Below are 68,222 nucleotides of genomic sequence, written 5' to 3'. Positions count from 1 at the left end.
TTTTCTTACTGTAGTGAGAGGTCTCCAATGTTTCTAAGCAATTGCTTTGCACTCTGTGATGGACTTGAGGTTGGAAATTATTCACCATAATTTGCCCTGCACTGTTTAAGCACAAACAGCATAGGAACAGCCACTAAAGATGTGGCTTCACTTTGTCTTTTCTGTTTCTTGTTGTGAATTCTTCATTTCAGGTACTAGGTGTTACTGTTCTGACCTAAGACCGTGCTTGAACTACCAAGCAGAGACATTAGGAGTTCAAAATTTTGTACATGAACCCTGTGACTTAGGTAGCTTCCTTATGAAGTCATTTGAGATCAGGAACCTCAGACAGGAAGTTTTTTCCTGGACAACTGCATCCAGCGCTGCCACAAGCTGACCAGGTTCCTCTTTTAAACCAGCTGAGTTTTATGCTTCAATTTAGTTTTATTTACTGCCTCCTCTTGTCTCTGCTCTGATGGTTGGAAACCACCGTGTTTCCTACGCTCTTTACTCCCTTCCAGTCTATCCTTATTTTATTTTTGTCCTTGGGTTTAAATAGCACCTCTCCTCTCTGGTATTTTCCGCTGCCTCTATTTATAGAGAGTATCCTCTTTCAGCTGGTGTTTTGCAACGCTGAGGAGGCTGTTTTGGTGTCCTCCCACAGGGCAGGATCTGTGTTCCCTGGGACACCCTCTCAATCCTCCCTGAGGAGCAGCATCCCCCAGCCTGCACCACCAGCCTCTATCAGTGCCACTCACTCCATGCATGTACACTGTGGGCTGACAAATTATAGGGCAGAGGGAAAACTCCTAAAAAGCTGCCTGGTCACTGGTGGGAGTGTTTGAAATGAAATAGCCATATTTTGTTGGTTTTTTTTTTTTTTAAGGTGAAAACAGATTCCTCTCCCTTTCCTGAAAATAAAACCCCACAGAAAACCAAACCCAACAAATAAACATAAAAACCCAAGACAGACAAACCAACAAAACACACACAAAAAAAAAAGCCACCACAAAAACAAACAAACAAAAAAGTCAAAAAGAAAACACCTTAGAAGATTTGACGGCTTCAGAGATATTTTGAATTGTTACAGCTCAGTGAAACCATATTCACATGTTTTCATCTACTGCAAACAAGAGCCGATTCAAAACTTTTGGCTAGTGACCAGCTTTTCTCTCAGAGGAAAAAAAATCAGGTTAGCTGCAGTGACTGTATTTCCTGGAAACACTCATCATTTGCTGAACTTTCAGCAGGAAGGATCTCAGACTGCAGGTGGAAATTGAGGTCAGACTAAAAAATAGCCCCAAGGCCAGGCCTTTTGTGAGAGAGCTGCAAGACTCTTGTACAGAAAACTTGCTGTGAATGGGTTGTGCAGGACAGGGGCTGGGCCATGGCACAGATGTGTCCCTGTAGCCAGAGAGTGGCTGCAGAAACAACTGTGGTTCCATCTGTGGCTGTTTGCTACCACAAACTGGGACATCTCTTTGGGGATGGGTTCATTCATTGCCTGATGTTCAGCAAAGCTGTGCTAAACCAGACTACAAATCTGGATCTCTCCTGGAGCTGCAGTACAATCCTGAAACTGTTGTGGGAGATGTCCTGGGGCTTGCGCAAATGTCTCTTGCTGCTTCCTTTCCTTACCTGTATCCTTATGTGAAATGAAAGAAGGTTTTGTGGAAGCGTTTTGGCTTCATGTTTTTTAATACTGACAGCAGAATAACCAGTGCTTTTAGGAAATGTGACTTTTTAGTCATCCAAACAAACTGCCGTTGATCTCTATTCAATATAATTCTAAAACAAAGCTGTTCATGGAAAAGATTGGGTTAATACTCAAGCAAATCAGTTCTGAAACACACACCTAGCATTCATGTCTAGGTCTGGGCAGCATATGGTATACTGACAGGAAACCTAAAAATGGAAGAACAAACTCCCTTGACCCTTTCAAAGCACAGTTCAGATTCTATCTTATTTTTTTTTTTATTTCTGTATCCAGGAAGACTCTCTCCCTCCTTTTCCTGTGTCAGCAGTGATCTGCCACTGCTGTCCAGCAGACACCCCTGACATCTTCTGTGCCTTTCCCTCCAGGCTTACCGCAGGGAGTTCATCACCAAATGGAGGCAGCTGAGGCTGGATGTGATCCTTTGTCCCATGCTGGGGCCAGCCTTCAACCATGGCTACGCTGGGAAGCTCTTTGGTAACGTCCCTGAGGACACACAGGGCACACAAGTGTCCCTGCACGCACCCAGGGTGTGTTTGTGGGCAGAGCTGCAGCAGGACACTTGAGTCCATGGACATTCCCCAAACTATGCACGGTGCTGGCTCTGCCCTCAGGGAGAAAGCAAAGGAGAGGCTTGGGTGGGTCTGCTCACACCCCACCTCATCTGAGCTGAAGATGTGTGGGTAATTCTGGGGCAGCAATAAGTGGTCCCTCTGTCCCAGCTGTTCATGGGTGAATTTTCCCTGTTTTTCTGCTGCAGAAAGCCCCAGAGCTGCTCCTGCAGCAGAGGGTGGCAGTGAGGACAGCTGTGGTAGATTTTGGTACAGGACCAGGCTCTTTTGGATGCAGCTGTCTCACATTTCCCAAAACTCTGCAAACAGCAGGAAGGCTCATTGCATGTGACTTACAGAAAAAGGCCTTTTTTTATAGCTTCCAGCAAGTCAGGGTCCTCCGCCCCTCTAGCAATGACCTTTTGGGATCCAAAATCCCCACAGTGATGTTACATAACTGGACATCAGGAATATCTTGGAAAGGTAGCTGGGATTTTTTCCCCAGGGGTAGATGCAGACTTTGAATTGTTCCCTCACAGAGTGACAGGTGAATGCACAGGTCACTCTGCTCTCTGTCACTCAGACCTCTCCATCAGAAGTCACTTTGAGGCAGCATGTTTTCAGGGCCTTCTCTGGACCAGCAGGTTACCATCTGGAGGTCATTGCTGACCCAGCACATTAAATTTTGCCATTTTGCATGCTCTGTGTCCCAGCTGCAACCTCCTACACCCATCTGTACAACGTGCTGGACTTCCCTGCCAGGGTGGTGCCGGTCAGCGCGGTCACAAGAGCCGACGAGGAGGAGCTGAAGCAATACCGAGGGCACTACGGGGACCCCTGGGACAGGAGGCTGAGAGAGGTCAGCAGCAAAAGGGCTCAGGTCTTAGAACCAGCAGAGTGACACCTCTGGGATGTGGTCTCAAGGATGGTCTGCATCTCCTAGTGGGAGTGGGAGCTTGTTTAGCAGTGTCTCGGGAGTTTTGCTGTTAATTGCAGCCCTAAGATTGTGAAAAGTCTCTGTTTTGGCCCATGCATCCAAAGAATGAGCTGGAGTTCTTCAGTTTTCGGTCTCAAAGTTGTTTATTATATCTTATCTATACAATTTTTCTCCTGCCCAGCTGAGGTCTGCTGAGCAGGACAGCCAGCAACACTCTGACCGCCCCTGGGGCAGTGTTGTCTTTTTATACTACAAACTACGTATATCATATTTACAATTACTTTCCAATACCTATCACCTATGTTAGACAGTGAACTTCTATTCTAAACCAATCCCAAAGTGCCAGCATCACAGCAGAAGATGGAGGTAGAGAAGGAGAAGAAGAACGGCTGGACACACCCAAGTCCCTCCATCTTGTCCTCATAACCCCCATTCCAAAAAACCCCAAAATCCACCCTTTCACCCAGTGATAATTTTATTATTACACTACTTAAACGTCTGTGACTATCAGGTCCTCATACAAAGCTGGCAATTTGCTCCATGGGTCATAATCAAACCCAGAGGTGTTGTGGGCTGTGTGCCAGGGTCTCTGAGCCCCCTGGCAGGGGCCCCAGCAACTCTGGACACACAAAGGGATGCACTGGGTCCCGACAGCAGCGCGGTTGGCACCCGCTGTTGCAGCACGCTGCTGTTTGCCAGCCTGGCAGCTGTGCCCTCACTGGCCTTCCTGTGCCCTCCCTCCCTGCCCTGTCCCGTGCCTGCCCTGGTGCCCTGACTCAGCATTCCCTGCCTTTTGCAGGCTGTGGAAGGAGCCGTGGGCATGCCCGTGGCCGTGCAGTGCGTGGCCCTGCCCTGGCAGGAGGAGCTGTGCCTGCGCTTCATGAGGGAGGTGGAGGCTCTTGCCCGTGGCACCAAGAGAAGTGGGTGATTTCTGGGAGCCAGCCTTGTCACTGACATATTCTATGAAGAATCCTTTCATTAGGATCTTTTATCCATGTTTTGCTGCTCTGGAATGTGATTCGGAGAATTGTTTACCCAGCATGGGAAATTGTTTTTACTTGGTGACCAGTGACAGCCACCTGTGTCTAGCCTGTGAGCAGCCACAAGATTTTATTATAATTCTTTTCTATTCCTTGCTAGCCTTCTGATGAAATCCTTTCTTCTATTCTTTTAGTAAGTTTTAAGATATAATTTTCTTTTAATATAATATATATCATAAAATAATAAATCATCCTTCTGAAACATGGAGTCAAGATTCTCATCTCTTTCCTCGTCCTTGGACCCCTGCAAACACCACCACACAGCCTCCAGTGGGATGGCTTTTCATTCCCTGTCCCTCACTCCATATCACCTTCTACCTGATATGAAGCAAAGTGATAGTGAGTTGAAAACTCTAAACTAATGTTTTAATAAAGTGGCCCTAAATTCTGTTTAAATATAGCCAGCAGAAATCTCGTCTGTCTAAATTGTCCTTTGCTATTAAACTGAGTCAAAAAAACAAAAGGACGGAGTTAATGCTGGACCAAAGGGATCCAATAACAACAGTTTAATATTATTTATTGTATGGTGTGAGACCAAAGAACTGTTTATTGCAATATTTTACTTCCAACAGTTGGCAGGAGCAGAAGTTTGTGGGAGAGTAAAACCTGGTAAGTGCAGGATTCCCCCTCTGGCTGTGCCATTGTTTGGCCAAGAGACTTTTTGGCAAAGGTTTGCAGTCAGCCCATGGGTTTAAATAGCTGCCAAGAGAGCTCTCGTCCACAGACTTGTCCCCTTCCTGAACTCATTTGCTGTCTAGATCTCCACACTATCCAGCAGTTTAGCTGTGCAGGGAGTCCTGCAAAGCTTAATGTTCTCTGTATAACCATAAGCTGAGAGAAATGTTAGCTGGTCTGTCATCACTCCTGTTCTTCATTATTTTTTCCAGTTAAGCAATGGGAAAATATGGGAGTTTAAATCCCACAAACACTTCAGGGAAAACTGAGAAAGCATTTCTGTGGCTACATTTAGGCCATTCCACTGCTTGGTGCTTCCAGCCACACTCTGACAATCGTGTGCTGTTTCTTGACCCATCCTTCACTCTCAAGGTGGAAGAAGAGGCTGGAGGACAAAGGGGGAATGATGAAGGAGATGCTTTGAATAAGCAAGTGTGTGTTGAAATAGGGCACTATCATTAGCAATGATCATTAGGGTGATTCCTTCCCCAAGCGTGCCGGGACAGAGCAGGGGTGACACTGCCCTTGGCACTCATCTGCCTCCCTGGGGCAGTGCAGGGAAGCCGTAGTCAGCTCTGAGTCACACGGAGAGTGTGACAGTCACGGCGCCTGAGTCACCCCTCTGGCCCGTGGGGAGCCAGAGAAGCTCCACGGCACACCCTGCCCCGAGGAGAGGCTCTGCCCCTGCAGGATTGCTGCTGGGGACAGCCTGTGGAGTGACCCTCACCCTCTCAGGCCTGGAGCAAAGGGTCTCTAGCTGTCCTCTCAAAGGGAAGGTCATTAGTAAGAAAATTATTTCATTTTCCTCATTAAATAAGAAATCTGCCCAGGTAGTATCCCTGGCTAGACCTGAGCATGCACAGACCTTGTTTTGCAAGGAAAGGTCTGTGTCCTTCACTCCTGTATCCCTTTGTAAGGCTGAACCAAGTGAAAAGTCCTGTTTCTAAAATGAATTTCTGTGGCTATTGAGAAGAAAGTGCACAGGCTCACCAGAAGGCTGCTTTGCACAGCAGCAGCTTTTATACCAAAATTCTCTCTTTTATAGACTGTTTGATACATACAGACCAGATTGGTCACTCAATCAATACATTTCACCTGGCTGGCTAATTAACAAAAACACCTTTCTTATAAACAATCTTTGAGAATAACAGGAAAACAGAGAGTAGGAAAACACCACCTGCAGGTTGTTCATAGTAACAAGCTATCATCGTTTCTCTACAATTCCCTAAAGTCTCACAAGTCAGCCATGAGAAAACTTACCTGATTTTCTCAGTCTTTTCTGAGCATACTTGTGCTCTGCATTCCAGCTGCTCCTTGTGGATGGATCTAGAAGGGGTTTTCTGTTCCTCCTGCTCTCCTCTAGCCTGCTTCCAGCCAGTCACTAGATCTCAGATCCAGCAGCCAAAGGGAATTTCTCCCTGTGATCCAGCAGATGCTGCAGCAGAGAGCATGGATGCTCAGATAATGCTCTCCTAGCATTGAAGCGGATGAGGTAGAAAAGAAATCCAGAAGAATGTTGAAAAAGTGTGAGGGAAATAAGATACATGTTTGGACCTGATTTAGGGGTCTGTTCAGCTATTTACAGATCAGGTAAATGCCTCAGCTGGGCAGACAGCAAAGCACCTTCCTGGGTAAAATGTAGGGCCCTTCTCCAGCCAGGTTGTTCATACCATCAGTTGCCATTGCTGCATCAATGTACAGGAAAGTGGGGAGGGTGGTGCTGAGAGCACTCTGGTGAGGCCAGGTGCTGAAACACTACCAGAGAAAGGTCTTGGGCAGGGCATAACTTCAAGTTCTCAGCAGAGTTCTTCCTCCAGGCCTCCTCCAAGCTGGAAAAAGAATGTCAGCCCCTTCCCCACCCACCAGCACAGTGCTGCTGCGTGCAGCTCCTGCACCAAGGGCTGCTGGCTGGGGCTGAGCAGCCCGTGCAGCCCTGCACTGGGTGTTTGCAGAGTGCTGGACCAGCTGCCCAGCACTGACCAAAGTCCAGGCTTTGGTCTGTCCCAGAGAATTATGTGCAAATGCTGACTGGGACAAAAGGGCTCTGTTTTTATTAGCTTCTTTCATCTTCAGCACAATATCCCGACTGTGGTTTTTGATCCTTTTTCCTCCTCCCTCTTGATTTTAATAATTTAAATCTGCCCTCCTTAATCCATATTTCTTTCTGTGGCCAGATAAATAACCAAGCAAGGCTGAGAGATTGAGGCATCATAAAATCCAGGGGTTTCATTTGGTTGTACTTTATTTCGCAGGACTTTTTCTTTAGTTGGTAGTTCACATTGTTGCATAATCACAACACCAGGAGCAAATAAAACAGAACAAGAGTGGTTAAAAGGAGTCAGGTGTCCCCTTACAGTATCCAAAATACACAGAGCTCTCTATGTATGTAATAGGCAGTGGCAGAGAAAATTAGGGACACAAACATTCCCAGGATCTCAGGTATTCACTTCAAGGAATTTTCAAGAAAGGTGGTAGTTGAAGTAGCTTAAAGCAAATGTTCAAAAAGCAGGAGAAACAAAAGACCTGAACATAACAAGGCTCACCCTTGAAACACAAAAAAAAAAAAAAAATTGCAAGAATTAGGGTTGGTAAATCTTTCACTCTGAAGCAGCTGTTTGCTGCACAAATCCTCACCCCTCCAAGCAGGGTCTCACCCTGCTCACTCTTTGTTTTGTTTTCTTTCCTGTCTCTGTTCTGCAGCTTCCTACATTCCCTGCTTGCCCATGGGAGACCAGTGACAGCCAGGTTCCTGCTGTAAGATTTGTGCCCAGTCATGGAGCAGCTGGGAGCATCCCAGCCCCTCACCATCAGGCACTGGAGCCACAGCTGCCACCCCGTGGGGACAGAGCTGTGCCAGACACCAGACACCAGACACGATGGACAAAATAGGAATGCTCCTGGACTTGTGGTGAAGAGCAAACAGCTCTCTGCAGCACCCTTTCTGATCATGCCTCTGCCTTGCTGGACAAGTTCTAAGTAGGATTCATACAACATGGCTGTGGAAAATCTGCAGGAAAATAATGCTGTACCCATAAAGTGAGAAAAATGTAGGGATGGTCACGAGAGAAAGCAGCCTCTGCTGCCAGAGGTCTGAGGGTAGCTGTGGGACTTCTCTCTTCCTATCCTATGACAGTTTATTCAGGAAAAGCCAACAGGGTCCTGGCTGGGCAATGTGAAAAAGGGTTTTTAGGGACAGAGCCTCATCTCTGAACTGATGTCCTTGGTGTTTGGAAAGTTGCAGCTTAGGTAGGGGAAGGTTTCTCAGCAGCTCTTATGTTCTGTGAGTGCTGGTGGAGTTGGACTGGAACTGAGGAAAGTGTTATGCTTCCAATGGATATTCCAGGCTGAAATGAGTCAGAAACTGGAGAGCTCCCAGAAAACATTTATTCAACCCTCTGAGCCAACTTGAACAAGTTCCCCAGAGGGGTCCAGCCCATTTCACTATGATTTCAGTATTTTGTAAAATGCCTTTAAAATTCTTTTAGAGCAGCATAGTTAACGTGCCTCATCTTGTAAATAGTTTTTAAAAGAGCATCAGAGTGTTTGGTTACAAATACATGCACCCAAGAAACAGCTGTCAGGATTTATTCTTTGTCATTTCAATCAGAATGGGGTCAGAGCTGACAAAAATGTTTCTTACCAATTTAGGGGAAAACCAGTTCAGTTATAGGAATTTCAGAAGAGACCCAGCCTGCCTGAGAGCTGAACCTGTTGAGACTGAATCAGTGCAGTTTTGCTCTTGCAAGCAAAGATGGTGCAGGTCTTGCTGGGGACAGAGGACACACTCTGACTTGGTTAAAGTGCCTTTTTCTGGGATGGTCAAAGTGAAGGGCATACTGTGGATACCCCAATGAAATCCCAGACCAGCTGTTACAGGCTGACTCTCCTCATGAAAGGGGTCATGGCTTCCATCTGAACTCTACCAATGGGTTTGACCTTGGTCTTGGACCAGTTCAGGTGACAAAATCAATGTGGAGAAGTGAATATTGACCTGTGAGTCAGGCTGGTCTGTCTCCTCTGCTGTGGAGATTTGGCTTGGGACATCCCTCTACTTCCCTCCTTTAGGTTCCCTGGGATTTGTGGCTTTGTGTGGCAGGAGGAGCCATACCCTGGATTCATGAAGGATGTGGAGAAGCTGCCACATTGATAGGAGAAGGGTTTTCCCCAGCAGCATCCAGCCATCTGGAAATGCAGCTGTGCCTGCTGAAAAATGTACCCTTTGAAATGCCAGGTCAGTCCAGGCACAGCTGTGCCTGTCTGGGTTAAACATTTACCAAGTGTCTAAAGGGCAGGGTCGGGGCACAGATCCCAGAGCCCAGGAGGATGTGGGAGGATGTGGGAGGCAGATGCCCTGACACTTCTCAGCACAGGCAGAAAACCCTCCCACATCTGCTCAGCCCATCACAGAGCTTGTGGTGCTGTCACACAGGCAAAGAACCCACCTCTCAGGAAGGGCTTGCATGGATTCCTGGAGGCTGGATGAGGATTGGGAGAGGGCTGGGCACTGCTGCAGGCTGGCTCTGCTCACATCCCTCACTCTGCACCTTCTGGAAGCTCCTGCTGCAGCCAGGATCATGGAACAGGAGCAGGATGAGCTGTGGGCATCCTCCCAAGCTGCAGCTCTGTCACACCAGCAGTGCTAGAGCTGAGGGGGCTCCCCATAGAAGGGAGCCACTGGAATTGACACAGGAAAAGGCCAGCTCAGTTTGTTACCACATTGCTGCCAGCTCTAGAATGTTTCCTTGAGGACACCAAAGCCAGACTTGTTCACAGTCCATAAAATTGTCTAGTTAAGAACTGAGATAAGAACATTCCCAGCCGACACAAATTGTGAGAGAAAGCAGCAGTCAGCTCTTACAACTGCTGAGAAGGGACATGACAGTGGAAAACTGAGCACTAGAGGACCACTTAGCCCTGAAGGGAGAGGCTCTTCAGCCTCCATTCCACATCCAGTCCCACACTCTGCTGGAATCTTGCAAAGCTGTGTAATGCACAATCCATAGCTGCCCAAACACTTTTCCCAAGGAGGGGGTCCATAGGGAGGATCCACCATCCAAAAGCAACAGAGGAGAGTGCAGACAGGCCATGGCTGATGTTGGCTGGGCTGTGGCCTTCAGCTCAGTGTGTTGTTCTTGGTGCTTGTAGTGGGAGCCATCTGTGCTGGAAAGACCTCACACAGCAGCTGTAGGAGCGTCGGGGAGTTGCAAGGTCAGGACAGACAGAGACGAGAGATCTCTGCAGCCAGGTCGTGGAACTTGGGGTGTATTGCAAAGGGCCTGGGTGCAGGGCCCTGCTGGGATTTGGGGTTTATTGCAAAGGGCCTGGGTGCAGGGCCCTGCTGGGATTTAGGGTTTATTGCAAAGGGCCTGGGTGCAGGGCCCTGCTGGGAGCTGCCAGCCACAGCTCACAGCAGGCCCGAGAGAAGAGAGGGGTAGAGAGGATGAGAGGCTAAGAGCCTAAAAGCATAAGAGAGCAAAAGCACAAGAGAGTAAAAGGGTTAAGAGCATAAAAGGGCAAGACAGGCAAGAGAGCGAAGTTCCTGTTACAATACAATAAATCTTCTTCTGTGCTGAATATTCTAATTCTCACTAACCAATCTAGTACAATATACAAATCCTATAGCATTTACATACAGGCTATAAGAATCACTACATTAGCATACTGTGTTACATTTTACAGAAGGGATCTACTCCTTAGACCCCTTCTGCCAAGCTAGTAGGGTCTGCTCAGACCCTTAGACTTGCCTGCAAGCAGAAGGCCTTGTTTCATCAAAAAGAGATTACCTTCAGTCCAGCCAGACCATTGTTTTCCCATTGTTCAGTCACTAAAAAATCTCAAAGCTTGCTTTCATTTCAATCTCGCTTATAGCTTCTATATTCTCAAAATCTTTTGCCAGGCAATCATATTTATAAGGCTTTCCTGTTTCATCTTCTCCAACAACCAGCCTTTCCAGTGTCAGTTTGCTCCTGCCCTGCAAGCCTGTGGGATTTTCCACTCAATACAACGTGCTTTGTCACAGGGTGGAACAGCCTCTCCTCCTGCTGCATGAGGACACCTCAGCAGTGCCAAAACATCCTCTGGTCACCATGGCAGCAGCAGGAGGGACTCGGTGAGCCCAGGGTACCCCACAGCCATGCATTCCCTCAGCACACCACTCCCCAGCCCTGTGCAGGGAAACCTTGTTATTTCAAGCTGTTTTTTCCTCTTGTCCCATTGTCCTCTCAGGCTACACAGGAAATAGGAGAGCAGCAATTTCCTTGCTGCATTTGTTCAGTTGATCCTAGAGAATTTCCCACAGCCCAGAAAACCCCTATAAACCCAACACCCCAAAGAACACAAGGTTCATTGGCCAAACTTTACCTTCTCCAAGTCATGGTTAATCATTCTCACTGCAGACTCCACCTACAGCAGCTTTGCAGGGCTCAGCTTTAGCCTGAGCTATCTGAACTGTTTGCTGACTCATAACAGGGGGAGGGATGGGCCTGGGCAGCCAGGGAAGGTCTCCTGCACCTGCCTTGCTTTTTCTTCTCACCGTGTCCTTCCTCAGAGCCCAGAGGTGCACGTGATGCTCCAGCAGCAGCAGCTGAGGCAGCTCCTGCCAGAGGGGAAGGGGGACACCGGCACTGCCCTCGCCCTGCTCGGGGGCTCCGTGGCAGCCCTGGGGCTCTGGAAATGGCTGGGCAGAAAGAGGATCCAGAGGAAAATGGAAGAGGCTCGGAGGACCCGGGAGGAGGGCATGAAGAAGATGGCAAAGGCTGTGCAGCAGTTCAGGGAGCAGGTAAACCATCCTCCTTGGGGTCTGAGTCCCACTGGGGTGTTTGCTGATGCTGTCCTTCAGATCCTCCTCCAGCTCATGGCCCCATAGCTTTATCAGGAGCAGATGTGCCAGCAGCCCCCAGCAAGAGGAAAGGCTGCCTTGGGAGAAAGGGAGACCACTACCCTCCTCGAGCTGGATGAGGTGTGGTGGGAGTCTGCAGCTTGGGGAAGTGAATTACTCACTGAGAAGTTGTTTTTGAGCAACACAGGTGATGATGCACTGGATCTTCATTGATCCAAACCCCGATTCTTTAATGATCTGGGAATGTCTCTTGCCAATAATGGGTAGAAGCAAGAGAGCTTTTTTTCTCTGCTTAACTCTAAGTTTGCACATCTGCTCACACTCCTCTACCTTTGGCTCTAAAACTTGGCTTCTGGACAGCTCTAGGGTGTCTCCAAAAGCAGCATGCTCAGTCAGTGGCACCTCCCATCAGGCTGCCCAGAAGGTGCCTGCTCTAACCTCACACTGATGAAACACAGGGTTTTCAGTGTCCCCTGGGAGAAACCAGGACATGACATGGGGCTGATTGTGCCAGGCATCCACACATCCAGGCATCAGCACGGCCCTGAATTCTACTGCAACATCACTTCTAACTCCCTTTCCTTTCTGCTCCATTCACTTCTGAATACACACTGGGTGAACCAGCTCACATTTATACAGGTAACACACCTGGAAATGAAGCACACCAGCTACAAGTGATACATATATCTATAACCTTTTTTCTTAAATATAGATCTATATAAATATAAATATATGATATAAAACCTGTAAAAACCTGTGGCACTGAGAACTGCCAGTCTTCTTTACCTGAGTAGACCGCCTGTGAGTCCCTGTTGACTTCCTTGCAGTTTGATGGGCTTGAGCTGTTCAATGTTTGCTCTCAGCCCAGGCTGTCCTGCACTGCCTGTGTCTGTTTTGAGGGATGAAAGGACAGCCTGAGATTTGTGTGCAAGGACTTTGGCACCTTGTGCCCCAGGCAGTGTTTGCTCAGCTGAGGTTATGTCTTGGTCAGTGGCTAAGTCCCACTGTGCCAGGAGGAAGGCACTGCCTTGTCCTCTGCTGCAGTGCATGGACAAGGCCCTTCAGCACCTGGGTTCCTGTGTTTGCATCCTGTTTGTGATATCCAGACTCAGGATAAAACACTTGGCAGCTCAAGGTCAGAGCCTTCACATGCAGGATCTGCCTTTCAGCAAGCTTTGGTGATAATGCTGACAAAACTTAGCAGCCTTTATTTCCTGAGCCAAAGGGTAACTGTGGGGAGGCCTTTGAGCCTTTTAGGGGAACTTCTAGACTAATGTCCTGGAAGAATTTGCCACAGGTTTAGAGCATGCCTCAGTGCTTAGGGTGAGCAAAAGGGGCTTCTGCAGCACTGTGTTAATCTGCCCTTTCCCTGCAGGCCATTGCCCCTTGCCCTGTCCTGGTACTGCCCCTGTGCCCATTGTCCTGACCCCACACTTTAACCAGGACATTGCACTGGTTTCTCATCTTCTGTCCCTGGACTCCTTCAGCATGGCTCTACAATAAACCCTGCTGGAACTCTTACAGAGACCCTTTCAGTCCTTCTTTGCTGACCTGTGATGTGAGTGTGGGTTGAGTGACTGTGCCTGTCTGAGCAGCTTTCTCAGAAGATGCTTTTGGGAGGCAGCAGCAAACACCATCCATTTTCCACACTGCTACATAACTGGAGTTGCTGCCCTGGATCCCCCTCACCTTCCCTCTGCAGGTCCCCAGTGCCCAGAGAGATGCCATTCTGTCCCTGCCCCTGCTGGAACTCTCTGGAAGACTCCAGGAAGGGTCTCTGTCCCCCAGGACCGTCCTCTACACCTACTTGGAGAAGGTGAGTGTCCATCCACAGTGAGATAGACAAAGCAAATCTTTGACATTCTCCATGCCACACTGTGTGTGCTGGTGGCTGAAAAGGCTCGTTGGAGCTGGATTATGACCAGCCTTTAATACAGGAGATATTGAGAGAAAAACGTGCTCTGTCTCCTGGGTCAGATCCTCTGAGCTGGCTTGAGCTGGGATGCTCTGGGGAGGGGGTCACTCAGGCTGTATTTTGTAAATCAAGGTAGCTGCTGGATGCAGCTGTGCAATGATGCTGTTCTTATCCATCACCTGTTCCCAACAAAGGCCCTGGAAGTGACCCAGCAGACAAACTGCTTGCGACACTTTATCCCAGAGTGTGAGGAGCAGCTCCGGGAAATTGAGCGGCGCACGGAGAAGGGGCTGCTCTACGGCATCCCCGTCAGCATCAAGGACCACATCGGCCACAAGGTGCTTCCCTTTGTGCTTCTGGATGTCCCAGCGTGGGTGGGGAAGTGGTGGGAGATGGACAATGGGGAAGGGGCCCAATCCTTCTCTGTCTGCACCACAGGAAACTTGGCTGTGTCTGAGGCAGCTGCAGTGAGCACTCACTCACTCACTCCCCCCACAGTGGGATGTGGGAGAGAGAATAGAAAGGGTTAAAGTGAGAAAACTTGTGGGTTGCGATAAAGACAGTTTATTAGATAAACTGCACACAAGCAAAGCAAAACAAGGAATTAATTCACCACATCCCTTGGGCAGGCAGGTGTTCAGCCACCCCCAGGAGAGCAGGGCTCCATCATGTGTGATGATAACTGGGAAACCCCAAGTTTCCCAGTTACCATCACCACAAACATCACCCAAACATCTTCCCTTCCTTCCTCTTCCCCCAGCTTTCTATGCTGAGCATGACTCCATATGGCATGGAATGTCCCTCTGGTCACTTGGGGTCAGCTGTCCTGGCTGTCCCCTCCCTGTCCCTCATCCCCAGCCTGCTCACTGGTGAGGCAGTGCGAGCTCTGTGCAAGCCCTGCTCAGTAATGACAACAACATCCCTGTGTTATCAACACTGTTTACAACACAAAATCCAAAACACAGCCCTGTAGTTGCTACTGTGAAGAAAATAAACTCTAGCCCAGCCAAAAGCAGCACAAACCTTCATCAGCAGAGAAAAACCAGGGATGAACAGTTAGAGGCACAAATGATTTCTCCTCTGATATGTGATACAGTACAGGCTGCACTAAAGTTGAGCCCCAAATACCAAAGGCTAACTGAAAAAGGCTCATACATTTTGGTTACCTGAGGTTATTCCTTCCCTGAACATCCACTGGTGGATTCACTTGGACAGCAGGATGCTGGGTTTGATCCTGAGCTGGTGCACCTCTGGAGTATGGAGCTGCATTTGGGTCAGGGGAGAAAAGGAGCAAGGAAAAGAGCAAGGAGAACTTCAGAAGAAGCTCTAACCCAGTGAGTGCTTGGCAGCCCTCTGCCAAGGATGGAAGGAGAGGGAGTCCTTCAAGCAAAGGCATTCAAGGGAGTGTGTGACGGTGTTCACAGGGGTCCAAGGATGAGGGCAGAGACGAGGATCTGACTCCTCCCATGTTTCAGAAGGCTTAATTTATTATTTTATGATATATATTACATTAAAACTATACTAAAAGAATAGAAGAAAGGATTTCATCAGAAGGCTAACTAAGAATAGAAAAAGAAGGAATGAATAACAAGGGCTTGTGTCCCAGACAGAGAGTCTGAGCCAGCTGACTGTGACTGGCCATTAATTAGAAACAACCACATGAGGCCAATCACACATGCACTGTTGCATTCCACAGCAGCAGATAATCATTGTTTACATTTTGTTACTGAGGCCTCTCAGCTTCTCAGGAGGAAAAATCCTAAGGAAAGGATTTTTCGTAAAAGATGTCTTTGACAGGAGTGGGTTGGTACAAAACACAACCCCTGAAGGAACGCCAGAGCATCCTTCCAAAAGAGCAAGGGAAGTGCAGTGACTGTGTCCCTTGTCCTTTCTCCTCTCTGCAGGGGCACCTGGCAACCTGTGGGCTCATGCAGTGCCTGGACACTGTGATGGAGGAGGACAGTGTCCTGGTCAAGGTCCTGAAGAAACAAGGGGCCATCCCATTTGCAATGACCAACGTGCCACAATCCCTCTTCAGGTGACATGCATCATCAAAAATCTGGTTGTGCTTCTGAAGGAAAATCCCAGCCTGTAGGGCCCTGGACAGGCTCCTGAGACCTGTCCTGGAGAGTCCCTTTTCCATTATCTGGCAACAATCTCAAGTGAAAGAGCTGTCAGATAAAAGATAAAGAGGGGGGAAAGCCTACCATGAGTTAAGAGAAATGGAGTGCACTTGTGCATGGGAGGGAGAGCAGAGGCTCGTGGGAATGAGCTGTGTCCTGAGGGATTTACAGGGAGCAAATGGCTGCAGATCTTTAGGGGAAGATGAGACAGGATCAGAAACTGCTGCAGCAAATCTCTTAACTGAGGGTGGTCCCTTTCTCTCTGCAGCAGCCCAGCTTCAGGATGAAAGGATGGGGTTGGCTGTGCCCCACAGGCTCTCTGCAGAGGAAAACAAACAAACCCAAGGCACTGGCTGCTCCTCACAGCCTCTTTCCTTTCTTTCTTTGCTCTCCCCAGCTACGAATGCAGCAACCCCATCTTTGGGCAGACCTTGAACCCCCTGAACCCCCAGAGGAGCCCCGGGGGCTCCTCGGGAGGGGAGGGAGCTCTGATTGCAGGGGGAGGCTCCATCCTGGGCATGGGCTCGGACCTGGGCGGCAGCATCCGCCTGCCCTCCAGCTTCTGCGGGCTCTGCGGGCTCAAACCCACCGCCGAGAGACTCAGGTAACCTTTGAGTAGTCACCAACTGCAAATAAAATCTAAAATAAGAGTTTGCATCAAATAAAATAATTTATTTATTTTCTAAAAAAAAAAAAAAAAAAGACATGAGACAGAGTAGAAATTCTCCGGAGTAAAAATCCGTTTTGGTTTAGGTGAAATGTGCGCCTTTGAGTCGTCTGTGGTTTGAAAACACGGCTATTTAGTCTGACTGCAAAAAGCCTAAGCTCAGAGAAACTGCTTCAGTGAAAGACAAAGATAAAGGAAGAAGAGACAGAGGGTGATAGAGACAGAACACTGCTGAGAGCAGGTCAACCTGACCCACAGAATTTCTACTCTGTCTCACTGTGGTTGCCCCCCAACCTGCTTATGGTCAGGCTGGGCTGAAGGGGAAAGCACTGGGTGAGTACTTGGAGGGAGGAGGGAGTGTGGCTCTTAAAGGGTGGCTTGCTTTGCTCCAAACCTCTCCCAGGAGATGGCCTGATTAAATTCAGTGGGAAATTAGCAGTTTTCATTGTAAATCTAGCCTGGAGTTAAAAGTAAAAGGGAGTTAAAGGTGTTAAATAATGCCAAAATGGAACAGTTTTGGTTCAACCAAAACTAAGACCTATTGGGGTTTAGGTTTGCTTATTTTGGCCAAAATTTCCTGGTTTGAACTACTCGGTGGTGTTGATGGATCCCCAGGGTGAGGTGAGAGATGAGAATTTGACTCTAAGTTCTCAGAAGGCTGATATTATATTATATTATATTATATTATATTATATTATATTATATTATATTATATTATATTATATTATATTATATTATATTATATTATATTATATTATATTATATTATATTATCATACTAAAACTATACTAAAGAAAGAGAAAATACATATCAGAAAGCTAAAAAGGAATGAATAATAAAAACTTGTGACAGACTCAGAGTCCAACACAGCTGGCTGTGATTGGCTATTAATTAAAAAGAATTTATATGTTTGGTAAACAATTCTCCAAATCACATTCTAAAACAGCTAAAGAGAGAGAAGCTGAAGCTTCTCAGCTTCCCAGGAGAAGAAATCTTAATGAACATATTTTTCATAAAATATCACAGTAACACTATTCATATCAAATTTTTGAAATAATTTCCTTCTGTTTCTGGTCCTGAGCTGGAGACCTCACATACTTTTCAAACATACTGTCAATATTTCCCCATTACTGAAATGACAATGCACTTCTTTTCTCACAGCCTGTCTGGAGTGACTGGCCCTGTCAATGGCATCCTGGCAGGTACATGACTTTTAAATTCCTTTTCCCTATATCCTGTGAAGAGCCTGATGTTCTCCTGCAGGCCAGGAGGAAACCTGAGACAGCAAAGTCCTGTCTGGAGTCCATCTGAAACTTCCCTCATTGCCTGCCCACCCTGACGTGGCTGTGCAGAGGGGTGGGCTGGGGTTGGCACATCCTTCTGCTCACTGTGGGTGTTTGCTCTTGTCCCATGCAGTCCCTTGTGCCCTGGGGCCCATGGCACGGGACGTGGACAGCCTGGCCCTGTGCATGAAGGCTCTGCTCTGCCAGGAGATGTTCCAGCTGGACCCCACTGTGCCCCCCATCCCCTTCAACGAGGAGGTGAGGCCTCACCCAGCAAGCCCTGGTTCCTTCAAGGGTCCAGTTATCTTTACAGGACTGGTTTTTGGTAAAATAGCTCTCTTTGAGGGCACAATTCATAATTCTCATTTGAAAAAAACAGGCAAATCAGTAGTTATCCTGTCTGTCTTCTCAGCTGGAATGCTGTTTATTGAATTCTGAGGATCCAGGAAAGAGCAGGGAAGAAGGCAACACTGGGAGCAAATAGCTGGAGATCTTTAGGAAATAATGTGACAGGATGAGAAACTGCTGCAGCAAATCTCTTAACTGAGAGTGTTCCCTTTCTCTCTGCAGCAGACCAGCTTCAGGAGGTTTTTATACCTCCACACTTTTTATCAGTGGTTGAATCCCCTTGTCTGGAGTGGCTGTTCTCCTCCTAAGGAGGGCCTAGAGAAAAAGGCAGGGGTAGACATTTGGAAAGGGTAACTATAAACAGCAAACCAGAATATTACTCACTCCTTAGCATTTGGAGCTCTTCTGCAGTCAGTGTCAGTGTGGGAGCAGGCCTTCCCCCAGCAGGGTGGGTGTCAAAAATGAGAGATTTAGGTCACCTAAAGAATCACTGTCAAAGGCACTGCAAAAATCAGGTTTTAATACAAATTTGCACAAGGGTGACAAAGTTCAATGACAGGGGTCACTCTGTTGCTTACTCTGAAGATGGAGCACACAAAGGAAAATCAGCTTAGTGTCACTTTGGAATGATTTGCCTGGAGATTGGGAGTGCAAAGGACAAGGGTACAAAGGGCAGGGAAGACCCTCCCATTGAGTCACAGGGTTCAGAGAGGACCCCCCTTGCTTTCTAAACTCCTGACAGAGCCTAGGCACAGCTGAGTCCAATCCTAGCCCCAGACTGGCAACAGTTCAGATCTGAGAATTTAATAGGGAAATACAAGGAGTAGGGGAGACCCTCCCACTGCATCCAGTCTTAGTCCCAGATGTGGTCAATGGTGGATGTCTAAAGGATTTTCACAACAATCCCATTAGTAATAGTGTGAGGGTCTCAGTTGTTGTTGTGGGTTTCTCTGGGTCTGCATTGAAGGCACTTGAGACAGTAGTTCATGTTCAGACTCAGGTGTTTATCATTTCTTATCAGTAAAACAGTCTCACTACTGTGAATTCAGCAGCTTTTCATTAGAAGGCACAAAATGGATAACAATCTCTTGTTACAAGGTCTTTTAAGACTAAACTACCCAATTAAGAACTGACACCTGGATTATTTTCCCTTTTAACCCAATAACTGATCCCAAAGAGCCTGCAATGGGGACTTTTCTGCCCAATTACAAAATGCCACCCAAACCCATGGAGAAGGAGGAAGAAGAAGCACGAAGAAACCCAGGATGACACCCTGTGCCCCCCATCTTGCTTCCATCCACAACATACTAAAAATCCCAAACCCTAAATTTCTCACCAAGTGATACACCTACACTGCTCTCTATAATCTATTTCACATTTTTGTGGATTCCAGTCTATCTTGACATCTAGAAAACTTTCTCCATGGATGAGGGTCAGTCAGCGCTCTCCTGGGGATCTGGGCACCTCAGAGCAGACAGAGAAATATTCCTGGTGCCCTGGGTTTCCACAGAATAGGAATGATAGCTGGTGTCTCCTTGCTCCAGGTGTACTCCAGCTCCGCTCCCCTGCGTGTCGGGTACTATGACACTGACGGCTACTTCCCTCTGCCCCCCTGCATGAGGAGGGCAGTGAAGGAAACCAGGAGTGCTCTGCAGGCAGCTGGGCACCAGGTGAGCACCACCACCCCCTGCCCTGATCCCCAGGGCGTCCCCAGCCTCGCTCCTCGCTGAGGAAATCACCCTTCAGAAACCAGCACAGCTCCCAAGCACTCCTGTGGGGAACATGACCTGGCTGAGGTGTGGGATTATGTTACTCCAGCCACAGAGACCCCTCTGCCTAAGGGAGAAGTGCATCCCATGGGCAACCAGCAGGAATAATCTCATGGGGAGATTATTGGATGGAAAATGGTTGAACCAGGGCTTCTCTTGGCACATGGAGCCCAGGGAGGTGCTGCTCTGCCTCTGAGGATTATCCACATTTGGGTCTTGGACGCTATTCACATCCCCAGACTGCCACATAATCCTGTGTTTTGGTGCAGCTGGTGCCCTTCTCTCCCCCTCGGATCCCCTATGTCATGAATGAGCTGTTTATGAAGACCTTTTTTGCTGATGGAGGCCGTGCCTTCTTGGATGTGTTGTAAGTAGGAGCCCTGTGGCAGCAGTGCTGCCAACACCTCCATCCCCATGCCATGAGCATGGCACAGGCACAAGGAGCCCAGCTCTCCCACCCCAAACAGGCAACACTCAGGTCTCTGAGGAAGGGCAAACAGCTTCTCTGAAATCACCCCATCCTCCTGTCATCTCTCAGCACAGGAAATATTGTGGATCCAGGCTTGAAAGCACAGGTGAATTCCTGCAAGATGCCAAGGCTGGTGAAGAAGCTGCTGGCTCTGCTTCTTAAACCTCTGGTGAGTGCCTGTCCCTCAGGACAGGAACAGGGGCTTCCTGGGGTAACACTGGTTACTGCAGCCCAGTGTCATGTCCCTAAGGAACCTCGTGCCTTTCCAGTTCCCCCGCCTGGCTGACCACCTGAGCTCCATGGCTGGAATGAGGTAAGATGGAATTGTCCCCAGTGATGTCCATGGAAATGGGTGATACCTTCTCCTCCAGGTGTCCTTGGCTGGGGGGACTGGATTCACAACACAGGCTGTGATCTCTCCCTGCAGGGGCTGTCCCTCATTCTTGGCCATGGCTTTACTGCCCCTAGCAAAATCCTGACAGGAATGGGGCACTTGAATGGATAAGGTCATTACAGGAAGCCTGTGGAAGAGATGAGTATTAAATCCAGGCCCATCAGGAAAGCCTTCTCTCCAGCACTTCCAGACATTTGCTGCTTAATTGGTTGGCCAGATGCCAAAGGAAACTTTAGGAAGATTGTGAAAGCTGTATTGTTTCAAGCAATTGCTAAAATCACCAGGGCTTATCAACCCAGAAGACTATTTAAGCAATTCCTCCCCTTCTTACAGCTTAAAGATGTTGCTATGATTTCCACTTGCAGGTCAGTGCAGGAGATGTGGGATCACCAGCATCAAATACAGGTTTGTTTTGAGGACTTTCCTCTTTGGCATCATGCTGCAAGTTGAGGCTTTGTGGCAAGCACTGGGTCAGACAGAGCCATCGGTTTGGAAAGGGATTGTGCAGGGGAGAGGCTGCTGGGGAGGAGACAGGATGGAGGGAAAGGCACAAAGAATGATAGGAATGGGGTGGATGGGCTTTTGAGTCAGCCCAGACAGAGCTTCAGTGGTTGCTTGCAGTGAAGGCTGTCCTGGGAGTGGGCATGGCCGGAGTGGGACATTCCAAATTCCTGGCCACACGCAGTGGAGGCAAACACAGGCTGCTCTGCCCCATCCCTTGAGCACCTCTGCCTGCTGCTGCCTCCTCAGCTGTGCCTGGAGAGGCTGAGAGGCTGCAGGCATGGCCATGGCTCCATGACACGTCCCTCTCCTCCCCAGGTGTACCGCTCCCAGTTCATCAGCCAGTGGCAGCAACTCCAGCTGGATGTGGTGCTATGCCCTGTCCTGGGGCCTGCCTTCACCATGGGATACCCCAGGAAACTCCTCGGTGAGTGAGTCTGGGCCCTTCCCAGGAGGGCAGAGAAACACAGTGGCTGAGACTGGAGGGAAGCACCCACTGCCATGGAGCTTCACTGCTCACCCAAGCATTTCATGGGAATTAGGAAGGAAAAGTAACTACACAGATCTCTCTGAGCAAGTGGAGACAGACACAGCTCTCAGGGGCTTCAGGGAATATGGAATGTGTAAGTTTGAGGGCAGGAGGCTGTGACAGCCTGCATCCTCTCCTGCTTCTCCCAGGTGCCATCTCCTCCACGATGCTGTACAACGTCTTGAACTTCCCCGCCGGGGTTGTCCCTGTCAGTACTGTGACAGAGGCGGATGAGGAAGAGCTAAAGCTTTACAAAGGATGCTGTGATGACCCCTGGGACCGGACACTGAAACAGGTAGGGGAGGTGGTGGAGCAGACAGTGCTGATGTGTGTTCAGGTTACAGTTTCCATGGTATCAGGGGCTCCTAAATACCTCCATTACTATGGGCACAAAAAAATTTGTATCTTTATACACCCCTTGCTAATCCCCAAACCCACCTTGAACACACCCCCTTGCTGTTCTCCCGGGCTCCCAACAGGTAATCACTAAGTTTGGGGGGACGAAAGGGTCCCCCACAGGCTGAAGCACCAAGGAGTCATGCAGCAAAGCTTCTGGGAGCAGGTCCTTGCAACAGCCACAGCCCACAGCACTGCACTGCACTTTTCTCCTGCTCCACATTGCCTCCAACCAGGCCCAGGCTGTCAGTGGCGCATGGGTCAGGAATGAGGATGCTGAAGGAAAAGGGATCTGCCTACAAGACAGCCCAAGGCAGAGCTGGCTGGGGTGTGTGGGGGGCAAAGTGTCTCAAACACATTACCCAAGATTTGGCAACCATTTCTATCAGAGAAAGGCAAGACCCTTCCCTCTGCCCAGCACACTAACAGGGCTCAAACCCCACCTTCTCCAGGCTGTGGGATGAACCACAGGCCCAAACCAAGCTCCCAAAACCTGCTGGAGGTGTGAGGGGTCCCTGGATAGCCCCTGACTGTTCATGCCCCTCTGCAGGCTGTGGAAGGAGCCGTGGGCATGCCCGTGGCCGTGCAGTGCGTGGCCCTGCCGTGGCAGGAGGAGCTGTGCCTGCGCTTCATGAAGGAGGTGGAGACCCTCAGCCGTGCTGGCAGGAGAGTGGCATAGTCACCATGGCCACCAGGGAGAAGGGACAGTGCTGCACGACTGCCACCAGCAGTGCACAGACTGCACTGGGGACAGGAGGAGGAAGGAAACGCCACCTCCTGCCCCCTCTCCTTGCCAATAAACACAGATCCTGTAAGGAACCCTGCAGGACTGGCTGAGGATAGGCTCAAACAGTGGTGAATCTAGGAACTGCACTTCCAGCAAGGATGGATGGCCATGGATGTGGGTTCATCCCTATTTCCACCAGTGCTGCCTCCTGCAGAAGCAGGGTGGTGCTGAGAGGAAAGGATTACAGAAGTTCAACAGTATTTTCTTGCTGGCAGTGGAGTAACTTCATATGGATGGAACTATGGGCTCCCCCCTGAGGAATTCGTGTCCATCACTTCCCACCGCTGTAATTTGCTCACAAAAATAAAATTGTAACTATTAAACAACTCCCATGATAAATTCCAGTAATCCTTCACTGATGGTGATGATTCTACAAACAAAGTTACTACTCAAAATCATACAAGCACCTGCTTACTAGACATTAAATGGCATCTAGCATGGGAATATTCACACTTATCCACAGCCTTGCTGGCTGAGAGGGATAGCAACAGTCACTGGCCTCTGCACAGCACCACATCTCCAGCATCCCAAGCACATTTCCAACCCCACAGGAGGGGCACTCTTAGGAGCCTCTGGTTTCAGGACCTCAGGCTGCTCTCTCTGAAGGCAGGAGATAAGCACAGACAGATGCAACTCATTTATGCAGATGGTGAGATCTGGGACAGAAAGGCTGAGATCCCCAGATGGTGTTTGTTAACCCAAACCTGCTTATGCAGGATCAAAGCAGTCAGACAGGAGGAAGAGAGCAGCGCCATTTATCCCATCCCACACAGATGGATAAATTGCTCCCTCTGATAAAACCTCTCTCTCTTTCTTAGATTAAACACCCCAGTCTCAAACAGATAAGCATTCAGGAAACACCACAGCAGGTCTTTCTCATTTATTCCCCATGTCTGCAGTAAAAAAGCAGGTTTCCTTTGGGACATTTTAGAAAGAAAAATAAATATAAAGCAGTTCTGCTATCCCTTAAATACTGGGCTATTTCCTGGAAGCAGACAGACAGATTCTGCGGCCCCTTCTACTCCCGACGTAATTTGCAGAAGTACATGGGCCCAAAGTTGGCTGTGAGGTGAGGCAGGACAAGCTCCCCGAGCCGGCACTCCGAGAAGAAGGAAAAGGTGTCCTGGAAGAGCGTCCTGAAGTGGCTCAGGTCCTCTGGGTGGATGCTGATGTTGAACTGGGCTCGTGCCACGTCCAGAGCCCTCTCCACCACGCACTCATTCTGCAGCGGGGACAGCGAGCACGTGGAGTACAGCACAGCTCCTCCCGGCCTGGCCGCCAGGATCCCAGCCCTGCAGCACGGGGAGCACACACACGGTCACCAGCAGGGCACCCAGGGACATCCCCACCCACCGAAATGGGGACTCACAGGAAGGGACAGACAGCCCCCACTGAACTCCACACAGGCTCGGCAGTCTGAGTCACTGCAACATGAGGAGTGTTTTGGGCAAAGAGTCAAACAGCACTCATATTGATAAAGAACTTAACATGGGAGATACTACTGCAGAGCAGATGGAAGGTGTAATTCTGCAGTCACATCCAAAGGAATGGGATATATGTACAGGGGAAGAGATTCCTGCAGTTCAAGTGCTGCCATGGGGCTCTCTAATCTGCGTCCTTATTGCCACAGCAGTGACAAGTTGTGGCATTTCCCAGCACCACATGTCCTCCCATGTCCTGGGACAGCTGGAATCCTCTAGGGCTGACTGCCAGGACCCAGGAGATCACCACCCAAAACACCTGTACCCATCCTGCTCCTTAGACCTTCTCCCTATATCCTACAGCTACTGCTGGGGACAGAAGGACAAGGGGGTCAGGCCTTGGTGATCTGACCAAGAACATCTGCACTTTCTTACACTTACTGTGATTTCGCATGTTCCAACTACTGCCAGAAAACCACACATGGTTTCCACACTTCCTAGCTGGGGACAGAGTAAGGAGAGGTTTCAGGGAACACAACACAACCGAGCTCACTCACATCAGCAGCTGCAGCTGCAGCATGGGCAGCATCTGGCGCTCTTTGGTTCGCCTCCTGTGGAAGATGTTGTTGTCCTCCTCCATGGCAGAGTGTCTGTCTGTTGTGCAGGGCACATCCACCAGCACCTGCAGCAGCAGAGGTCCCACCTCAGCCCCCTGCACAGGTCAAGCTCAGCCCCATGCCCACCTCCTCCACCCCTGCCAGTGCCCAAACACAGGTGTGCACCACACTGAACTGTACCCATCTGGCTGTTTTGGCATTTTGGGAATGTGCAAAAATGGTGGAAAACATCCTGCACTAACTCATGTTTTCATTTAATGTCCCTGCTCTGTGTGTGTCCCTGGCAATGCTCCTGCAGCACGCACAGGCATTGCTGCTGCAGCCTCCCAGAGTACCCGACCCACCCCTGGAACACCAAACCCATCCCCTGTGGCTGGACATGGCTGAGAAGCCAGAATTATCTAATCTTCACATTTAACCCCTTCCAGGTGATGGACAAGAACAGGATTTCTAAAGGGTAAAAGTACAACTCTAGATGCACATATGCACCAAATCCTGCAGGAAGGGACAGCAGGAGGAAATATTACTCCTTATGTGGCTTGGTCTTCTCTCTCTTCATTTATGATTACAGAAAACTGCACAATTACATGGAAGGATAACCTGCTGTCTTACTCAAAAAGAGGAGGGAAGTGACCTTGATGGGTTTATCCTCACTAGTTCCCAATACATACCTTATGGAAAGTGCCTCCTTTCACCTGGTCCCAGTCCCTTCCGTCGTAGGACGTGACACTCACAGTGTCCCTGACTTCTTTGGGGACATAGCTCTGCAGAATCTGGTACAACCTCTTTGTCCGGGAAACGGAGACGTCGTTGGCTGCCAGATGCCCTGACAGGACAGAACAGACACACTGGAATGTCACTTCTGCAGAAACACACCTGATTCCAGCTCTTACACACAGAATTATTAATGGCCAGGCATCAATGGGTGCAGTACACTGCTCCAGCCCTGTTTAACACAGGAACAAGGGAACACCCATCCCCACTCACCACAAAACCCAGTCTGCAGCAGAGCCAGAGTCTTCCCACCCGGAGCAGCACAGAGGTCAAGGACAAAGTCATCTGGCTGCACGTCGAGTGCCAGCACAGGCAGGAGAGATGCTGCATCCATGAGGTAATAGTCGAGGAGTCCCAGACCATCCGGCCTGGAAATCATCAGTTTGCACAACAAAAGCAAATGTTGGAGGGGAAAAGAAGGTAAAAGAGCAGTTGGAAGTGAGGATGGTGACACATGGAAGCAGCCCCTGAGGCTGGCAGAGACCAGGGTGGTCAGTCAGGGATGTCTCACCGTGCAGGGCGAAAGCGCGTGATGTCACCCCTGGGGAAGGTGTAACACTTGATTTTGGAGCTGATGGATGTGCAGAGTGGTGGGGACATCTCTGCCTGTGTCACCATTTCTGCCTGCATCCCAGTCCTGCCCTCACCAGAGCCTTCCTGGCACCCTGTGGCCGCTTCCCCCACAGCCGCACCCCGCTGCCATTGCTGCACCTTCTGGAGGGCCTCAGAAATGAAATCAGTGGCGTTGAGCAGCTCCAGCTCTTCAGGAACATGGTCAGCAGCAGCGAAGTTGTTGAGGAGGGCCCCATATTTCTGCTCACAGAGCAGGCCAGCACGGACTGAGGGCCACAGGGCCCCCAGGTGCAGGCTGTAGCTGGTGTCAAAGTGGTGCAGCGCCAGCCGCGTGGACGGGATGCGTGGGGCCGTGGCAGCCTGGTGGGGAAAAACAACAGAAGTGTTAAAAGGCAAAATACCTCGACACCCAGCACCCCCACCCAGCCTTCACGCTCTTCTGGGAGAACCCAGCACTGGGTTCTGGGCTGCCAGAAGTCCATGAGGCCTTTCTGGAGTGTGTGACAGGACCGGAGGGAATGGCATGAAGCTGTGACAGGGGAGGCACTGCTGTATGACAGGAAAAGGCTCCCCAGGGAAGGGGTCCACACCAAGCCTGTCTGAGCTCAAGAAGCATTTGGACAATGCTCTCAGGCACAGGGCGGGACGGCTGTGCAGGGCCAGGAGCTGCATCCTGGTGCATCCCTTCCAAATCAGCACATTCAGTGATTCCAGGACTCTGTGAATGGCTGAATGTGGCGGGGGGTCCGGGGTGGGCACGGCTGCACACAGAGCGGCGGCAGGAGGGTGAAATGGGCGATGAGAAGGGGATTTGCACCGGGTTAGCGGGGACAAGAGCGGGGTGCAAGCAGCGCCGTGCAAGGCCGTGCTCCGGTCCCACCCCGGTCCGGCTCACCCATTTCTCCTTGTGCCGGTGCCGGCGCGGCGCCGCTCCCGGTGTCGGTGTCGCTCCTGTCCCCGGTGCCCGGCGCAGCAGCCCGACCGCCGCCCGCCCGCGCCCGCCCAGCGCCGCCATCGCCGCTCGCCTTCCGGGGCGGGACCGGGAGCGCTCGGAAAGGGCTGCGGGCGGCCGGGCCCGGGGAACGGGGCTGTGCTCAGTGCTCTCTAAGGTCCCTTCCAACCTAAACGTCCGGTAATTTCTGAGCTGGCTGCTGAAAACGGTCCGGCAACAATCGCTCTTTGCAGCGGCACAGCTGGACCCTGCCCTGTGCCACAGGGAAAAAACAATAACCTAAACCTACTGGAACCTACATGGTACCCTTAACCCAATAAAGCCTGAAATCCGTCAGCAAAAGGACCATGAACCACTATATGGATAAACAACAGCCAAATTTATAAGGTGGTGGCTTTCATTCCACTTTGAAGAATAGCCGTGAGATACCCTAGTTTTCCTCCTACCATTGTCTCTTGAGAAAGGAGTAGGCAGAGCACAGACAGGGCAGTCCCAGGGTGAGCAGAATAGGCTGGTAACTCACACAGAAAGGCTTTAGCTCCCCCCAGGTGACCCTGTGACCCTGACCGGGGCGTGAGTAGCTGAACCACCCCCATGCACCTCCACAGGCATGTGGTTGGTTTCGTGGGCAAGAAGGCAGAGCTGGCGGCTGCCAGGAGGCTCTGTCAGCCCCTGGCAGAAGCAGGAGACAGTGAGGGACAGCTGACAGCTTTCCCCTGAGGGTGTGACAAACTTCTATCTCCTCGAAAAGGGTCACTCCCTTCAGTCTAACTTGGTCAGAAAATACTGTGTGAACAACACTGTTCTTGAGGGGCTTAGGAATAATCTTTGTGGCTCCAACAGACAAATTCTCCCCCACAGGACTGGGCTGCAGCAGCTGTCCATTTTGGCAGCACCAAAAATAACATTCCCACAAGAGAGGAAAACTCTCCTGCCCTTAACTTGGCTCTGGCACACACTGATTTCATCTTAACCCAGTGCAAGTCAGAAGCATGAGAACTAGGAAATAAACAGAAGGCACTTCCACAGGAACTCTCAATGTTTAATATGGACAATTACAGAACATCAACACGTTGTTTGTTTTGTTTTTGCACAGCTGCACATCTTCCATGAGCACAGAGGCAGTGACAGGCTGCCAGGAAGCCGTTTCATTCATGCTCAGCACAGAGGATGGACTGCAGGAAGCAGAACTGTGATCCAGGAACCGCTGGCACCGGCTGTGGAAGCAGATGGACAACCATGCCCCCCTTCACTTCAGCTTACTGAAAAGCTTGTGAGCAACCTGGAAAGAAAGAGAGCCTTCAGTAACTCATGAGAGGGAAATCTGCAAGGTGCTGCCTATTGGTTTTCTGGGCCAACAATGCACACAGCTTCACAGCCCTTGCTTTTGCTCTGCAAAACGTCATTCAAGAATGCTATTGAGATGCCTTGCAAAGCTTCAGCTCAGGTTCAAAAGCCTTAACTTTAAAATGGCAAGTACAAGACAGAAATAGCTAAGCGCTATTTGCAGGGTACAAACACTGTTTGAATTATTTCATTGTTTAATAAGCACAGAATCCCAGCTAAACCTGCTGTAACAAGGACGAACTAAACAATAAACAAGACAGAGGGACAGAAGGCAGCTCTGCTCAGGCCCGCAGCACTTACACAGTGGTCCCTGGCGTGCAGGAAGTCGAAGAGCTCCTCAGTGCACTGCTCCTCCGTGTGGGAGCGGGAGGCCACCCGCTCGTTACACAGCTCCAGCTGCTCCCGCGCCTTCACGCATTTCTCGATCTGCTCGCACTGCTCCCGCAGCGTGGTCAGGGGGTCCTGCGGACACGGGGCTGCGGTGAGCACCGGGGCAGCCCCGCACACAGCTTTCCCCGAGCCCCTTCAAGAGAGAGCCCGGCATCCACCCCGCAGCCCGGCCTCGCCACGGAGCTCCGGCCCGCGGGCCCAGCGCGGCCCCGCCCGAGCCCCCCGAGCCTGTTCGGCGGCGCTAGCGGCTCCCGGCAGCCGGCTCTGGCAGCTGCAAGTCCCCGCCGCGGCTCCTCGTCTTACCACGAGCTCTTGCTCTTCCTCTTCCTCCTGCGGAAAGACAAGAAGCACACCGTTAGTGCCTGCCCTGCCTGCCTGCCGGCCGGGGGAGCAGAGCGGCCCCGCGCTCACCTCGGCACAGGGATCACCGCGCTGCCCCATCGCGCTCCCGCCGCACAGAAGGACTCGCCAGGGTCACCCGCCGGAAGCGCCGCTGCCCGCGCCGGTAGCGGAAGCGCTCCCTCCGCAGGGCGGTGCTTCGGCCCGGGGCGCGGCCCTTCCAAACATGGCAGCCGGCAGTGCCTGTGCGTGTGGCCGTGCCAAGGCGGGCATTGCTGCGCTCCTGCCTTTCCTCTCCCTTCTTTCTGTGTGTCTCGGCCTCGGAGATGGCTCAGCGGGGCTGTTACCGTCCGTCTGTCCGCCCCGGTGCTCGGCCCGACCTCCCCAACATGGCCGTCCGCGCTAGCCGCTTCCCAAGATGGCGGCGCGGTGCGGGCGGTCCTTGCCCGAGTCGGTGATGGCTGCCGAGCGGCCGCGCAGCCTGTTCGCGCTGAGCGCGGCCGCCGTGAGCCGCAGCATGGCCGCCCTCGAGCGGGACGTGTGGGGTAAGGCGCGGGCGGCGCGGGGCGGCGGGGCGCAGGGCCCGGGCCTGCCCGCACCCTGCCGCTCTCTCCCTCTGGCTCTCCGCAGCGCTGCCCGGGCACCTCCTGCGGGGGCTCCTGCCGCTCCTCACCATCTTCCACCTCGAGCGGGCCGAGGACGCCGCGCGGAGAGCAGGTGACACCGGCGGGGACGGCGGCGAACTCGTGGGGACACCCCCGGGCGGGAGGGACGGGCCCCTCAAAGTGATGGGGCGAGAGAATGGAGGGATGGCCCGGGAGGAGCCCGCAGCGCGGGGACCCTCGGCTGGAGAGAGGAGCCCCGAGCCAGAGCGGTCCCAGGGACACCGCCTCTGTCCCACACCCGCACGGGCTCGGGCTGTGCCCCGGCATCCCATCGAGCTCCGAGCACGACACTGGGAGAGGGGTGAAAACTCCCGGTTGATGATTCTTCCCCCCAGGCCTCTCGACACAGCCCATCTGGCGCAAGCTATGGGACGATGTGATGAAAACCAGACCGCCCAACTCGGAGGTGAGGAAACTCTCTGGTGGGAGAAGGGGCTCGACACGGGAGCTCTGTTTCTGCTGTTTTCCATGAGGTTTTCTTTTTGGCTGCCTCCAAGCAATTCCTGGCACTTGTTTATAAGTGTTCGTAGAGCTCCGGACCAAGGCATGACCCTGGTAATACAAACATTTTGGGAAATGGGATTTATAAAGAAGCATAGTGCACAGCCACACCCTTCATCCTCCAACAATAAGTTTGCCAAAAGAGCAAATCTTTGTCTTCAGAGATTCTCACAGAAACAGAGGATAAAAACAGTATCTTCTATCATGTTTACACATACAGTACCAAAAAAAAATGCTGGTGTCTTAGAAAGCATGAGAAAAATAGAAAAGACTGAGTTTGGAGAATGGTGTTTTGTAGAAAAACTGAAGCAGCTTCATTGCTTCATCATCGTAGAAGAATCATTAACAAACAACTTAATGACAGCCAGTCAGTAGATGCTGGAAGAAAATTGCTGGTGACATGGTTTTTAATAGGCAAAAAAATGGCCCAGCTCCAAACCACTGAGTGTTTAAATTAGGCCAGAAGGAGGATGAAGAGAGCAATGGGATTCACTCAGGTTTTCAAGGAGTACACTGAGGAAGCATGCTGAGAACTAGAGGTGGTCTCAGTGGAGCTAGCAGGAGGGGTGTTTTGGAACCAGGTTAGCAGACAGCAATTTAACTTAAAAAGAGCACAAAAAATGGATGCTGACTTTTTAATCCTACACTCTGTTGTTCAATTGCAGAGCATAACATGCTGGAGGAAGAAGTTCCTTGAAACATTCTTCTCCAACGTGCTCCATGGTGTCCTGGACGTTTCCTCTGACTGGCGCCTCCACGACCGTCACTTCTCGCCACTGCTGCACAGCTCCCCGCACGTTTCCCAGCTCACCCTGTGCAACATGCTGCAGGGGGCTGTGGAACTCACTGCCCAGCACAACCACGAGGTGCTGGAAAACCTGGCTGCCTCCCTGCGGGTCCTGAAGTTCCAGCACCTCCTCTCCTGTGACCAGTCCATCAGGCGCTCATTGGTTTTGCTCCTCCACCGGCTGATCCACCACGGCTCTGTCAGCCAGGTGTCCATGTGCTCCTGGCCTGTTCCTGACACGGTTCTTCTCGTCCTCATCCTCACCATGAGCGCTGGGTTTTGGCGCTCAGGAAATGCCCTCGCCTGTCAGGGCAGCCCGTGTGGCCTTTGCAGAGAGGAGGACCAGGCCCAAAGCCAGCAGTCAGCACAGGAGGGAGCAGAGAGGGGCTGTGATGCTGAGCGGGAGGGGAACGGTGCTGAGAACCAGAAGAGATCCCCGAAAGAGGCTGATGCTTGCATGACCTCTGTCCTCTCTGGCCCCAGAAGTGCTCCCCTGCAAAACCCAGCGTGTGAAGAGACAAGCAGCGAGGTGTCCTGTGGCCACACCAACATTCAGGGTGGCTCTTCCCCTCGTTCCAGCTCACAGCAGCTGTCCTGTCACCCCGTTCCTCAAAAGACACGCAGATGGCAGAAACCTGCAGTGGGGAGGAAACGTCGCTGCCTCAGGCGGAGCAGGGGACACTATGCTGACCCAGAAGATCTCTACGATTTTGTTTTTACTGTTGCTAGAGAGGATAATTCAGGGTTACTGGACAAAACCAGGACCACAGAGGGAGAGAACACTGAGAACTGGACTAGTTCCTCCCCAGGATCTCCATGCACTGGCCACGTTGGCTGTAAGAAAAGAGGAGGACCTGCTGCAACCCTTTCTCTGAAAGCTGCTCACCGCTTCCGAAGTGTCTCCACACTGGAATTGTTCTCCATTCCTTTGACTGGGGAGACATGTCGGACTCTGAGTAACCTGCTGAGCTCCTGGGTGTCTTTAGAAAACCTGGTTCTATCCTACAATGGTCAGTGCTGTGAATAGTACACTTCCTTCTAGCCCCGCTCTAATGGTCTGGCTTACTGCTTGGGTTTACCCTGCATTAGTTTTCACGGAAGGGGCATTGTAGGAGTATCAGTGCCCCATCTTGAGAAAGGCGTTGGGTGAGATTTAATGAGTGTGAGGACTTAAGGGAGAGAATGGGATCTCTCTGTTCCAGAGCAGCCCCGGCTTTGTGCTTAAACGCCTTTCAGAGAGAGCAAAGGGGAGAGCCAGATCTGCATCTCCCGTGCACAGAGCGTATCTTAAGGATGTGTGGATAAAGTGGTCTGTGGGTTTAGCCTTTGACTTGGGCTGCCATTGCTGCAGCTCCTGCACACACAGCTGACACTCTTCTGTACAAATGCTGTTGCAGGCCTGAATGCCAACATCTCCTGCATCCTGTCCGGACTCCGGGCCCTGTCGCGGCACCCCGAGTGCCGGTTCCGCGTGCTCCGCGTGAGCGACATGTTCTCGCACATGCCCTGCATGGAGCTCGTGCGCTGCGCCCTGAGCGCCCTGCCCCAGCTCCACACGCTCTCCGTCAGCTTCGACCTCAAAAACCAGCTGGAGGCCACCAGGCCAGAGGCGAGTCCAAGCTGCAGTGAGGCAGAAATCCCAGGTAGGAATCGATCTGAGTGATGGCCAGGACTTGGCAGGCAGGTAGACTGTAAAGCCTTGCTACAGGCTTCACTCAACACTATTACGGTCGTTTGTTCTTAGGCAATTACGGCCTTACCTTTCTGAGTTAGTTCCTGTTGCAGTTTGTGCCTTCCAGTCTAAGGTGTTCTGTGGAGCCGGAATCTTGGAGGAGATGTTTTATTGCTGTATCCCAGCATGCTGCAACATCAGTTTTGTGCAGGGCCAGTCACAACCTGCTACCTGTGATTGTCCATGGCGATCCTCTCCTACCAGATCTGTAAATTGACTGGGAGCTTCCACTTTGTTCATCCCCTTGACTGTGAGGCTGTAAGCCTTAGACACACTTAAGCAGAGGGAAAGCATCCTTAGATCATCACAGTACCACAGGAGATGGCAAAGCACTGCCCAAGCCTTTGGATTACAGCCTGGGAGCTACAGCAGTGTGTGCTCAGCTCACAGGTCTCCCATCACCCTTACTAGCCCTTCAATTGCCAGAAAAGCAGTGAGCAAAGCCTGAGCAAGTTTGGAGTGGGGTCAGGAAAGACCTGTGCTCTGGGAAGGCACTGACTGGCTCGTGCCTTAAAGGGTGACCTTTTCTCAAGCATTGATGAGCACAGTAGAAATTGGTGGCCCTGCGGTCTGGCAGGAATCCTGGAGTGAGCTGTGAGTGATTGACATGCCCCAGGTCTGAGCTGCCAGAGCTCCTCAGGGCAGGGCATGGTGCATGGGCAGTTTCTACCAACCTGAAGGATGGTGGTGTTGGGCATCCAGGCTTCCTGCTTGCTGTAGCTACACTGGAGACAGGCACTCCAAAGCAAACTCTTGCATTGTTTTTCTTCCCTTAGAAAGCTGCCTGGAGGTGCTGGAGATGCGATTCCCCAGGGAACCTCTGCACGCTGCGCTCCTGCTGCCGGTGCTCAAGGCCTCCAAGTCCCTCCAGCAGCTGTCCCTTGACAGTGCCACCCTGCCCTGCCCCCAGGAGCTGGGGCTCCTTTTGGAGGTGCTCAAAGGTACTCTAACCCATAGGCAGCATCACGGGGCACACACACTGTAGCTGCCATGCTGTGGTCTTCCATCCTCTGGCATGAAGCAGCTTAGGTGGGTCCATCTGTTTAGCGTGGACATCCTTGAAGTCTCCCAAGAAAAGGAAATGGGTGTCAACCATCCCAAGTGCAGTGTTACATGGATGATCCTGCACAGCACAATGGTTCCTTTCTAATTATCCACAATCCAGCACAAATTACCCACAGTCTAAGTCAGTTTCTGGGTGGTAGCTGGGTCAGGATCTTCTTATCCCAAGGATGTGCAGTGCTTTACCTGAGAACTTGTTTTGCTTTTAGAGTGTACTCCAAATTTGAAGAAACTGAGCTTTCATGATGTGAACCTGGCTGAGCACCAGAAAGAAGTTCTGCTTCTGCTCCAGGATCCTAGCCTACAAGGTATAGCCAGCTCCTGGGTGCTTGGAAGGGTGCTGTGGGTGGCTGCTTTTGGCTGGCTGGCATTTAAGAGGGGAATGTTTGGATGTGTAAGGTGTAGCCAAATGTCACAGACATTTGGAGCAGATCTGCAGGTGTTGTCAGAGTGGGAACACGCCTGTCTTTGTGCCAGTGGAGCAGAGGAGCTGCTGGCAAATCCTGAAGGGAAGTGTTTGCAGTCTCAGGTCTAAAACAATTTCTAACCTGCAGAGCACATCAGCCTTTAACTGGGTGTGATCTGGCTCTCCTCCTGACACAGCAGAAGTGCTGTTATATGCAATCCACTGCTGGGGGAGCTTTGTTCTTACACGTGGATTAGGGGCTGGAGCTGGCTACAGAATGCAGTTATGGAATATTGAAGCACAGAGAGTACTCACGTGTACTGTAAATCCATTTCTTCACAGAAATCACCTTTTCCTTCTGCCGGCTGTTTGAAAGCTCCACTGCTGAGTTTTTGTCAGAAATAATCAATACAGTGAAAAGAAATACATCACTCAAGAGCCTCAAACTGCCTGGGAACCGCCTTGGTGTGTATGCTGTGTGTGGCTGTGGGGCCCTGGAGCAGCTCTCTGCAGGAACTCTGGGGCTGGAGTCAGGAAAGACCACTGAGAGCTGCTGACTGCAGTGCTGAACTTACCCTGTGCAGGAACACTGGGATTTAGTTCACAAAATAAGGAGCACTGGATCCATTTTTAAAGGCAGAATTTCAGTTGCATTCAGCAGCGTACCAAGGTACTGTGCAGGAATTATGGCTGCTTTTCTCTGCAGTAAATGCAAGTTCCAGCAGATCTCTGGATCTGACTGAACACTGATCTGCTTCAGACTTTAACAGGAGCAGATCCAGCATCAGATGCAATGCCTCTGATTCAGAGGCACAGATTTTGCCCAAGTTTGGGCAGTTTGTGTCTCAACAGCTGTTGGCAGCCACTGGAGGGATGAGAAGAAGTAAAGGAGGATTTGTGTCAAATAATTGGAACTGAATTTACAGAAGTGATAGGATTTTGAATCATAGGCCAAGTAGAAATGTTTGAGAAATTTAATTGCAGATAGATCCAGAATATTGTTTTCTGTTATTCAAACAAAGTAAAACAGGGAAACTTGGGATAACCTGAATACATGTAATTTCTAAAACAAAGCTGCATCTGAACTTCTGAAACAAAACCATGGTTTTTCTAGGGAAACAAAGTACCCTATCAGCAAATGTTTTCATTGCCTCAAATGTTGTGCTCAGGGGGATGAACTCACTTGATGTCACTGAGGGGGACACACTGAGGTGGGCTCTTTGTGTTGCATTCACTTGTTTACAGACTGCTTTTCTGCACTATTATCCCAGCCCTATGACAATTTAAATTTTAAGACCATTTTGTAATTTGCATCTAATAGTGCATTTCTCCCTTTCAGGGAATCACAGGCTGGTTGCCCTTGCAGACATTTTCTCTGAAGATTCCTCCTCTTCTCTCTGCCAGCTGGATGTCAGGTATTCTGCTTCTCTAAACACTGAATTCCTTGTTTTGGGAGGGAGGGAGGGAGAGACCTGAACTGGGCTCTGACAGCAGGAGAACCTGAGCATGGCTTTGTTCCTTGAGAGAATGTGTGCCCAGGAAAAGCTCAGAGAATGCTGCAGTGGGCTCATACACCCTCAGGGGCCTCCAGGACCTCTGAGACATTTCACCTTTAGGAGTCAAGCTCCATCTTTAAAGCAGATTTAGTCTGCTGCTTCCTTGGGAGCCTCCTGAGCTGTAGGCTGGGACTAACATCCCTTCTTTTATTCTTGAACAGCTCTGTTCCCACTGCCCCTTCATAGCAAGGGAATGCTGTCACTGTTCCTGGCACATCCTGAGAATGCCTCTGCATTCCTTTGCTCAGCACTGGTCTTCAGTCAGAACTGCAGCTCTCTTCTTGACCCTGAATGGCCTTACAGATAGGCAGCAACCTTCATGAAGCACATGGGGGTGGCATTTCTGCAATACTAACAACTGCTTTGCTTGATTCTGCCCCCTCTTTACTTCCTCATGGCTCAGGTAGCTCAAAGTACATAGCCTTGACAATTTATTCATTCAGCCATGGCCACACTCCTTCAGCAGGCTTGAAGCCTCATTGTTACTGTGCCTCTGACAAGGTTTAAATCCAGCATGCAACTTGATATTTATTTACACATCTCTACATGGGAATTGACCTTTTAAACTCCTAGAAATAACAGGATCTGGCACATGCCCTTCAGATTCTCTCAGCAGAAGACACAAATGATCACTTACTGCTGAGTCTTGCACTGGGACTTGTAGGTTGGGCCACGTCCCTTGGTCCAGAGAGTTGACAGCTACAACATTTTAAGGCCAGAGCTAGGTCTGCTTAAATCAGAAGTAAGAGGTCTGGATAATGAGCATAACTTAGTTGTTACCACCTTGGTTTAAAAAGGTTTCCAGCCCTTCATACTCAGTTTTGGTTTTAATGAGAAATGCTTAGATTTTGTACTGCTGAAAAAAGGTGCAGCTGGCCTTGAAACCTCCTCAGGGACCTGCACTGGCAGTTGGTAGAAGGAACAGTAATTTAAATTGCTTGAATTATTTTTTTTCTTTTTCTTCTTTCCCTGGAAAGCTCAAACTGCATCAAACCTGATGGGCTCCTGGAGTTCACCAAGAAGCTGGAAGGCCACATCCAGCAGAGAGGGGGACAGCTTCCATTCACACAGCTGCGCCTGTTCCAGAACTGGCTGGACCAGGATGCAGAGACAGCGCAGGAGGCGCTGCGGCGGCTCAGGGCCCTGTGCAGCGTTGTCAGCGACGCCTGGGACTCCTCCCAGGCCTTTGCTGACTACATCAGTGTCATGTAGGGACACAGGAGCAGGGGAAACCCATCTCCACCTCATTTCACAGCACAGCTGGGGGTTCTTCCCCCTTTCAGGCAGTACAGCATTGCTCCTTTCACTCTGCTGTTCATTTGAAGGAGTGTGACACTGCCATGACACAGCAGAGCACGTGGGCCAACTGCTGTATTTCCAGGTGATCCAACTCTGCCATCTTTTCGAGTATCATAAATGGGACATACATCAAATCAGCTTCTGAACAAACAGTTGTTTACATCACTGGGTGTGTGACAGATTTCATGTTGTTTCAGCCAGTGTCTCACCAATAACCATCTCCAGCATGGGAGAGACTCAAAAGCCATCAGGTTGTGGTCCTTGACAACCATGTCTAGGTGCTCTTGTTTTTGAGGAGAAGTATTGAACAGTATCACCTGACATCCCTTCCAACTTCTTCATTCTGTGGTCTGTGCAACAGGAACTCCTCCCTCCACTAAAGGGACGAGAAAACAAGCTAACAAAGCCCCCAGGCTTGACCTTTTTCCACTTGAAAATTTGTACTTTACACCAAAAAGTTCTTTATGTACCAAATAGCTTGCTGTTTATTTGCAATCACACTGCCCTTTTCCAGTGTCTGCAGTCATTTTACAGAGGTTTTGAATAGTTTGTTATTTTGTAACATTTTTGTAATAAAATTTTAATTAAGAATCATAATGTACCAAAGTGAATTTTATTACTGTCATGTAATGTGATCTCATTAAAACACTGCCAGATAAGGGGATGCTGCCCATAACAAAGCAAGTGGTTTTAGAAATGGAGTTACTGGAATAGAGCCTGATTTCCTACTGCTTTCATGATCTTTTTCAGGCCAGATGTTTGACATATGAGCTAAAATTTTTTCCCCCTGTACAAAATCCTCCTCTTCCCAAGTAATCAGCAAGGCTCACATTTCACAGCAAAAATAGATCCTGCAAGTTTTGATCAGCAACTGTAAGCCAGAGCTGTCAAAGAAAAAAACCTGACTGCACATCAAGTGCTATAAAACTCCTGCCTCAACTTAACCCTGAAGACAAAATCTGGCTGAGTAGAAGGCACAAATACCAAAGGCAGGAGAACCAGTGCTAAATGTGATCAAGCATGCAAGGTCCCATTATTCCCAGTTCCCAAGGGGCTGTTTTTCAGGCACACAATTCAACAGCAAATAAAAAGCCACGGACTCCTTGCTGCAGCAGACTGAACACTGCCAAGGGCCTTGCAGCCACTCCAGCGCCACGCTGTTCTGCTATCCCACAGCCACACGAGAGTCCAGCATGCACAGCTGCCCACTGCCCCTTTCCTTGAAAGGGATCCAAGTGGGGCAGGCTGCCACAGAGCCTGCCCTTGTCCCCACAGGGGACAGTAACCTGTCAGGGAATCCCTCGCTGCTCCTCGTGGGAGTGGTGATGGAAGGTGAAGGTGACAGCAGCTTCCCAGGCCGCCCTCAGCACGGGGTCCTGCAGGCCGCGCCTGTCCGCGCAGTGCTGCCACTGCGACAGGTCCGACGTGCAGTCGGAGCCGGCGGGAGGGGGCCGCACCTGGTGCCCGTTCACACAGCGCCGACACTTGATCCTGCCAAGGGCACAGCAACATCAGGGCAAGGCTCCTCTGCTGGCTCTGCCTTGGGCTGCTCAAAACTGCAGCCCAGGAACATTCGGATTAACTCCCCTGGATTTTCAGAACTGAATTATTACTGCATAACTACCTTCTAATGTGTGTGACAGGTTAAGAATGACTCACACATTTTGAAAACCTGGGGGTTCTGTTGCCAATGGCAGTCCCTCTTCATGGTGAACCATTTGGGAATGGTCCAGCAAGACCCTGAGGAAGTTCAGAAAGAGTTTCTCTTGAAAGGTGTAGGATGTTGCTTAAGGCAGATCTCAAGGGACTGCTGCTAACACCTTATTAGTATTGCATCAGGACTCCTAAATTCAAAGAGCACGCCATGCTCCAAAACACTGCATCCTGGCTCCCACCACAGGCACCAGGTTGTGCTCAGGCTGTTTTGGAGACGCCCCAGTGAGCTGTCACTTAAGGAGACAAAGAGCAGCAGCAGCCAGGCCAGCAAGGGCTGTTGCCATGCAGAGTGGATACCTATACTGAGCTAAGCCTTGATACAGCTTAAAAACTAATCCTCTTCACTTCTTGCCTGAATTAAGAGTCTTAATTTTCACAGTGAAGCATTTTCCCTGCACTCCCTGTCTTCTTTCTGGTGGCTGTAATACCACAGGTCTCTGGGCAGGGAGAGAAGGGCAGACAATGGAGAAGAGTATTCTTTCCGTTGCCAGAACAGCACTTGGACTGGCTTCATGAATTCTTAGCCAGTGGAGAAGCCCTAGTATGGAAGCACTTCAGCATTTGTTCACCAGGAGGAGAGTACTAAGGAAGGACCAAGTTAGGCTCCACCTTGAACAGCTCTGATCAGTTTTGCTCTTTTCATTAGCTGCAAAACAGGTAGCTACAAGGTAGTTTGCTCACTTGTCCAGCCATAATAAAAAGGGAGGACAGCAAGGAAGTGCTCGTCTCGGTGGTTAACAGTTTCAGAAGCAGAAACACTTGAGGCTCACTCTCTGGACATCCTCCTGCTGCCTGGGAGACCCCTGAATTACACAACCAAACTTCTGCTATCCCAGCCATGAGTCATTCAGAATACTCACTTGTCATGGGTGTCACTGGTGGTGGTCTCATTCAGTGCGAAGAGCTCCTTCAGCTCCCCAAGGGAGAAATGCCTTTCTACATCCTGCTCTTCATCCACCACACAGCTGCTCAGGGCCTTCTTGTGGGTCTGGCGCTGGAATATCTTCTCCTCTATGGTCCCTGTCTGCAGGCAAGGCAGAGATGAAGCACAGTTGGAACACTGGTGTTAAAGGAGCTCTACATGGAGAAGGTGTCACAGATCAAGTGGCTCTAAGCTGTCAGGACCACTCAGCACCTCACCAGTACAGGTGACAGGCAAGTTTTAGTAGCTGCACTCTAACCACATGTGTTTTGTTGCAGATCTAACCCAACTCTGCTTCTCTTTCCCTGTGGCTGCAGGAGTGGATCCAGTGGAGATACAGATGAGGAAGAGGGAGAACTGCCATTCATGGCTAAAGCTCACACACTGCACCAGAATGTGCTGACAGGAAGGAAGGGAAAGGAGCTGAGCAGTTACAGCTGCTCCCTGACAAAAAATCCCAACTACAATCTCCCCAAGAAGCAGAAACAAGGTCTAGCCCTGGGTGACACGAGCATCAGCACTATTTTCTGGTTCACCCACACACAGATCAATCACATCCTGCCTGGAGGGAAATGTCTGCTTCCAGAACAGATGTGCAGAAAGCCCAGAATGCTGTATTTCTAAGACAAAAATCTAAGAGCAAAATGTCTGTTTTGCAAACAAATGTAACACCAAGGAGGGGGGTAATTAGTCATGATTTGCAGACTGATTTCCTATTTCTAAAAGCAAAGGAGCTCCCTGCTTCCAAGTGCAGCAAGGTCAGAGAAGAACTCCATTAAGAAAAGATGGGCAAAGAATGTCTGTTTTCTCAAAGTAAAAATAATAACTGACCAAGGAACCTAAGCTTATACAATAAAACCCCAAACAAAACAAAAAACCACACACATTAAAACTACCCAACAACTTCCCCCTCCCACCCCCAACCAAAACAAAAATCCCAACAGTCTGAACTAACGAGAGGCGAACAAGGGCAGAGGAGACACTTTGAAGCAGCAATCACTACTGGCACTGCTGGACTAAGTTGTTAGAGTAGCCTAAAAAGAGCAGTCTCCTTCATGGTTTTCCTCTACAGAGCAGCTACCCCATCTGCTCACTGGCAGCTCCATCCCAAATGCTGCTGGTAATTCCAGGAACCTATTTGCTGTTTCTAAAGCACACGTACACCCAACTAAAACAGACTGCAGCCTGGCTGAAAAACAGCAACTACTGCATCAGACACCCCATGAAATTAAAGAAGTCAGATGCCTAAATGACTTCAAAGGAACATCTTATCTGCAAAGCCACAGTTGTTTCTATTGCTCAGAAGCCAGCCACTGCAAGAAAGCAAGGGCTGCAGTAATGACCCTCCAGCTAGAACCTTCATGGTTTTCCATGGCAACACATCTAAGGGTAGGAAGCAATTAAGTTCCAATCAATTCTGGTCACCAACACAGAAGAGTTCTTTCCCTTCTGGCCCCAATCACAGCAGCTGCAGTCTGGGCTGGCACCCAGAGCTCCGTGCTGAGGAGGGGAGAGGAGTTTTCTCACCGAGAGCAGTCGGTAGATGTAGCACATCTTCTTCTGGCCGTCCCTCCACACCCGAGCCATGGCCTGCTCGTCGTTGGCCGGGTTCCAGTCGGGGTCAAACATCACCAGCCTGTTGGCCCCGATCAGGTTCAAACCGCAGCCACCTGCTTTGCTGCTCAACATGAAGATGAACTCAGGGCTCTGCAAAAAGGCAGCCTTGGATTAGACTGCAGAGGCAGCCATGCTTTTACTGCCAGCACTCAGAGCTGGCAGGAGAGCTGCTCACATCTGGCACGTTCTACTCACCGAGGGGCTGTTGAACCGCTCCACGATCTTCGCTCTCTTTTTAATGGACATGGTGCCGTCCAGCCTCACGTACAGATACCTGGAACACAGACCATTTACTTCTAATAAACGAGAAAACTGTCACCATCAGCCTTGTAACAACAGAATGGGCTTTAGAAATGTTAGCAGAAGGCCAGAGATTTTCTGCTGAGTGACCCCAGCACACAAAGCTACATTGGTTCCAATTCAGGAACACCTGAGCTAAAAGGCAGATCACAAGTTCCTGCTGAGACACAGCATAGGAATAGCCAGTTCTTTTACAGCAGAGGCAAAAAGTACAGTACAGTCTAGCAGGATTAAAACACTGAAACCCAAAGACAAACCTTCTACTCCGGCAGAGCTTTTCAAATAGATCCAGTGTCTGAGTGTAGTTAGACACTAAAACCACCTTGTCATTACTGGTGCTTTTGGTAACAGCAAGGATGTAATCCAAAACCAGCATCTTTCCTAGATAAAAAGAAAAAGAAAGAAAAAGCTAGAGCAGAATTCCCAAATTGCAGACCCTGGAGGGGCACTTGGTAAGTCAGTCTCATGGTTGCCTGTGTTAGGCAGCTCATCTGTACTGCTGCATTCCACCATACCTGAAAGCTGGGGCTCCACAGATTTGGTGCTGTAGCCAGAAGGGAACAAGCCCAGGGCTCCAATAAATCCTTCTTCCTCTTCTACACACTTATCATAGATAAGAGCAGGATCTGAAGAATAAACAGAGCTCAGATGACTCTTTAGAGTGCACAAGGGATGCCCAAAAAAAGCTGCACCAACAGTGCAAAACCCAAACCCATATGAACAACTCACGATTACAGAGCTTCTTCAAGGACGTGATGGAAGACAGAGATGAAACACTGATTTTGCCCTCCTTCAGCTCCTCCACTGGCTTGGCTTGCTTCAGGAAGTTCTTGTACAGCTCAGTCTGCAGAGGTGTCAGTCTGAAACACAAAAGGAGCTCTGCAGTCCCAGCCTGCAGTCCAACAGAAGCCCTGCTCCATCTACACAAAGTGCTCCTTTCAGCTCAGTTTTTCTAGCTATAGCACAGACAGCTTAGAACTGCCCCCAAGGCTGCTGGTAGAGTATTGCTATCTTCCAGAGCTGGAAGAGAAGCTTGCAGAGACTGCACAGCCCAGGGCTCAGCCCTACACAGCTGCCCAGGGCTCACCAGCTGGCTGGCAGAACCACCAATAGTGGGTTGTAGCTTCAGAAGGAAAAGCAACATATTGCCAATGGCTACAACATCATTCCTAGAGGGAAGCAGTGACCACAAGAATTGAAGGGCTTATTGCAATTTTTCACTCCTTCCTGTTGCTTCCACTATTTCACAGACACAGCAGATGCTTTTTGGTACCTGCAGCAGACCACCTGTTCAATCTTCACTGGCAGGTATTTGGACAGGATGTCTGAAGTTCTCCGAATCAAACACCTGCAGGGAGAGAAATTAAGATCAGATGCTTGGATGGCTCTTGGATCACTTTTACTGATAAAACTCTGTTTTATCACTATGATTCCTCATGTGGTCAACAGACATTATGCCACCTACACAGAGAGAGCTCAGTCACAAGAGAAACTCTGCTCTCCCTCAGACTACCAACAGCATTTGCAATTTGAGCTACAACCGAGCAGCAGCATGGACAGCAAACAAGTACAGGGATCAACCACCACAAATTGTGGGTATAAATCAAAGTACAGGCAGGCAACTCCCCATTTAGTCCTCAGAAGCCATTCTCAGCCAAGATGGGCTCATGGCCTGGCCCAGGATTCCAGCAAAGGATATGTCCTTTGGCCTCTGGAAATGCCCCATGCAGCAGTTTTGCCACACTTCAGAAAAGGTGGAATGGACTAGAAAAAGTGCTGAGCTGAGCAACCAGAGTAAGAGGTGCAGAAACCCAGTTCTGCCAGGAAGCATCAAAAGTATGTTACAAAACCCATAGAAGAAAGACAGCAGGGATATATGACAACCCCAAAATCAGTCAAAGGCTGGTAAATAAAAGAATAATCTGGTCTCCGAACCCATAAGCAGCAGGATGAAAAGTAATAGGCTTAAACTGCAGTAAGGAAGATTTATGTTACACATTAAGAGCCTTTTCTAGCTGCAAAGACAGCAGTGCCCTGGAAAAGGTGTCCTAGGAAAACTGCAAGGTCTTCAGTGCTGAGTGGGGGTTAAGAGATGGTTTAGGTTTTCAGTTCTAACACCTTCTACCTTAGGACAGCAAGGCTGATTAGATGCCTTCTCCAGGGCCCTTCCAGCCTTACCTCTATGATTCCATATGCCTTTGCATCAATGGCCCATTTGCAATTCCTACCAAATTCAACAGATCATCCGTTACTACTTTTGTGCTTTGTCTTCCCTATTTGTGTACCATGACTGCTGCACAATAAAGGAAAGGACAAAGACCTCAACAGAGCCAGGCACAGGCATTCCTGAACACAACTTTACATCCATTTTTCATCAACTATAAAAAGAAATAAATGCACCTCAAGAAGGAATAAGCTTTTCTCCTCCCAACCTTTCCTTTTTCTTAGGCTTCTGCAAGCTGATTTGATTCAAGGTCAGGACTGTCTCTATGGAGTGACTCTACTTAGTGTGAAATTTAATTTACCATTACTGTGAACTGCAGGATTGTATTTGTGATGGCTACAAAAAGATCAGATTAAAAAAACCAAAACAAACCAAGCAACCAAAAACTACCAAATAAAAGCCATAAACAACAAACAATCAGAAAAAAACCCCGAAGACACCAGCAATGCTGAGAATTCAAGAGTCTTTTCTAGAAAGTTCTTAAAGAGAGCTGAGCGATTGCCAGCAGATATGGATAAACTGATTGTACTCATGAAGAGCAAACAAGTTTGAACAGGTACCACAAATCAGCCAAAGATAAAGAAGACAGCACTTCACATCACAGAGGTGCTTCTTGGGGATCAGAAGTCCCATCTCTGACTCTTGTAGTCTGTCCTATCAGCCCTACAGAGCCAACAAAACTGTCTAAGTGTGAGCTGGGTTATTCTGTGACTTGGGCAATCAACAGCAGAATGGAGTGACATTCCTTACACTCCTTCTGCTCCTCAACATCTGGGTCGGATGGATCTCAAGTCTAATCCAGCCCACATTTATAGATGACATAAATAAAAGAATAATGCCTGATTATTCAGATCCCAGGAGAAAACAGAAACATAGGAGTCATAATAATCCAGTACCTGAGAGTACTGCCTGGAGGTGATGGCAGCTGACTGTGCCATGTCAGTTCCATTTATCAGACTAAAGCTCCATCCTAGGTGGATTTCTTTGGCAATAAATACTTGCACAATCACTTCTGAATAGATGTAACAAGCAAGAGAATTCATTATAGCTACATCTGTAATTTGGAAATATAGCAGGGCTTATAGGCAAATGCTCTGCAAAGAGAAGAGGGATGAAGTTCACCTGTTCACAATACTGATTAGCTCTTTAAGCCTCTCTTCTCCCTTGTGTCGCTCAGCTTCACTTGCATCTGCATCTCTTCCTTTCAAGATGGGCATTTCAAAATGTCTTTTAAATTCCTGTGCAGTTCCTGTATAAAACAGAAGTGAAAAGGTGAAAACTACTACCAAAGAATCTTTGATCAGCATCCCACAGCCACTACACCTCAAACACCAGGCCCAGCAGATAAAACAAACCCTCATCCCATCCATAAGATTGTTTGGTTTTTTTTCCTAGCCAAGCAAGACTCACACAAGGCAGATAAATCAATTTAACAGATAATCATTTTGTACTCCAACAACAGTCAAAGCCAAAGGTCACAGAATTTTACTTAAACAGTCACACACATACTGCTTTTGCTCACATTCCAGTTATACTTTTATTCCCAGATTCTGTCCTTGCAAACAACAGCACAGGCATTATCTGTGCCTACTCCAAAATTATCTGTAATCAGTTGCTTATTACTGGCCACAGGCTGAAAGTGAGAAAAATGCCTCCTGAGTGCATGCAGCTTTGCTGCAGTACTTACACCATTAACCTCATCTCAGAAAGAACGAACTGCAAGTACAGGGAGAGTAATCCTGCCCAAAGTACAGGTCAAGGGGGGCAGCTGAAAATCCCATCAGCTCCCTGTAATTACCACACAAAATTGAAGCACACAGAAAAAGCAGATGTAGAACATCTACCAGCCCATTCCATCCTTTCCTTGAGAACTCCTGGGGGCAAAACAGCTCAACAGAAAAAGACACAGCCCAAATTCTGCCTGCAGGACTAAGAATCTGATGAATTGTGTTTAACTAGAGTTAGGCATGCACTAGAATTAATGAGAAGCCTCTTGGACTGGATGCCCAACACTCTGAGACGATCATGGGAGATTAAAAAAGAAGTAATTGACATTAGCACTCAGTTTCCCATATTCGTTTTACCTTAATTGATTCCCCTTCCAAAATACCTGTTTGACTCGTGTAGTTTGCATTAGAACCTTGTTTAAACAGAGCTCAGATGACACAGAGTCCCTAGAACAGGGCACCCTGACCTAGGCTTTCTGAATACAAACTGAAAGAGTCTCATGGAATCACAGAGTTGTTTGAAGTAGAAAAGACCTTAGGAGATCACCTAGTTACAAACCCCTAACATCACTTTTCACCAATATCTCAGTTGTTGCTTTTGCTGGCATTGACAGAAGCCTGGCCAACACCCTCCCCTGCCTCCCATCTCCCACACATTGATCTCTCACCCAGGATGCCTGAATTGACAAAGTGCACCAGGCTGAAATACTCCAGCAGGTCATTCTGAATAGGAGTGCCTGAGATAAGGACTCGTCGAGGTGTGTTTAAGCTGTTGAGAGCCTGGTAGGTTTGGTTTTCAGAGTTCTTCAGTCTATGGCCCTGTAAAAAAAAATAAAACCAGAAAAGGAATAAGGCTGATAAATCCAGTGGCTCTGTAAGGAAGCAGCTTGGAGAGCCATATCAGCACTGATAAAAGGCATCTCACCACTCTTCCCATTCCTGGTAGTGGAGTGAGTGTTGCAACAAACTTGTCTCAAGGACAAGGATCTAGTGAAAAACCTTTAGCCATTGTGTGAGGAAACAAGACATTAGAAGCTTCCCAAACCAGGAATATCTGAGCTCCACCCAGGAAAGAAAGCCTACCATGAAAGCAGCAACCATCACACAATATAACTTATAACTCTAAGAACTGCTTCCTGGTCTAAGATGGGAATGTATTCAGCACTGAACTCTGGACCAGTAAAATTGTTTAATTCAAGGTCAAGACCACTAACCACCCAGATCACCTATACAGAGGACTGCCAGACCTTTGCACACTAATAAAAAGAGGTTCTTCACCTCTTACAGTGGTAATCTGAACAGAGGCCCCATTTCTCATGCCTGGGAAAAGCAACTTTATTAGCATCTGAGTGCTGGGTAGGACAAAGCACAAGTGATAAGATGCTCTTCATGAGTGCCAGACTGCACAGAAGAGGCAAGTCACTTTTTTGGAAATGTATATAAGCCACAAGGCCAAGGACACAGGTTTCCAGATTCCCTAGGTGCTAGCCTCATTCCAGGGGCACTGAGAGGTGTGGGCAGTCATGGACTCACAGATAAAAGATTTATGGGAGCTACCTACACTCCTGAGGACACTCACTTTTTTAAACCCCTCTTGGCACTGCTTTGGCAAATACAAAGCCAAACCACTGGGTGGCACCCCTATTTAATAAATTCCTTATACTCAGCAGCAGAGGATATCTCAACCCTTGCAGGTCCCAGCCTGATCGTTTCACAGAGGCAAAGGACACTTGTTTTATTTTGTCCTTCAAAGCATCTCTGGCTTTCACTACCTATAACCACAAATAGGGAATGACAAATGAAAAAACAACTCAATTTTGGTCATGTGAAAGCAGAGCTGGACACACATCAATGCATGAAAACCAGCAAGCCAGGGCACTACCAACAGAGACAGGCATGGACCTCCCTTCTGGTACATATTTCACATGGAGAGGGCCCTAGTAGGGACCCACCATGGATAGACAAGTGGATGCAGTTATCACCAGCTGGATTTTTTTCATGAAGACACCTCTCCCACTCAGGCTCACACAGTATGGTTGATCTTACTGAGAGCCTCTGAAACACCAGAATGGGTGTTGTCTGTCCACAGCTAAGTCTTGTATCCCATTGTCCACTCTCCTTTAAGAAAGCAGATCCAGTTTCACCCATGTGTTGAGAAAACAGCAGGAATGGATTCCCCTTAGAGGTGCCCCCATACCTCATCACAGATGACCAGCCCCACAGTGCCCTTCTGCAGCACCTCGGCGTGCAGTCGGAAGGTCTCGTAGGAGATTATCAGGATGGGTGAGGGCACTCGCCGGCCATGCTGGTTCATAAAGCCAGCTGCAGATGGGAAGCGAGAAAAGGAAAAGAGGAAAAAAAAAGGATGAGGAAAACTAATAGAAAACAGGTCAAATGGTCAAAACATTTGCCTTAAAATTTATGAAAACCCTTCCACCCATATATACTCATTCTCCTTTCCCCACAACTATTAACATTTCCATGTCCCTTCTGCCTCCATTTCCTGGACTACCCTAACACCTGACTAGATTTGCATGGCAAAAGATCAACTATTACCAAACATGCAAGGCTCAGATCTAAACATGTTAGTGGGAAGACAGTCATCAGTCTGCAGAGATCCAGTGACTGCTCAGAGATGCTCACATGAGCTGCTGCAGCCTTCATCCAACGCAAGACTTTGACCCCGACCAGCCAAGCGCCCAGACTGCAAACATTTCTGTACCTAGTTTACGGTCAATCTCTTCTTTGGAGCCTCCATCAATGGCCAGTGGCTGGATCCTTCCCCCCAGCCATTTCTCTACTTCATTGTACCAGTTTCTCACCAGGCTGGAGGGAGACACCACCACGGCTTTCTCGATTTCGGGCTTGCAGTCTGGGCTTTGCCGGAGCAGCGTCCACATGAGTGTGATGCACTGCAGAGTTTTGCCCAGCCCCATTTCGTCTGCCATGATGCAGCCATGGCTCCCAGGGATCCGCCGGCTCGTCACACAGTCCCAGAGGAATTTCACCCCCTGCCAAAAAATTGTTCTCTCAGAGCAGGATGGGGACATCAGCAGAGTGACAACTTCATTACCACAATGCACAGGGCTGATAGCACAGCAAACAGCAGATCTGTGTAGCACACACATCCCTGGGGACAAGCAGTGTTCTAATGAGACAGAGGGAAACCATCTGAGGCACAGCTAAAATGCTGCCACATCTGGAGTGAAATAGCACTGCTGGTGCCAGCATGTACCTCACAACATGCACAAAATCTTGCTACATTTTTCTTGTACAATTCTAACCAGCTTCTGAACATGAATTCCCAGAAATTTCTACCCTTGGCTGCATTAGACAGGGCCTGGCCATGAACTAACATGCATCAATCATTTCAAAGAGGTTTATCATCTTAACACCACCAAATCAGGTAATTTCAAAGAATCAGAGTGAGTAGAGTTGTTTCTGCTGCCCGAATAATTCCCAGAACACCATTATCAGTCCTCATAATTTCTGCCTAAAAGCAGTGACTCACCTGGGGGCTCAAGGACCAAAGCAGATTTAGCTTTAGAGAAGACACAGGGCTGAGGTTTTAACCCATGTCACATGGTGGGAGAAGAGCTCAGCCCTGCATTAGGCCCTGACACATCACTGAGAGAGATAAAGGGGAGGTGTGAGGGGGGAAGAGACAAACTTCAAAATGTTCCTGTACCATATGATGATAAGAGAGTCAAAGAAAACCAGGGCATTGTGCTGGGAACGTACAAGCTAAACACACCTGCAATGATTCATCCTCTCTACTCCACTACTTAGGACTTGAAGATAGAGCACCTTTACCTGCACTTTCAAGTCCTTTTCTTTCTTTTTTAGACTTTTAGTAACAGGCTAATGGAATTTATTTAAGCCAGCTGAACAATTTTGAACTTCATCACTGATTATAAGACTGCATTTTGCTGCAGAACCAGCACCTGGGCAAAAGTCACAACAAAGTTGGGGCAGAGCTGTACAGCTATGTAGGAGCATCAGCTGAATACAGCAGCACAGGAATCCTAGCAGGCAGAGACTTATTAGTCAGGCTAAAGCAGAAACTGCTTTATCATCAACATTTACTTGCCAAAAAACAGCGTGCCTAGGACACCAACATAACTTTGACTACTTGACAAAAGCACCAGCAGGCAGCAGCTTACCCAAAACCAGAGTGCCTCAGCTATGCACCCAGAGATGAGAATTACACCACATCACAGGTTCACTGCCAGATCTGAGATAAAACTACAACCCATGAGCAGCCTACTATGCTTTCATTGCCATCTGAAGATCTCCAATGCAGGGACACATCTAGCTTGACCTGCTCAGCCTGCAAGATCAGCAATCACAGCTTCCATCTGTGCTCCCTCCAGGCTTAAATGATAATATATTGCACCTGGGATGAACTTCCAGCTGTCCAGAAGATACATCGGATATTTGGAGAGCTGTAGCCACTGCTGCCACATTACGATGTTGCACATATTTACAACATAAAATGGTTTTGGCAGTCTGCATCAAATTTCAAGTCTGTGTAGGTCAGGCACAGCTCACACCTACCAAGGGCAGCCTCCAAACAAAGCACACTGAAGCAGGAGCCTACTCTACACTTTGTTAGGAACCATGGCACCAGAAATTGGAGCCTCAGTGTTTCCTGGCTCAGGGACTGCAGATCCAATCAATTCTGCTGAGCAGTAAAACAGTGATGGACAGTTTGCCTTGCCTGACTCAAAACTGGGCTTCAGTATAGTTTATTGCAAATATATCCCATCACCTTTCACACTGAATTCTACCCAGCAGAGCTACATCTCCAGACTTTAAGGTAAGTAAAAGCAGGACTTTCAGCCCTGACTCTTTGCTTGAAAAGGGACAGGAAGTATTGTCAGCATTCAGGCCTCTCAGAGGATGCTAAAACCAAATGCTTCACTTGGTATTTGCAACAGACTAGAGTCTGCTAGATGTCAGTCTGTGAAGTCTGTGCAGACCTGTAACAATTCCAGCAGATGAAAATGTGGCTTTGTGAAATGGAACAAATCCTCCAGCCACACCCTCAGGTCCCAATGGAAAACTTACCTCTCTCTGATGGGGTCGTAAAACACGGCTGAGGACAGGATCCACCACGACATGGACAGGTGCCTTGTCCCTGCAGGAGGCAGTCAAGGTAGAAGAGACTGTGATTGAGGAATTTGGCACATGTTTAGGTTTTGTTAAATCTCACTGCTGTACTGAGGACTCTCCTGTGGCACAGGGAAAGCAACTTCACACAAGAAAGTGAAAAATGGATTCATTCAGCTTTGAGAATGAAGTTAGAGACCTGCCCACAGTCTGAAACATCAGTGAAACCATGTATGTGGGCTGTGGTTAAAACAAGTGCAGAATGAGGTTCAGAGACACAGTTAAAAAGTCAGTATTGTTTTTCTTGTTTCTATAACAATATCGTAACTAAATTTCTGGAGAAAGAAACCCCTCCCTCTGTCCATGAAAATCCATCCACTTGACAGGTTTTTCAAGTTATAACAATAGCACAAAAGAAACTACTTCAGAATAAAAACCAGTAGGCAGCCTAAAATTTGACAGTCATCTCCCTTTGCTTGTCCTTAGATGCTGATGTTTCCTGACTAATGACTAAGGCATGAGATTTTCTAAGCAACTTCTCCATGCATGTATGCTCATTCCCTGCAACAGGTTTAAATTTTTGATGCATGAGAGATGGAACATTCAGTGAAAGAACACAAACAATCCAGCATGGGTACATTCCTCCTTTGACTGTAACCATACCTGAACCAATTCAGGCAGAATACTTGGAATTGAAATCCCCTTGATGATCAGACCCCAGCTCAAACACATTTGGGAGAAAAGCACATAAACCTACAGCCAGAAAGAGGTCAGAGCTGCAGCATTCACGCCAGGTGATGACTCACTTGTCTATTTTCAGCTGGTCATGGGCACTCAGCACGGGGGGCTCGTACAGAACCAGAGCTCCCTCCTCAAATGGGTCATGGAGAGGACCCCTCACTCCTGCCCGTTTGACTCCCAGCGAGCGCAAGCCCAGGGGCCCTGAAATGGAACAAAGGCACACCTCAAACAACAACATCTTCCTGGAAGCAAGCAGAGCCTGGCAGCAGAGTCTGATTACACTCAGGAACAGTGAATTAACTGGGTGCTGGAGTGGAGGTGCACGCACTGCTGGTGCACACAGCAAACCTAAGCAGGGCTGTGGTTTGGCAGTGCTCTGGCAGCACAGTGGGAAGCTCTGCGGCAGGAAAAAACAGAACCAAGGAACAGAGGCAAAGAGGGAGCAATGGCACTGCTTACCCAAGGTGGTGGTTCTAGTTTTTTGAAAGCCAAGGAGGGTTCCAGAATGTACATCTCAACAGCCCAACAAATACACTCCTACGTATAGAATATGCTGGGTGAAATTCTCTTTTGGGGTCATCTAACCCAGACTTAGCTAGAGTCGTATCTTTGATGCAAGGTCAGGAACTGATCTTTAACAGTGATGGAGTTCTACAGCACCACAGCCAATACCATATTGTCACTACCTGCTCTGGGGCATTATTTTCTCTCTGCTGAGCAATATTAGATGTTTGGCCTTGGAGCCAATTTCTGTGAAAAGCAGAAACCAAGCATGAGTCCCTTTTCCTAGTACTGTATTTGATGTCACAGTTTTGAAATAGAGATGACTACAAGAAGATACATAAAAATCCCTTTTCCTATCAAAACTCAGGCAACTGTGCTCCCAGATTGATTTTGCTCTAAAAAGATTCAATCAGTCTATCTGTCCACTGTTTACTAAAGCTCCTTGCAAAACAGGAGTGTAAAACAAGCTGAGGCAGCAATGCACACAGAACAAGGAAAAAAGAGCAGAAGAAACAGCCCCTTTTCCCAATTAAGAGAGCAAGGTAACAGCCACAGAAAGCAGCTTTCCCAGTTACAGTTCTGTTGGAGCCTCCTCACAAATCCGCTTCTCCAGCAGTGAGCTTTGCCAGACTCTTCTGGGGCTTGTCATTCCACATTCAGTGGCTGCTTACAGACATTTTTATAACTAAAGTTTGAGTGAAATTGGTTGCTCTGCATTTGAGTTTTTCAGCTGGAGGGTGAAGGGGAAGCAGGGGACATGAACAGGCCCATTTGTTTCTGAGATCTTATGTTTCACTGATTCAAACCAGCTGAGGCTTTGAACTTCAAAACGATCTCGTTTTGAAGATCACCTTGAGGCTCAACACTCCAAGCCAAGTAGAAAGAAAACTGGCACATACAATCTTTTTCACCACAGCCTTCTGTCTGTTAGCATCATTATTTAAATGATAAACCTTCGTGGCTTGGAATTCATTTTGCTTTTGTATTTGTGATACAGTGTAAAATCTCCTGGCACTACATCAAATACATAGCACTAAGACTATAAAATCCAATTCTGAAATGTAGGATTATCCAAACTAAACACTAGTAAGAAATATGAAGACTTTGCTAATATGGCAGTATTTTTCTTTCAAAATTAAGTCAGGATATCTGGAACATATGCATCAGTGCAAAAAATAACAATAATCCCCACAGATATATTTGACAGGCCTAAGCATCATCTGTTTTACCCGAGTCAGCCAACACAGACAATCCTTAAACCTCCTCATCTTACCTTTATAATTTGGAATGGGGACTTTGAAGGGTTTGGACAAAATACTGCGGATAAAAGCCTCCTAGGAATTCAGAAAGAAAACACATTTCAAAAGTCTGAAATCAGAGATTGCTCAAGAATGCAAGTCCAGGACATTTTTTGAGAACTCAGTTTTGCCAAGTACTCAGTGTCCCTCTATTTAATCTACTCAAGCTTCAACTCCAACTACTTTCAAGACCATCCAAAAGGAAGAAAGTCACAATTCAGCACAATTTCCTCCACCACTTCTACTTTTCAAAACTATTTTCCTTTAGGTTTTCTAATACATGAAATTGATTTTTCATAGCTCCCATCTTCCTAAATACACTGGCTTTTTTCACTTCTTTAAAACTTATTGCTCCCCCCCTTGCTTGGTAATTTAGTCAGGCAACTCATTTCCTGCAAAGCAGCTGGGTTACCAGGGCAGGGACATTCATGCTGGATCAGGAAGCACCCAGCTAGGCCAGCAGTGGAAGCCCAGAGAGAACTGGGCAGCCAGACAGCATTTAACCCAAAGCAACTCACACCTTTGGGTACTGTCCTTCACCTGGGCCTCACAGAACTCCCTCACTCAGGATTTCCACTACAGCAAGCTCACTCAGCACAGCTCCTTTGACAATAAAGGGCTGGAGCTGGCAAAAAGCCTCTCCAAAAGACTTTGTGTCTGCATAATGCCCGAGTTTAAAAGGAGCCATGGAGGCACTGGGAATTCCTTGCTGGGTGAGCTGTGTGTGTAGCAGCAGCAGAACCCCACTCACGTGCTGGCTGCTGTCCAGGCAGTGGGGTCTGTTGGTCAGCGGGGCCAAGGGTTTGCGGAAAGGCGAGCGGTAACACTCCCCAGTCTCTGCCTCAGCAGCTGCCTTCTGCCTCTTCCGGCCCTGGAACACAGAACAGACCCAAACAGCTCAGGGGGAGCAGAGATGCTCAGCAGCCACGCTCTGAGGATGCTCTGCAGCCACGCTCAGCAAGCACCAAAGCACACAGACCATTGCCCAGGCACTGGAGCAGCTCTGAGCACACACAGCCATCACTCAGCCCGGCTGCCACAGGACTCACACAGCAAGGTCACTGAACCTTGGAGTTTGATTTACATGAAGCTTAAAGCATTCTCCTAGTTAAGGAAATAACTACCCCTTTCTAACCTGTAAAAGGGCAGGCTTGTGCACACTAAGATTTGTGCTGTCCCGCCACTCAGAAGCAAAAACAAAATTAAGAAAAGGAAGGGTCAGTAGCATGGAACAAACAACATCAGTCCCCAGAGGCTCCTTGGCACCTGGTGTTATGCAGGTGGAAGGCCTCACACTGAACCCTACATTTCAAACACTTAGAAAAACATGAAAATAAATAAGTTATTGATCTGTTTCCTGATTTAACACAGTCCTCTTCAGCGTGAGGCATGGTTTCAACCACACAAAAATGCACACAAAAAACATTGCATGAGGCTCTTTAACCTCTATGACATAGAACATTACTGTAAATTAGGATTAGGGCTGGTACTCGTATCATTATAAATGCCTAAACGAGGTCTTTACTGTCTCTTACAGATAATCGGTGAAACTGATCCTCCCCCTGTCCTGTTACAAAAACATGTAACATTCTGTCTTGAACAGCCTAGGTACTGAGAGGAATGGCAGATTTGTCTTTACAAACGAGCTGTGGGTCTGCTGGTAGATAAAACTAGCACTGGGAGATAAAAGGAACAATGGAAAGGATTCCACTGATTGATGAATAGAAAAAGATATTTGCTTTCACAAATAAACTTTAGGTTTGCTGATAAACGAAATTAGACACTGAGAGATGAAAGAAACAATGGGGAAGAAAAACCCCTAATTCTGTAAGAATTAAAAATGAAAAAGGAGGGTTATACATGAGAGAGAAATCTTTGGTATGAAGCATATTGGAGAGTCTGTACCTCTCGAGCACCTCAGCCAATAGGAAAACAGAGAAAGGAAATGCGGCCGGGAAATTAAGATAAAAAAGAGGCTGAGTCCTCCAAAAATTTGAGAGATCCCAGAGGAATGCCCCATGGCCTCTTCTTTAATCGAATAAAGTCAGAAAAGATTCCTCTGTCTCCTTTTTGGACATAAACCTCTGGTGCTTGTAGATTAATTTTCTTAACCCCACGCTTCCTTTCACACAGCCCTCGAAGCCCTCACAGGGATAAGTTTTTCCACAACTACGAAGCAGCATCTGTACACAATGAAGTTCTTCCGCCAGCCACACGCCAAGACACAAAGTTTCACGGCAGCACAGACGCGATGAGCAGAGGATGGGGATGCTCAGGCACCGGGAGTGACTCGGGCAGCGCCGCCCGCATCCCCCTGCCCACGGCTGCGGCGGGCTCACACGGGGCCGGGAACACGCGGGGCCGCGCCCCGGCACCCCTCGCTCACCGTCGGGGGCCGCCAGTCCTCCTCCTCTTCTTCCTCATCTTCATCGCCCGCCTTCCTCTTGGCCAGCTGGCTGGGGGCCAGGCTCCTCCTCTGGAATAGAAGCACAGCACACACAGTGAAGGGCCGGGAAGTTCCAGGCACGGGCACAGGCACGGATTCCCGGTCCGGTCCCCATTTCCCGACCCCCCCGCCCCGTACCCACCATCGCCTCACGGGAGCGCGCGGACGCGGTAACGGCCCGCGCGCGCCGCTGGCGGGAAAACCGCCGGGCCGGCTCCGCCCCCCCGCAACCACAGGCATGGCCAAGCGAGAGCCGAGCGGCACCAGGGTCGCATCATCGACCCGCTCGGGGCTCTGCGGAGGAAGCATGTGGCAAAGAAATGCACTCCACTACCTTTAAATATACATATATATAAAACAATAAGATGATTTGAGATTTATCATGAGGTGTTCAAAGGGGGACTGGGAGAGAAAAAGGGGAAAAAAAAATTTCTGTCCAAAGAAAGGTCCTGTTCCCTTCAAGCGGGAGTAGCCCACAGAAGCTGCGCCACAGAAGAGTCAGGGTGTGACTGCAGCAGGAATCAGTACAAGGAATAAACTGAGCCATCAGTACAAGGAATAAGAAACTGAGCCTTTTCTTTTGGCTCTTCAGCAGCTCTGGTGCTGGCAGTGAGGGGAAGGGAGCCATCCCCACACAAAGGTGTGAAGGCCAGAGCAGAGCCATGGCTGCAGTGAGTGCTGGCAGCAGCAATTACAGCCCTGGCTGTCCTGGTGGGCACCCAGGAAAGAGCAGTGCAGAGGGGGAAGCTGTCCCTGTACAATTTTGCCTCAATTTGGCACAATCTTAGGTTATTTTGTGTGAAAAATGCATATTTTATGATTGGCTTTTTGCAAATATTAAAATGAATATTGCATGTGTTGGGTTAGAAAGTAATGCTGTATTAATTCTCTTAAGCAGTGTGTTAAATATAGTTTTAGGTTATAACAAAATTTTAAAATAAAAACTATGCTATGTAGGGTACTTTTTTTCTAAAGGAAGGACTTGCACTGAGATAGCAGCCACAGGACACCTAAATCTTTCAGAGAAAGAGAATTTATTGCCCCATTATCAGGAGAAAGGAACTTCTTCTCACCTCGCTCCGGCGGGATGATGCTGTTAGGATTATGAGGAAGGAGTTGACACTGGCCAGACAGAATCCTGTGTTTGAATGGAATTTATGCATCATGTATAAGATGTATGAATATGCAACGGGCTATTGTTCTTAAGGGTTAATCCTTTGTTAGCAGGGGTCCTTTTTCGGGCTCGTGATGCCCAGAAAAAGGTACCCGGACATCCGTAGCTCTTTGTTTTTATTGTCTCATATTGTCTTAATTCAATTTGTCCAAATTGTTATTACTCTAATTGTGTTACTATTTTTATAACCATTTTATTACTATTAAACTTTTAAATTTTTTAAAAACAAGTGATTGGCGTTTTTCACGTTTTGCAAGCTTCCCTGTTCTGACAGGTTTGACATTACCTATACTGTGTATGACATTATGGCTGACCCAAAACCTCTGATTATGGGCCAGCAACGTTTTCTGCACCCATGGAACAAAGAGAAAATCCCTTTGGAGCACCCTAAAGGTGATTTGTGAGGGTTCAGGGCAAAAAAGCAAACTCAGGGCAGCAGCAATTTCAGCGTGGATTTGTTTTCCTTCCAAGAGAAGGGTGGCTGTCCCCAGGAAGGAGCGAGGCTGTGGCTGCTGCAGGGATCACAGCTGACATGATAAATGAGGGCTGGTGCTCAGCAAGCAATTTAAAGGACAGACTTTTACAGGGTGCAAAACCACAGCTAAATTATCCTTCTGGCTACATAGGGAAAACCCCAAACAAGGAGCCAAGTCCTCTGACACGTGCAGTTAACCCTTCCATTGCCAGATAGGAAAGGCACCTCCTCAGGATGATTCTTCAGATTGTGGGGAAGAGGTGCTGCTCACAGGCCTTGGAGCACATCCCCCAGAGCCTGTGGGTTCCTGGAGGCTTCAGCAGCTGTGACAGCATTAATAGATCTTGGGAAACCTGACAAATCACCAGACATTGTCCATGGATCACCTTGGGGACAGGCAGGGAGTAAAACGTGGTCTTTGGTGCAGTCCAGCAGAGCAAACATACTCAATGCCCTGCAGCTCTTTTGTCTTTTCTTCCTCCTCCAAGAAGGAAAACAAGAAAGGGGAAGATGGATTTCCCCTTTGTTGGTTGTTTCACTGGTAAACCTGGAAAATAAATGCAAGAAATTGTCAGTGCCACAGCTGCTCCACATCAAGAAAGCACCTTTGGCAGTGTCCCCACCTCAGTTACAGCCTATTTCACTATTCAGTTTATTAAACATCTACATTAATAATGTTATGTACCTTTAAAACATAAAATAAAGTGGATATAAGACAAAGCCAAATTCTTGCATCTGTAGGACTTGAGGTGTAAGTGGGCATAGATCACCCCCTGAATATCTAGGGGTGATAGGGTTAAGGGCCTTAACTTTACTTTTTTCCCCTGTCTTTTTCAAGTCCATCCATTTACCAGTATTTTATTCCCAAAGCTCTTTCAGAGCTCCATGATGAATGTCAGATATTGCAATTACTGGCTCACTGGGCAGAGAGTGGTTCTATGGGAAGGTAATTGGCTATTTTTCCTGGCATGAATAATATTCACAATAATAGCCTCCCTCTCCATGGCTCTGAGAGCAGTTCTGCTGTGTGCTTTTTTTCCCTGCAATGGGAACAGACACACTTTATGGCCCAGGCCAGGCTGGGTCAATAATAAAGGGAAGGGGAGGCAAAATTCCTGCTCCATGTAGAGCAGCAGGAAAGATTTTAGTCATCTTACACCCAACATAGAACTGCTGTGGGTTCCATCCTGTGATGGCTTTTCTCTTCTAGCCATTCATGACAAGTCCCAGAGGGAAATTTGGGGTGATGCCAATGTCTGAGTGCAGCCAGTCCCCTCATAAGGCAACCACACTGCAGGCCTGGGGCAGGGTGGACATGCAAGAGGGACTTTCTTCACAAAGAAACTGGCCAAGAGGTCCAGCAGAAACAAATGATTTGTTCTTTCTCCAGAAGGGAAGATCAGAGGGGAGCCTCTGATCAACAGGAGCAGCCAGGGACCAGGTCAGGCCTTTCCAGGGCTGTGGGTCCCAGAACAGGCACTGCTCAACGTTCTCTTTCCCACTCTCCAAACCAGCACCTTCAGGCAGAGGTTAAGTTCTCCCATCTTTCCTTCTCTAATTACACAATTTACTCCTTTTCTACTGTAATCAGCTCCTATTTATACAGCCCTGAGAGATCACAGGATAATCACCATGGGGAATAATCCTGTCATTTCCCTTGCTCTCTCTGCAGGATACTGAGTCCTTCCAGTACAAGCAAGGAGAGGAGAGGATGCCAAATATCTTCCTCGGGGACTCTAGAATTAGGCAAAAAAGCAGTTCAAAAATATTTATTGATTATATTGTTGGTCCACATCAAACAGAGCCTGTCTTCCAGTCACCACCATGGTATGAGCTCATGGCACTCCCTGGGACCAGCCACCACCACATTTCCCTGGGACCACTGATACACTCACGTCCTGTGGATGCTGTGGTGCTCCACTGGCCTCCTTAACCCATGGGATCTCCATTCTTTTACACCCTCCCCCTTTTTTAATTTTATTTTTCAGGCTCCTTCCTTTTCTGTGGAATGCAGGCCTTCCCCTGCATTCCCCAGAAACGTTCCTCACAGAAATTTTAAGAAATGTTTTGGAAGAACTGGTGCTTCTAACCCAGCTCTTCACAGGCATGAGAACTTGTGATCTTTGTAGCAGGCAGAAAACAGCATGAGGAGAGATAATATAAGAAAATATCTCCTAATGGAAGGACACCTCAGACCTTGTCTAACAGCTCCAGCCACTCTGCAATGGAAAGGAGAGGCTAAAATCTGTAATTATGACCAGAAGGGCAGAGGTACAGCTTTAACAAAATTCAGTAGTACCACCTGGATCTTCTCAGGTGAAGCTCTGAAGGGACCAGGACTGCAGGATGCACCAGCATGGCCTGACCATATTCACTTGAGAAATTAATTAAATATCCTTCCAGTTAATTCCTTTGCAAACCACGAGAGGGAAACTGACAATGATTGTACAAAGTTACTGCCAGCTGGAGTTGTGATCCCATCTCATCACCACCAGAGACAGCTCATCTGCCCTTCCAACTTACTGAGAGGGAAAACACCGAGTGCTTTGAAAACATGAACTTCAGCGGGAGAAATCCTTTTCCTTTCTGGAGGCTAAGTGCCATTCTACACCCTGGCAGGTCACAGGCTGGAAGGAGGCAGGAGATCCAGCCCTGCTCCTGGCACGTTGGCATGTTACACCCAACAGAGCACAGCCAGGAGCCCAGAGCGATGTGAGTCAGCGCTGATGCACATCCCACCCCCAGCCAGTCTGGGTGCTGAGCTGGCACAGCCTGCAGCCCTTACAGCTGTGCCTGACAGGGGAGGGCTGACCTGCATCCACCTCTCACCCCTCCATCACCCACTGCAGCCAGGGCACAGCTCTGTGTCCCTCGGCGGGGTGGCGCAGCTGGGTGACACTGTCCCAGTCACTCTGGGGGCTCCTCACCTTCAAACATTACTGGTTTTGGTTCATTTGACCCCTGTCCCTTTAGCTCCTGTGGTACCTAATCCTTATGTGAAAAACGCCAATCACTTGTTCTTAAAATTTTTAAACGTTTAATAGTAATAAAATGGTTATAAAAATAGTAACACAATTAGAGTAATAACAATTTGGACAAATTGAATTAAGACAATATGAGACAATAAAAACAAAGAGCTACGGATGTCCGGGTACCTTTTTCTGGGCATCACGAGCCCGAAAAAGGACCCCTGCTAACAAAGGATTAACCCTTAAGAACAATAGCCCGTTGCATATTCATACATCTCATACATGATGCATAAATTCCATTCAAACACAGGATTCTGTCTGGTCAATGTCAACTTCTTCCTTCTAATACTAACAGCGCCTCCAAGGTGGGAAGAAGTTCATTTCTTCTGATAAGAAGGCAATAAATTCCCTTTCTCTGAAAGATGTAGGTGTCCTGTGGCTGCTATCTCGCTGCAAGTCCTTTCTTTTAAACAAAGCATTTTACATAGCATAGTTTCTATTTTAACAGTTTTTATAAACTAAAACTATATTTAACACAGTACTTAAGAAAATTAATACAGCATTATTTTCTAACACAACACATATAATATTCATTTTAATATTTGCAAAAAGCCAATCATAAAATACATGCATTTTTCACACTTATTACTGTTAGAAGAGAAAAAAAATAAATCTTTGCTAATTGTGTTTATTTACAAAAAAGGCAGGCAGGAAGGAAAACGTTCAAAATCCTATTTCCTTAGCGCAGCAAAGGCAAAAGGAGCAGGGGAAAATCTCTGTAGTGAGCTCTAAGCCCCAGAAATGCTGCAAGCTCACTTTCTTCCTCATGGGTTTGCTGCATCCCTCTCCAAATACCTCCTTGTCCCTGTGCTGGAAATGGAGGACGGAGATCTGCACACCATGCTGAGCCACAGGCCATGTCATGAGATGGAGAATGGACCAGTGGCACAGAGACAGGAGAATGTGGGATCGGTGAGATAGCAGGAAGAGGGATGGCCTCCAGGTAGTGCAACAATTTCCACCAGAGGCAAAGCCCTGGGCTTCGTCCTCCTCCACCGCTCCTGCATCCACCATTAATCACAGTCTCTGGCACTAATTGCTCATTAATCAGCTGATTCCTCTTCAGGCTCGTGACACTGGCTGAAAAGTACCTGTAAACACAGGCTCACCCACCAAGTTATATCCCCTCACTCCGAGAAAAACATCAGCAGCTTGAGTGCTTCAGGCGTTTTCCCACTAGCCAGGACTGCTTCAGGAGCCAGCCCTTCATTCAGGTGGAAGGCAATCCCCACAGGGTATTTTCCCCTGCACCATCTTTCTGTCTAATTTAATTTTTTTTTTTGCCAGAATGTTTTTAAACATGCATAAGTCTGACTCAGCAACCCAAAATACTTCATTTGATGCAAAGCAAAATGTTCTATTTTGTTTACAAGCTAATTAGCCAGTCTTATCTTGCTCACCTGTATAAGCACATGCAAGCCAACAACACAACCTGTGAATATGAAAAAGCCTGGGTTTAGGAAACATCAGAATCAAGCTATATTGGCACTTCCAAAAACACATCCCTCCTTTCTTATGGGGAGGATGGAAAGCTGAAATTACTTCCCAAATTCAGCTTGATTTTGCAAATTGGTTTAGCCCTGCAGAAGGTCCATTTTTGCAAGAAATTTACAATCAGTTACAATTTTCCTTGCCAAGCTCAGACACTTAGAGAGCACTCAGAAAGCTGCAGAGCAAATCCAAGGGCAGATCTCAGCTTTATGGACCCTGGACAGCCCCTGATCCTGCTGGGCCCTCACCAGGTAACAAGGGATGTGTCACCCCTAACCACGTGGGACTGCTGTCCCTAACCCATTTGTCTTGGGTTAGAGAGCCCTCCCTCTGGCAGGAGGCAAAATATTATTCTCTATGCCCCTTTGATTAAATCTCAATATAAAAATAAAAAAATCTGGCTTCTATAAGTAATGGCTCAGGACAGAGGAAACATCATTTCACTGGGGCAATTAGAGCAGTCTAATTAAACCCAAGCCTTCCGATCAGGCTCTGCTGATTAACTGGATTACAGGCACTCTGGATTATATTAACGAAATGAATCAGTTAATTATATGACAATCAATAAGAAGCAAAAAGTAGGACAAGCAATTTGCCTTTAAATGACCATCTAAATTCATCAACATGATACATGTTTGTAAGTGTTAAAGGAAGGGGCAGGCATGACAGATCTCTTAGGCACTAGGGCTTCATTTCTGATAGCTGCAATTCCTGAAAAGCAAAGAACTGACAGCATCTCCCTGAAAAAAACAATTGCTTATTTATAATAGCTTGGAAAACAAACAGGGCATCCGTGAACAAGGCTACTGGGAAAAAAACCCCAAACAAACAAACAAAAACCAAAAAAACCCCATCAAACTTAGGGCTTTAATAAACTGAAAGTCTTAGTTTAGAGTTGTGGGCTCCAATAGTCAGCACTGCTTTGAACCAGAGACATTGTGGTCTTGAATGATTATCTGACTTAGAGCTCCCATCCAAATTGAAAACCTTGGTGAAGTGGGAGCTGGAAAATGACATTGTTAAAGAGGCAATTTTTGCCCTGAAAAGCTCACAGCCTGAATGGAAAGACTTAAAAAAATACAGAGGAAGAACTATTTCGTGAAAAATACAGAACTATCTGTTGTTCTCATTTTGCTGGGTTCAAAACAGGCAGACTGTGAGGGGTTTTTCAGCATTTGTAATGAGGGCTTTTAATCATTTGGGGTTTTAAAAAAAACAACAGAAAGCATTACCAAGCTGACTATTGAGAAGTTCTCTCTGAAAGGAGGGTTTTCAGTCAAGCTAAAAAGCAATAACATTTTCAGGAAAAAAAAATCAGTGAAAATGTCAAAAAAAATGAAATGTCTGACAAGCACAACAATCTTTCCAGCCTTGAAAAAAGGGATTGGGTATTTTATTTTTGACTTTCCGCTTTATGATTTCAGCTGGATGGGTAATGCAGAATCAGGAAGGTGACTTTCCCTCCACTGGAGATGGAGACCTCAGGACCAGAAGGATGAGTTTTACCTCAAACCATGCCTGCAATCACAGACTCATTTAGGTAAGGAGGGACCTCTGGCAGTCTGTGGTCCAACTTCTCGTTCCAATTTCCAAGGACCAGCTTCAAAGATGAAATCAGTTTGCTCTGGGCATTTTCTGGTCAAACTTTGAAGATCTCTGAGGATGGGCACCCCAACCCCTTGTCCCACTCACACTAACTCAAGTTTTCAGCCTTCTGGTTCAGTGCCCTGATGAAAAATGTCCTAATGCCTCTCAGTGCCCTGGGATTGTCATGGAAGGAGATCTGGGATGTGCAGTGGCATCTACACTCATGGGGGAAGTAGCCTCTGAAAGGAAGAGATGTGAGCCAAAACCTTTTGAAACCTTCAGGCTCTGTGCACAGCAGGGACACGAGTAATTGAGTGTGGGTGCCTCATCCAAGGCAGCCGTGCTGGACACACCGAGCCCCACCACAACACAGACTTCGAGATTCTGACACCTTGTTTTCTCCTTCTGTGTGAGAATGTTTATGAGTCTCTGCAGAAAAAGAAAAAAAAAAAAGAAAAAAAAACTAAAAAGGAAGAACCTCAATGCCACAGCCTGGAGTGCCAGGAAAGGAATTGACTTGCCAGCTGTGGGCAATCACTTGCCATCTTGTACAGGAAGTGGATAAGCTACTGGGGGACTTTCAGCTCAAAGAAAACACTATAAAAAAGCAGCTGAAACTGCCAGGAAGCAGAGGAAAGCGGATTGCAGTGAGATGGCTTTGCTGTCCCAGTGGCAGGTTTTACTGACAGTAAGAGCTCCAGGCTCCTGGAATTGCTTTCCCAAATTCTCTCCAGCTGGCTGCCGAGTTAGAGCCTACAGAGAGTGAAGGCAAATACCTTTCATCTTTTTTAAGCTTTATTTTTGAAGGAAGCAGAATTATTCTGCTGTTCTCTTTTTTTTTTTTTTTTTTTTTTTCTTTTTCCTAATAACTTTTAAATCCTTTGGCTGCTTGCACCAAATTTTTCACAGGGGAACCAGACATGCCATTCTGACAGGTCTGGAGTAAACAGGCAGCTGGGGAGAGGAGAGAGAAACTCTGCTAGTGCAAAATGCCTCTTGACAGCCACACCAGAGCATGAAACATCTCATTTACAGGACACCACAGACTCCCAGCAGAACTCAGCCTTCAGGAATAACTCCATGGGAAACAGGCTGTGCCACCTACCATTCCCAAGTAACTTGTCCTGCTTTACAGCAGGGTTTTGCAGTTTGCTCTGAGCAATACCTGTGTGCAAGCAGCAATAATTTCTAGCACGGATGGAGGTTGTGCTCAGGGCTCCTTTAGTCCTCAGCTGCTGGAGCCACCACATGTGCAGCTGTTAAAGAGCTCTGCTGCATCCTGGACTGCATCATCAGGCATTAACCATCAGATGCCACACAGTATCCTTTCTCTCAACACTGCAATTCCATGCCCAGTCTCAGTGTTTTAGGAGGTGAGAAGTGACCAGCATTATCAAAACGCTTGAAAATAGGAAGTGCAGAGGGAAACTGAAAAGGATGTGATTGTTTTAAACTCAGGAAAGGGGAAAATGAGATCAATCTGCAAATTTATAAGAAGTTCTTGCAAAGTAGGGCATCTTCTGTGTGATGGGAAGTAAGAAAGGAAAGTGGTAGGCTCCAGTGGCAGCTCAAGAGGAGTCACAAATTAGGGAAAACCTTGTCTCGACAGGGATGGCCTTCAACTGCTGCAGTTTTTAAGAGCAGGCAGTACACCCTGCACCTGGCTTCATGCTTTGGACCCCTAAACCTCCCTCTTGATTTAAGTTCTAGTTTTCCATAAAAAAACCCCATCTCTGAGGAGACCACCAGCAGCTTAATGCTCTGCTTGAAATAGATGGGCAGGACACAAGTCTTAGAAGAGGTCATTTTTTCAGGCTGCCTGGTGTGCTCAGTGCTGCACAAAGCCCAAGGAGAACTCCTGCTCCATTGCTTCAGACAATAAGGATGCTGCAAATTCTAGATTATTATTCAGCCTAAATGTCTTATGTGTATTCAGGAAAACCTTAGGACTTACCTTCATGACACAACTAAACTACAGTGATTTGGCATTTTAAAAGCTCCATTGAATCCATATTCAGTAAGAACAATGTGATTTTTTGCCAATTTAAACTCAGTCAAACCACCATCCCACTATGTAGTGGTCTGGATCTGGACATTGGCATTTCTATCCAGGACATTTAAGTGTCTGCAGCAAATCAGCCCTTGCAGCTTGAATTGAAAAGGTCACTCACACAGGAGGCACTATCACACAGCCCCCAGACCTCTCTGCTTGCAGGAGCAAAGAAGCCACTGCACACATCCAGGAGAGATGTGCAGTGCATGTGGATGCTCATGCTGGACACTGCTGATGCCCCTCTGAAGATTAGGAAGAAGGCTTTTCCCCTTCAAAGGCCACTCACCGACTTGTTCTTCTTGGAGGGTCCCTTTGAAGGCACAAGGGCTCTGATTGTGCCACACACAGTCTGATCAGCAAACCTGGCACGTCTCTGTGCAGGAAAGGAAATAAAAACCACCTTGATCACTACTTGCCTTTTACCTTAACCAAGCCTGCCTTGATCTCACAAAACCCAGGGTGCCTGGAGTACAGAGGCACAAGTTCAAAGAGACAGCAAGAAGTTAATCTGAAAGCAAAAGGTGCTCTTCAGGCAGGTGGGAAGAAGTAATTAGAAATCACAGCTATTCCAAAGCTCCAATAAATGACATCAAGGCAGCCATTATACACTCACTGAAGCACGAGGGTCCTTCACTCATGTCAATCAAGGAAAAAGGAATGCACAAGACTGTAGGCATTTGGGCCAGACTGCAAAGGCAGGAGCTCCAGGGCTCCTCATCACCCTGCTCTGCTCAAGGCAGAGACTCTGCAGGAAACAAGCAGTGTCAGGAGCCCCACTCCTTCAAAACACTTTTTCTTCTGCTTAGTTGTGTTCCTCCTATCCCCTCTGCCATCAATATTTACTCTGCTCCATGAGTTCTGTGGTGCTCCATGAGGTTCAGCTTCCCACACGCAGTGTCCCATTTGGTATTACCCATCAAGATGTACTGGTTTTTTACTTCAACATTTTAGTTATTATTTAATTCACCTTCAGAAACTGTAGCCTGTCCCACTCTGAAGCTGGTGGCAAATCAAAGGCCACTTATACTTCTGAGACTCCCAGCCCCAGGCAAATGTAGCCCTGGATTCAGGATTCTGTTGCTTCAAAACTGCAGTTGCAGAGGGAGAATCCTTCCTTCCTGGCTCTTCCATCTCTAGCTCCTTGTCTGTAAAACACAGCTGATCACTGCACAGATTTTGTCTGTGTGGGCTGTGAGCTCTTGGGGGCTGTCCAAGGACACCGCAGGCAAGCAGCCCCTCTGTCAGACAACAGAGGATGACCTGCATGAGCCAAACACAGGCAGGTTGGCAGAGAGAGATTGCATCTTTTATCAGAAAAATTGATTCACAAAAGCTGAGAGGAGCAGTTTTCTCTCTGTGAGCAACATCAATACACTCATATGGATCCACAGTCAGTGTTTTTCCAAAGCATTTCACCACCCTGTTCCAGCATCCCTTTCTATCCTGACTGACATTCAGACAACTGCTTCCCAACTCAAGCTTTTCACACCCCACAGCTAGGCCTGAATCACAGGTGGCAGGGATGCAGACCCAAACCCTCTGTTCTGCACTAGATGTGTGCCAGCTGCAGCAGAGCAGCACGAGCTGCAATCCTCTGCTCAGTGGCCCCTGGCTGAAGGAGCAGGCGGAGGTTGTGGTACCCGGGAAGGGAAGCGGTGCCCCTGGGCAGCACAGCACATCCTTTCTGCAGGCCCGCAGCTCCTCCCTCCTTCTCCCCAAGCCCAGGAGGCACCAGCCACATTATACAGCATGATGCTGCTTCTCATCCTTGAGGGGAATTGCCTGGACACCGAGTCCTGCTGGACTTGGGAAGGTGCCCATGTGAGTCTGTGATTCCAGCCTCTGCTGTCAGCTCTGCTCACAGGCAGATCCCTCTGAGCCACCCAAGCCACTGTGGAGCTGGGGCTGCCAGCAGCAGTAGGAGCCCTTTCCCGTGCTGTAAGCACTGATCCCTCCTAAAACCTGAAGCGATCACATTAATCAGTTTGCTTCGAAGTAGGCCATGTGAAATGTGTTTGAGCCTGGCTGATAAAATGGGGAGAGGAAGAAGTGCAAGGAGATTAGAAAGGAATCGTGCTTAATTTGGGAACATCTCTGAAGATTTATTCCAAAGCATGAAAGCCATGGAGAATGCTCCCGCCCAGAGATTAAAGATGCTGTGACTCACATCTCTGAGGCCTGACAATAGCTTATTCAGGAGAGCTGCCTGTAGCCACGAGACACAGGATACTGTTTTCCCAAGGCATTTCAATTTTCAAAAGGAAAAATAAAATTAGACTTCATTAATTTCACCAAATAACATGAGACACCATCAGCCCCATCTGTCCCAAACGGGCTGTAGATCTCCAAGCTTTTGTCAGTCTGAGAAAAACCAGAGCCTCCAGTTGGAGACAACTTCCACCTTCTGGTATTTCCTATTGGATTTGACCTCCGAACAAAAGCAGAGAGAAGAAGCCAATGCAAAGCCCTT

General features: G+C 48.3%; 6 protein-coding genes across 6 annotated transcripts in view; 3 read left to right on the top strand and 3 right to left on the bottom strand.

Annotated features, from left to right (window-relative positions):
* Positions 1-4,272, top strand: part of LOC135450946 (vitamin D3 hydroxylase-associated protein-like) — a 12,165-nt gene extending 7,893 nt beyond the window's left edge. The window contains 3 exon segments of the mRNA XM_064719659.1: positions 2,062-2,170; positions 2,958-3,103; positions 3,981-4,272. Coding sequence (XP_064575729.1) covers positions 2,062-2,170; positions 2,958-3,103; positions 3,981-4,109 — 384 coding nt within the window. The 3' untranslated portion in view covers positions 4,110-4,272.
* A 7,028-nt stretch (positions 4,273-11,300) lies between these two features.
* Positions 11,301-23,259, top strand: LOC135451216 (vitamin D3 hydroxylase-associated protein-like). Its single transcript, XM_064720192.1, has 15 exons — positions 11,301-11,674; positions 13,437-13,550; positions 13,844-13,987; positions 15,554-15,687; positions 16,170-16,376; positions 17,601-17,641; positions 17,856-17,980; positions 19,615-19,740; positions 20,109-20,206; positions 20,378-20,477; positions 20,578-20,621; positions 21,068-21,107; positions 21,522-21,630; positions 21,882-22,027; positions 22,679-23,259. The coding sequence occupies exons 1-15, from the start codon at positions 11,462-11,464 to the stop codon at positions 22,805-22,807; spliced, it is 1,770 nt and encodes a 589-aa protein (XP_064576262.1). The 5' UTR covers positions 11,301-11,461; the 3' UTR covers positions 22,808-23,259.
* Positions 23,260-23,780: 521 nt separating this feature from the next.
* On the bottom strand, positions 23,781-27,339 carry NSUN4 (NOP2/Sun RNA methyltransferase 4). The gene is made up of 6 exons (XM_064719663.1): positions 27,196-27,339; positions 26,239-26,660; positions 25,941-26,095; positions 25,625-25,779; positions 24,894-25,018; positions 23,781-24,207 (listed from the first exon to the last, which is right to left on the bottom strand). Exons 1-6 carry the CDS (start codon positions 27,313-27,315, stop codon positions 23,934-23,936), a joined length of 1,251 nt encoding a protein of 416 aa, XP_064575733.1. The 5' UTR covers positions 27,316-27,339; the 3' UTR covers positions 23,781-23,933.
* Positions 27,340-28,273: 934 nt separating this feature from the next.
* LOC135450833 (cytochrome b-c1 complex subunit 6, mitochondrial) lies at positions 28,274-29,537 on the bottom strand. The gene is made up of 4 exons (XM_064719376.1): positions 29,401-29,537; positions 29,293-29,319; positions 28,900-29,061; positions 28,274-28,534 (listed from the first exon to the last, which is right to left on the bottom strand). Exons 1-4 carry the CDS (start codon positions 29,428-29,430, stop codon positions 28,502-28,504), a joined length of 252 nt encoding a protein of 83 aa, XP_064575446.1. The 5' UTR covers positions 29,431-29,537; the 3' UTR covers positions 28,274-28,501.
* Positions 29,538-29,578: 41 nt separating this feature from the next.
* On the top strand, positions 29,579-37,933 carry LRRC41 (leucine rich repeat containing 41). The gene is made up of 10 exons (XM_064719374.1): positions 29,579-29,873; positions 29,959-30,045; positions 30,329-30,399; positions 31,160-32,291; positions 32,679-32,924; positions 33,790-33,954; positions 34,285-34,383; positions 34,824-34,946; positions 35,821-35,896; positions 37,015-37,933. The coding sequence occupies exons 1-10, from the start codon at positions 29,747-29,749 to the stop codon at positions 37,247-37,249; spliced, it is 2,361 nt and encodes a 786-aa protein (XP_064575444.1). The 5' UTR covers positions 29,579-29,746; the 3' UTR covers positions 37,250-37,933.
* Positions 37,917-56,200, bottom strand: RAD54L (RAD54 like). Its single transcript, XM_064719375.1, has 18 exons — positions 56,086-56,200; positions 55,884-55,973; positions 54,249-54,368; positions 53,473-53,533; positions 51,761-51,896; positions 50,913-50,982; positions 48,565-48,853; positions 48,040-48,164; positions 46,511-46,661; positions 45,238-45,364; positions 43,165-43,239; positions 42,621-42,751; positions 42,407-42,517; positions 42,149-42,272; positions 41,787-41,865; positions 41,502-41,681; positions 39,913-40,076; positions 37,917-38,827 (listed from the first exon to the last, which is right to left on the bottom strand). The coding sequence occupies exons 1-18, from the start codon at positions 56,086-56,088 to the stop codon at positions 38,626-38,628; spliced, it is 2,238 nt and encodes a 745-aa protein (XP_064575445.1). The 5' UTR covers positions 56,089-56,200; the 3' UTR covers positions 37,917-38,625.
* Between the last annotated feature and the right edge of the window lie 12,022 nt (positions 56,201-68,222).

The sequence above is a fragment of the Zonotrichia leucophrys genome, chromosome 8 (genome assembly GCF_028769735.1).
Source record: "Zonotrichia leucophrys gambelii isolate GWCS_2022_RI chromosome 8, RI_Zleu_2.0, whole genome shotgun sequence".
Classification (NCBI taxonomy): domain Eukaryota; kingdom Metazoa; phylum Chordata; class Aves; order Passeriformes; family Passerellidae; genus Zonotrichia; species Zonotrichia leucophrys.
The sequence above is the reverse complement of the archived record's forward strand: the minus strand, read 5'-3'. Positions and strand labels throughout refer to the sequence as shown.

Excerpts from the sequence above, each read along its gene's own strand:
- LOC135451216 (XM_064720192.1), top strand. The coding sequence starts at position 11,462 with ATGCTCCAGCAGCAGCAGCTGAGGCAGCTCCTGCCAGAGGGGAAGGGG. Across the intron at positions 16,377-17,600 it reads CCCACCGCCGAGAGACTCAG|CCTGTCTGGAGTGACTGGCC; the intron begins GTAACCTTTGAG and ends CTTTTCTCACAG. Across the intron at positions 20,207-20,377 it reads CGTGCCTTCTTGGATGTGTT|CACAGGAAATATTGTGGATC; the intron begins GTAAGTAGGAGC and ends GTCATCTCTCAG.
- NSUN4 (XM_064719663.1), bottom strand. The coding sequence starts at position 27,315 with ATGGCGGCGCTGGGCGGGCGCGGGCGGGCGGCGGTCGGGCTGCTGCGC. Across the intron at positions 26,096-26,238 it reads ACGCGCTTTCGCCCTGCACG|GCCGGATGGTCTGGGACTCC; the intron begins GTGAGACATCCC and ends GATGATTTCCAG. Across the intron at positions 25,019-25,624 it reads AAGGAGGCACTTTCCATAAG|GTGCTGGTGGATGTGCCCTG; the intron begins GTATGTATTGGG and ends CTGCTGCTGCAG.
- LOC135450833 (XM_064719376.1), bottom strand. The coding sequence starts at position 29,430 with ATGGGGCAGCGCGGTGATCCCTGTGCCGAG. Across the intron at positions 29,320-29,400 it reads GCGGTGATCCCTGTGCCGAG|GAGGAAGAGGAAGAGCAAGA; the intron begins GTGAGCGCGGGG and ends GTCTTTCCGCAG. Across the intron at positions 28,535-28,899 it reads TGCACGCCAGGGACCACTGT|GTTGCTCACAAGCTTTTCAG; the intron begins GTAAGTGCTGCG and ends CTTTCTTTCCAG.
- LRRC41 (XM_064719374.1), top strand. The coding sequence starts at position 29,747 with ATGGCGGCGCGGTGCGGGCGGTCCTTGCCCGAGTCGGTGATGGCTGCC. Across the intron at positions 29,874-29,958 it reads CCTCGAGCGGGACGTGTGGG|CGCTGCCCGGGCACCTCCTG; the intron begins GTAAGGCGCGGG and ends GGCTCTCCGCAG. Across the intron at positions 30,400-31,159 it reads CCAGACCGCCCAACTCGGAG|AGCATAACATGCTGGAGGAA; the intron begins GTGAGGAAACTC and ends GTTCAATTGCAG.
- RAD54L (XM_064719375.1), bottom strand. Across the intron at positions 54,369-55,883 it reads AGGACTGGCGGCCCCCGACG|GGCCGGAAGAGGCAGAAGGC; the intron begins GTGAGCGAGGGG and ends TCTGTGTTCCAG. Across the intron at positions 41,682-41,786 it reads AGCGGTTCAACAGCCCCTCG|AGCCCTGAGTTCATCTTCAT; the intron begins GTGAGTAGAACG and ends GCCTTTTTGCAG.